At 35.1% G+C, this 71,920-nt stretch overlaps 6 protein-coding genes across 13 annotated transcripts; 1 reads left to right on the forward strand and 5 right to left on the reverse strand.

Moving 5' to 3' along the window:
• Window positions 1-11,059: 11,059 nt before the first annotated feature.
• LOC141708789 (uncharacterized) lies at window positions 11,060-14,290 on the reverse strand. 2 transcript variants are annotated; one of them, XM_074512568.1, is made up of 5 exons: window positions 14,154-14,290; window positions 13,795-13,885; window positions 12,575-12,685; window positions 11,514-11,615; window positions 11,060-11,417 (listed from the first exon to the last, which is right to left on the reverse strand). In XM_074512568.1, exons 1-5 carry the CDS (start codon window positions 14,231-14,233, stop codon window positions 11,373-11,375), a joined length of 429 nt encoding a protein of 142 aa, XP_074368669.1. In that variant the 5' UTR covers window positions 14,234-14,290; the 3' UTR covers window positions 11,060-11,372. The 2 variants fall into 2 exon arrangements, with proteins under 2 accessions (XP_074368669.1, XP_074368668.1); XM_074512567.1 differs by lacking the exon at window positions 11,060-11,417 and having other exon boundaries at window positions 11,576-11,888.
• A 1,529-nt stretch (window positions 14,291-15,819) lies between these two features.
• Window positions 15,820-17,890, reverse strand: LOC141708790 (putative RING-H2 finger protein ATL49). Of its 2 annotated transcripts, XM_074512569.1 has the most exons (2): window positions 16,294-17,890; window positions 15,820-16,133 (listed from the first exon to the last, which is right to left on the reverse strand). In XM_074512569.1, the coding sequence occupies exons 1-2, from the start codon at window positions 17,692-17,694 to the stop codon at window positions 16,098-16,100; spliced, it is 1,437 nt and encodes a 478-aa protein (XP_074368670.1). In that variant the 5' UTR covers window positions 17,695-17,890; the 3' UTR covers window positions 15,820-16,097. The 2 variants fall into 2 exon arrangements, with proteins under 2 accessions (XP_074368670.1, XP_074368671.1); XM_074512570.1 differs by lacking the exon at window positions 15,820-16,133 and having other exon boundaries at window positions 16,147-17,889.
• A 12,509-nt stretch (window positions 17,891-30,399) lies between these two features.
• LOC141703780 (uncharacterized) lies at window positions 30,400-30,954 on the reverse strand. Its single transcript, XM_074507210.1, has one exon. The coding sequence runs from the start codon at window positions 30,952-30,954 to the stop codon at window positions 30,400-30,402; it is 555 nt and encodes a 184-aa protein (XP_074363311.1).
• An 80-nt stretch (window positions 30,955-31,034) lies between these two features.
• Window positions 31,035-31,976, reverse strand: LOC141703782 (uncharacterized). The gene is made up of 2 exons (XM_074507223.1): window positions 31,402-31,976; window positions 31,035-31,305 (listed from the first exon to the last, which is right to left on the reverse strand). Exons 1-2 carry the CDS (start codon window positions 31,974-31,976, stop codon window positions 31,035-31,037), a joined length of 846 nt encoding a protein of 281 aa, XP_074363324.1.
• Window positions 31,977-63,636: 31,660 nt separating this feature from the next.
• Window positions 63,637-68,166, forward strand: LOC141708791 (mannosyltransferase APTG1-like). Of its 6 annotated transcripts, none has more exons than XM_074512572.1 (10): window positions 63,638-64,094; window positions 64,608-64,856; window positions 64,954-65,071; window positions 65,331-65,435; window positions 65,579-65,868; window positions 66,494-66,775; window positions 66,908-67,109; window positions 67,310-67,461; window positions 67,592-67,754; window positions 67,864-68,166. In XM_074512572.1, the coding sequence occupies exons 2-10, from the start codon at window positions 64,624-64,626 to the stop codon at window positions 67,942-67,944; spliced, it is 1,626 nt and encodes a 541-aa protein (XP_074368673.1). In that variant the 5' UTR covers window positions 63,638-64,094; window positions 64,608-64,623; the 3' UTR covers window positions 67,945-68,166. The 6 variants fall into 6 exon arrangements, with proteins under 6 accessions (XP_074368677.1, XP_074368673.1, XP_074368675.1 ...); XM_074512574.1 differs by having other exon boundaries at window positions 63,638-63,724; XM_074512573.1 differs by having other exon boundaries at window positions 63,665-63,757; window positions 63,975-64,856.
• Window positions 68,167-68,409: 243 nt separating this feature from the next.
• On the reverse strand, window positions 68,410-70,808 carry LOC141708792 (uncharacterized). The gene is made up of 8 exons (XM_074512577.1): window positions 70,417-70,808; window positions 70,153-70,224; window positions 70,005-70,073; window positions 69,570-69,921; window positions 69,319-69,489; window positions 69,181-69,230; window positions 69,037-69,094; window positions 68,410-68,918 (listed from the first exon to the last, which is right to left on the reverse strand). Exons 1-8 carry the CDS (start codon window positions 70,597-70,599, stop codon window positions 68,698-68,700), a joined length of 1,176 nt encoding a protein of 391 aa, XP_074368678.1. The 5' UTR covers window positions 70,600-70,808; the 3' UTR covers window positions 68,410-68,697.
• Between the last annotated feature and the right edge of the window lie 1,112 nt (window positions 70,809-71,920).

Consider the following 71,920-nt stretch of genomic DNA (forward strand, 5'->3'; position numbering starts at 1 on the left):
TTAGCAACCCCAAAAAACGTTTTATGCAAGTTCAACGGGTCGTAACTCGTAAGCAATAGAGGAAGATTGGTTGGCAAATAAAATTTGAGTTATTTTTAGTTTAAATTGTTTAATTATCAGATTGTGTTCGCACATTATTTATTTTTATTAATTAATTTCTCACATACCCACCTAATTATATAAGCACACGGTAAAAGTAATTTTTAAACTCCCGTAACCGGATGACAGTTCAATCACTGTACAAATTATTTATTACTTCATATAATATTTGGATGATTTTTAATAACTGATTTATTGATTAAAGTTACATGTATTTTTAACTTATATGGTTACAAAATTGTTGGTTATTTTTGTTTGAAGCTTGATTCAATTTTATTTAATTTTTCAAAAGTGAAATTTTAAACTGTAATAATTTTTTTGTATGCTGAAACAGCTATCGTATGAATAAAAATACAGAATCACACTCTGAAGACAGACTGGATAATAGTGTCATCATAATCTAAAATGTAATCTAAAATGTAAAATGCTTATTTGAGTAGAAAGACAGGAGTAAAAACTAAAAAGTTACTGAAAATAAAAAGGATAAGAATAGTTAAATGAAAAATGTCAGAGATCCCAAATTTTTACACCAAAAATTTTTTCAAATCTAATATGTCAATATTTGACAACATTTATAATAATAATATGAGCACACGAATTAAAATCAATTATGCGTGAACAACGTCAGTTAGTAAATTTTTTGAAAAAATAGGTGAGAGCAACGAAACGGCTAAATTAGTGGGCCCAGTGAGGCTCGTTGAATTCAAATCGAATGGCACAGCTATTGCCTATTTGTGTATGTCACATGGCGTCCACGTTTCTTTTCTGATAATATTGTCGGGCCCACGTTATCCATTAAGATCGACATAGTTGTGCAAACTACTTGGGGTCAATTTTATGTTTGGCGGGTAAACAACCCCTTTCACATTTTTTTCCTTAAAAACTGAAACACAAAAACAACTTTTTTTTAATTCTCTTTTTTTTTTCAAACGCTTGACCCTAACCTCAGTTTCCTGCTCAAGAATGGGGTTTAACACTATTTGGTGATATTTTCAGAGGCCCTAATAATAAATACACAGTATTCGTGAACTGTGTTCTAAAAATCCCGATTTTTTGAAAAAAATTGATAAATTTTAAAAAAATATTTCATCGATTTAATATTCGAAATCCAATTAATATTTTTTGAAGTAAATAAAATAAATATATTAAATATTATTAAAATATTTAATTATATTCGATTTATATTCCGATTAATGCCTTCAATTAATTTCCAATTTATTAATTAATTGTTAATCGGTACTTGAATTAATTAATACGAATTATCAATTTTTACATTCATGCATGTAGATGGGGTGTTGCGAATAAAAACGTCAAAAATGAGCTGCTTTGTAGAAAAAGAAAAAAAAAATAACGATAAGAAGAACACGTGTCTTGACTCTTGACACATTAAAACATTATCCTAAAATTAGCATGCAGCTGATGAAATGATATTATAAAATTATGTGTTTTAGCTGAGGAGTGACTATAAAATAATTTAATTGGTGTTACTGGTTTGAAGATAGGGATTTATTTTTATTTAATAAATGATAGTCTTGTACGCGTTATTTTATAATTATTTTGAGAACCAATTTTATAACCCTAATATTTTTCCTAAAATTTATACATTACACAGAAGCTGGAGCTCAATTTATTTTGTCAAGAATGATGGATGAGGAATACTATTATTTTAATCTTGGAGGGTTACTCAAACTTTGAAAACGAGAAAAATCAAATGGTGTGTAGTTGTTAGAGATAGCCTAGTTGTTCTCTATTTAAACACTAATCTGAATGAGTGAGTTTTACCAAAAAATTAAAAAAAATTATTTAAAATCTAAACAAGTTGTGGAATATTAATTAACACTTTCCTATATATATGGAAGTTGTCCCAGAAAATCACAATGTGTCGTGTAAAGTATTGCACGCAACTGAAAATTAAGAAAATGTTGCATGTCAAACTAGCTACCACACAAGTCAAGTAAGTACCTATGTTGGAAAACGTTGCAAGTCTGCCTACCATACGTCATATTAATATATTCCGAACGTTGAGAATAATAATTCTGATGATAATCTTCACATCTAATTCAATAATATTATTTTTAAATTGATTTCCATAATTATTTTTTAAATAATATGATTTTATTAATGCGATACACTTGCACCGTATTTTTTTAAAGTTAACATGACTTATTTAAATTTAATTTTTTTATTAATTAAATATATTCACACATACATTAACTTTGACAAAATTCGCGACATCTTGCAAATAAATCGAGGGGATAATATTATGGGTGTTTAAATGCAATTCGATATATTAACATTACGGATTTATGGTATTTAAATTCCATTTATAAACAAATTTAAATTCTTTAAAATTTTTCATTTTACCAACAATTATTTAGCAAATAAGACTATTATTGTGAACCTAAATAGACACCTATATAGTCCGACAAAGATGTGTTGATAGGATAACTTTAAAATACTGTATGCATAGTAGTAGTATATAAAAATCGGTCTTTTTTAATGTGTGCCCAAGGACACATATTAGTCACTAACTCTAATAAAAATTGGTTCTTTTTATTGGTGAAATTGATGTGAATGCAGGGGGCCATTAATATTTATTATTCAACCACCAATAAAAAAAGCTCATTTATATGAGAGTTAGTAACTATTACGTGCACTTGGAAATAGCATAAAACAATCTCAATAACAAACCGTGAGAAACATGTATATTAGTGCATGTGTGATAATAAAGTTGGGTACATAGAGATAGAGTGGTTAATTAAGCATATACTTAAATCGAAACAAACGTATTGACTTTGAACAAGCTTAGCCAGCATGACAACTTTTAAAAATAGGAATTTGATTTGTTTAGTTCAAGTTTGTTTGGCCTTGGAGGTAGTGGATCCAAAACAAGGTCATTTTCTATCACAAATAATGTAGAGAGAAAGTTGTGAGTGGCTTAGTTACGCCATTGGGTTTACATTATTCTAAACCCCCTTTTCTAACAAATTTCTATTCTTCTACTTGGAATATTCTCATCTTATGTATGGTCTATCCTCCAATCCAATCCAATCCAATCCTTATCCGCCCACACTTTACGATACTTTAGTTTATCAAGATATGGGTTCGTCTATCTACCCAATTTTGTACGCTGCGGTTTTTATTTTGTAATATGTATTTGTCAATTGTGGTTTCTTTTATCTTATGTTATAAACGGATAACCGGATATATGTTAGAACAAAGTAGCAGGAGACATCTGACATCGTCCTTTAGAACACCCGCTAGGACTGTACAGACGAACCACTCAACCGCATCCAACCGCTCAATCGCTCGCAACTGAACCACATTTTGCGGATAATCACGATTGGTGGGTTGGTTGTGGATTTAAATTTTAAAAACCGCTCATTCGCGGTTTGGATGCGATTTTAAATTCTTAAAAATCACAAAACCGCAACCGCAACATATATTTATAATAGACTATATTTCCAAAAATGTAGTTGATATGATATAAATAAATAAGTAAACACATTTTTTTATCACGTAGCATTAATTTGTATTTTATTTTTGAATGTAAATTTATCACGTAACTTAAACTTAAATTTATTAATATTCCGAATTTATTTTTTTGCAAATTATTAATTATTTTAAAATAAGTGGTTGAACTGCAAACCGATCCGCAATAACCGCAAATTCGCAACCGCAATTGACGCGGTTAATCGCAACCGCCTTTGCGGTTGCGGATGACAATTTTCTAAAACCGCTCTTCGCGGTTTGGTTCGACTTTTACCCCAAAACCGATCCGATCCGAACCGCGTACACCCCTAGCACCCGCAGTGGTAGTGGACGTTTTAAAATTTAGTGGTCCCACTTTTTGCTCCGCATAAGCAAATACAAGTCCAAAAAAGAACATAAATTACGTGTCACTAGCGGAGGGTCAGTTCTCACACTTTTCAAAAATTCTTTTATAATATTTTATAGTCGATTGTAACTTGATTAATAGATTTATTTATTCAATTACACAATTGTATTAGTTTAAATTTTAAAATATATATAATAATTTTAAAATTATATTAATCAAATAAAAGTGATTAAAATTTTAAATATGTTAATTAAATAAGATAAAAATGTAATTAAAACATATCAAATTATTAAAAACATGAAATAAAAATACATTAAATTTAAACGTTACAATTAAAAAAATTAATGTTTATTATGAAACTGCGAGATATGCTCAATCAAGTCATTTTTCAGTTGACGATGTATACGTCTATCACGCATCTGCATATTATTTTGAACATATGTTTCATACGGGACAAAAGGTTTTTCCCCTAAATTTGGTTCCGGTAAGCCATTTGTTGTATCATCATAGGTTGGTAATGGACCAAATTGAGTAGCATATGTGTCTCTCTCGTTTTCAACAATCATATTATGTATTATGATGCATGCTCTCATGATTCTTCCAAGATCATGTAAATCCATATCACTTTGCTTCACCGCAAGCTCTTTTAGTCGAATTTCGTTTAATGATTCCATTATGTCCATCCTTCTTTTGTCTGCAACTTGTATAGATTCATATTCAGCAACTTCTGCAACGGTGACCTTCCCCCTTTCTCTTCCTACCAGTTGTAGTTTTTGTACCTTTAGAACGAACCAGTTCAAATTCATCAGATATTGGTGTATCGTTATTTCCTTCCGATGAATAAGCTCCAGAACTACTTACTTTAGTTCTCTTATAACTTGCACTAATTTGAGGAGGTCTCCACTTAGGATGTCTACGAAACTCACGCCAATGAAGTTCAAACTTAGACTTCTTCTTGAAATTAGTTAAATGATAATCATGAGCTTTCTCAATTAAATTATCCATATTTAACTCGCTCCCGGTTGTTCGTTGAGCCTCGTTATAAGCTGCTCCAAATTTCTGAGCACCTTCATTTATTCGTTGCCACCTTTTTTAATTGTCATAACTCCTCTCTTAATGACGTCGGGAGATTCATCTTCGCAATATTGTTGAATTCGATTCCAAAATGCTTCAGCCTTTTGATCAGTACCGACTAGTGGATCAATTGACATATTCAACCATGCACTTATTAGTAGTTTATCTTCAACCCACTTCCACTGACCGGTATTTTCTCGTACATCTTCGCTTTCTTCACAATCATCATTTAGATCAATAATATTTTCGTGGCCAAAGGCCGGCACTTGTGTTTCCGGGGAATTTTGGATATTAATTGGTGTTTGTTGGGTTTCAAATTGTGAATTTGGAAATGGAGGAAGTGGAAAGTTATAGGATAAATTTCGAGGATATGAAAATGGAAATTGAGAATTCTGAGAATGTAAAAATTAATATGGGTTTAAATTTTGTGGGTTTGGAAAATAGGAATTTGGAAATGGATATGGAAATTGTTGGTTTATATTTTGAGAATTTGAATTTTGATTTGAAGTTGGGGGATTGTTTGGATTCATTTTGCTAAGATTTTTTTAGAAGTAAGAAGTGTGAATAATAAGAGTATAGAAATTGATATTTATAAAAATAAAAATATTACTGTTTATTACCGTTATAATTATAACGTTAGTATACTAACCGTTGATATTATAGTCGTTGTTTAAAAGTAATTCACATATACACTCACAAGTTTACATAGTCATATGGCATGTTCAGTATTTCTCAAAAAGTAGTATTAAAATATTTATCTATGGCCAAATGGCCCCGGCCCGAAACAGTGACCCTGGCCATTTGAAAATGTCACGTCTAATGTTGAAATATTCAGTTATCCAGCCACTTGGAGAAATTACGTGTCCCGAGGTATGAAGTAACCCCGCATTGCAGGTGCTCTTAGAGCCTTTAGTATCAGGAGGGATGTTGACTCTGATGGGGGAGAAAGAGGGGCGTAGCTAGCTTATTGACAGTGAGGTCTCAATTTGAAATCATATATAAATTTCAATTATGTCGGTGATATATCAGTTAAAATTTACATGTAATTTTAATATTTTTAGTCCAATAAAATGAGATTTATACTCTAAATTTTCAAATTATCGGAACTTTTAAAATTTTGACCCCGGTAACTTTAATTTCTGGCTACGCCCCTGGGGAGAAAGATGGCCAAATGTTAAAGACTCCGGCAATGATCTTGAATAAATCCAGTTTGATATATCTTCAGTTTAAAAGCAAATTTGGAATTACGGTAAAATATATTCAAAATTTCGTCCGGTTCAAATTTGTTTAACATGTTCTACTTAATTCAATTAGTTAAACGAGTCGAATTTGAATAAAGGTTCTTCAAACTCGTTAATTAAATGAATTGCTTTGACTCGATTTGACTCGTGAAATTAAACGAGACGAATTCAGATAGAAATATAGACTGAATTAAGCGTAAAATTAAACGAATCGATTTGTTCGGCCCGTTATAACTAGCTTGTCTAGTTAAACGAGATAGTTTGAATCGGCTTATGAAATTTAACAAGTCGAGTTCATCGATATATTCTAAAAAATTCCGATGGGACATAATGACACTATTATGGATACTATTAACATGTAAATTCAAAATCATATAAATGATTAAACAAAATATCACGAGGTAGTCTAGAAAATCTGACAATTTTAATATATATTAGTTTCATTGTTAATGAAAGTTAATGTGCCACGATAAATTGTGAGAATATTGAGTATGATGGGGAGTCGAATGAGAATTCTCCTAACAACCCGAACTCCGATATAATATTAAGAAATCGGTTACTCTGAAATCTCAATATGTTAGTCAAAGACCATTTTCAAGATCTTAAATTATATCCTATATATAATTGGAATAAGGGGTTTTGGTGGTATGATTTGGTCATCACACGGTGGATTGCAGGTCTAATAGGTATAAAATAAATTTAAGTAAGAGTAAAAAAATATATTTGTTAATTGGTTTAGAGTCAATCATTTTTAAAAAAATAATTGGAATAGGTAAGTTTGTTTAAAAAAAATTGTAAAGAGATAATTTTATTTTATTTTCATTTAAAATAATAAACACATTTAGATTATATTTAGCTATAGATATTACAGGCGGTTTGTTACAGATTGTCTTTTAAAAAATTGAGAGTACGTGAATTTTATAAAATATAAAAAATAGGAAGAAATATAATAATAATCATAAAAATTATTATAATTCAAAATTGGAAAACAAACTAATTAAATAAATTTAAAGGTACTATCAAAAAAATTAAAATGGTACGGTGAGATGGTTTATGTTAATAAAGTTATTTAAAAATTAAAGTCGTATCCACTTCATACACGCTCTTGAGTTGTACCTAAGTTCAAAATAGAGAAAAACTATTCAAAATTTTTTTTAAGTAGCTTTCCAAATAAACTCATATTATATAAAGATGTAATTTGTTAAATAAAAATCAATCTAGTAATTTATAATATGAAATTATTTTATATAAAAACCTTACATAAAATGTCCAAAAGCTTTATAACCAAATGAACAAATATATAAACAAGAAAATCTAAAAAATCTAAAATAAATTATATTAATTAATTAATATATTAAATATTACAAGAAATATTCAAAATACAAAAAAGTATTATGTTCTTAATATTTATTTTAAAATATTAATCATAAATCAACATATCTAACAAAATCAAATAAAAAGTATATATTTATATATATTCAAATTATTATTTTCATAAAGTAAAAAATGAAATAGTTCAATTGTAAATAAGTTTAAAAATAGTTTCTTTAGAAAAAATAAAGAATTTGTCATGTGTAGTCTGTAGTATATCGAGTAAAAATAATAAAATTTTCATATTTTTTAATTTCAAAGTATAATAAATTTATTTTATTTATTCTCTTATACTATTAAAATAGTTAATAAATTGTATAACAAACACAATAAATAAGCAATTAAAAAATTCAACAATAAATATATATTCTTTAATGATATAAAATAATAAAAAAAATATTATATTATATATATATGTGTGTGTATAATACAAGCAACAAATATCTTGATAAAAATAAATATAAATAACAATTAAGAAATTATTAGTTAATGGGGTTAAAATAAAATCATTTTTTTACAAAAAATAAAAATGTGCAAGTTTGATTTAAGATATTGTTGAATAAATAATTTATTCATTATCTTAAAATTTAAAAAACACATTTTGATTATATTTAGGTATAAATATTACATGTATTTTGTTTCTTTTAAAAAATTAAATTTAGTGTACATCATCAATTCCATAAAACATAAAAACGAGAAATAAATATAATAATAATAATAATATTTTAATTTTAAATTGAATTTAAATATAATAAAATATATTATATATTACATTTATTTCATTTATTCTAATATTCCATTTTAGTACTTAATAATCTGTATAGTAAACACAATAAATAATTAATTTAGAAATTTAACTATTATTACACATTATAAAATGATATAAAATTATATTAAAAATATTATATTTATATAATAAAAGTAACAATTATCTTAATAAAAAAAATCTAATTAAGTAATAATGAATTATTTGTTAATCGGGTTAAAGTCGGTCATTTTTTTAAAAAAAAATTGGAATGGGTGAGTTTGATTAAAAAAAACTGTAAAAAAAATCATTTTAATTTTTATCATATAATATAAAAAAAATTAAAATTATATTTTGGTATATATATTATTGGCATTTTGTTTAATTTTGTAAAAGGGGTAAATTACAGAATGCCTTTTAAAAAATTTAGAGTACATGAATATTATAAAACATAAAAATTAGGAAAAAATATAATGATAACATAAAAAACTATTATAATTCAAATTTGAAAATTAGTTAATAAAATATATTTAAAAGTACTATCATAAAAAAATGTAAAGTAATTTTTTTTTCAAAATTATTGCAAAACCGAAAAATTATGAAATTGTGGTAAGATGCAAATAACAAACAACTTTGCAATTTTTGATTAAACTCCAAAATATTAAGAAAAAAATATATAAATAAAATAAAAATAATTACGTAAACATATTATATAAAATATAAAATAATATTAAAAGTATTATATCATATATAATATAAGAAATATTTTAATTTAAAATATTTGTAAACAAATAATAGGATGGTACAACTTATAAGTAAAAAATGTGAAATGGTACAAGTGAGAAAATCAAACAAAGAGGATACTATTCATAATTTCCCTAAAATTAGGAAGAAATATAATAATAATAATAATAATATAATTATTAAATTACTATGACAATTAAGAGTAAAGATTGTGTTTTCAAAATGACCCAAAAAATTATAAAATATTATTACAAACGGCGTAAGATGCAAATTCTAAACAACTTTTTAATTTTTTATCAAACTCCACAAGTTTAAAAATATATATAAATAAAAAAAATTACGTAAACATAATATATGATATGATTAAAATATTCTATTAAAGTTTATAATGTGAAAAAATTGAAATAATGAAAGAAATAAAATAAATTATAATACTTATGTTATATTTAGGTTATTAGTATCAAATATAATAATAATACAATAATAACTAAATATATAAGTACAAAAAATGCAATTTTTTAAAAAATACATTTTTCATGAAAAATATAAAATCTATTTAGGAAATAAATTTAATTTCATTAAAAATTAATTAAATAAAGAATAAATATTCAAAAAAAATTATATAGAAAAATTATAATCAATCCCGTGGGCACAAAGCTAGTTTTTATTAGTGCGATGAGATAAGCATTTAGTTGAACTTAGTTTTGTTAATAAACAGTTTAAAAGTAACGGAGCTGTGCATGAAACACATCAACTTAATAATATGGTCTACTTGTTAGGTTGTTCACACCTAAATCAACATGCAAATCCAAAACATTGAAAAGATAGGAGCCAGAACCTAAACTACAAACAAAAATAAACAATCAATTCACAAAAGATTACAACTGTGGTCGATTCGAAGAGTGCTCAGAAGTAAAACAAACCAATCACAATTCCATATACATCCCATGAACCCTATCCTTACTTTACAATGATCATGACACAATTTCGCAATAATCTAACCACATGTTCAAATACTGTTGGATATACATGTTTGTGTATATCAAACTAAAGCTAAGCTTCTGCATCCCCACCAATCCATTATCTTTCAATAATAAATTTAATAATGTGGTTGGGTTTTTAATTGTTTTTTAGTTATCGCTTATCACAAAGCATTTATCTAAGCGGGAAAATTAGGAAAAGGGAATTAGGAGGGTGGACGAACTTTTTTATTTCTTTTATTTATATATAAATAATAAATAATAAGCAGCTGAAATACTTTTCGAAATTATGATGATACTTGATAGGTGGAGCCGTGACTCACGGCTTTGCGAAATAATTTTCTTTGTTAAAATAATTATTTCCCCAAGTTAGCGTGCTTATCGTATGCATATAGACCAACGATTAAAAAACAGATATAAGTAGTAAATAATAAAGTTGACATGATGGATATCTTTGCGCGTTTAGACTTAGATAAGTTAATTGATAATTAGTCGTGGATTTGTGATTCAGCAACCACGCTCTTTCCTAAAAAGCTTCTTGCACTTGCTGGCATGTAAAAACCATTGACTCGTATAAGTCCTGTTTTGGTTTGCATCACCCCTCTGATAAAAGAGTGTCGAGATCAATTACAACTTACAAGACTCGTTAGTTACTGCTTTAAGCTAGCATGATGTTTGAACTTTGAATGCTAATATTATCAGCATCAGTTATATATTGTCACCTATCAGGCTATAAACGCATGTTCCTGTCTAAACAGGTTTATTACTCTAAATTATGACTTCTTCACAAAAACAAGGGAGTAAATATGTTACTAGCAAATGCTCCATGCTGTGCAAGCTTTTCTCTGGAGGTGGCCTATGGCTACATAGAGATTTTGTAATATTGAATGGACCTCCAAATAAAGGCCTACATAGCCGTGATTGCGATTGCACTAATAAAAAGTTTTGCCGCTAAAACATAAGAAAGTAACCGGCAAAATAAGGCAAGTTTATTTACGCGACTAATCAACATTTATATAGGACAGAGTTTATAATAGAGCAGAAGTTGTGGCACAGATGAAAGAAGAGCCAAACAGTTTTACGGTCATTTAGCCAAAAAAATAAATTAATGATCTTTTGGAACAAGTAAATTCCGGTTATGTTTTGCAGGTCATAAAACCATGGCTATAAACCCATTTACACAAATATGTCGGGGTGTAGAAGAAAGCAAAAAGAAGAATGTATCATCTCTCTTTTAACCTGTTTTGTACACTTCTATTGAACTTTCAAGTTTCTGACTTCTATCGGACAAAAAAACTGATAAAGGTTGTCCAATATCCAATCACCTGCAAAGAGCAACAAAAGAAAACAAACCTAGACATTAATCGAGACAACTTTTGTAGTTTTCTTATGCTCATGTACAAGTATTTACTTGATCGTACCTGTGCCATAATACTATTTCCAGTTTTGCCTTCAATTACTAACCCTGCAGTGAGACCAATCATGGCCCAAGCTCCATTGATTGCTTCTATTTGACGCCTTCGCTAAAGAGTGATAACAAATCAACATAAAAAGATATATCTTCGGCCAAGGAATTAAACATGACGAAATATTATATAAGTACAAGCATGATGCAAGCATAAATGTAGGATATCTCTTTGGACTAATAATGTCATTTCTAAATTGTGCAAAAATTGAGATAAGCACACTGCACACCATTTTATTAAAATATAGGAGAGAAGACGTGCAGTGGCAGTTTGGTTGTACACACTTGTGTTTGATGACCTGTGAGGTTGTGATGACACATTGGTGTGTTCCTGGCACAATGTGAAGGTGGTTCAAATCATCAAGTTAACAATACAGTGAGTAAGATAGGCGAGGAAGAGCTATAGATGGAAGGAATAAACTATAAACCGGTAAGTTTCAGATGCACAAGCCAAAGCCATTACACATTGACTAATTGAGTGGCCACTGCAATGATATTATTTTATATGTTCATAAGTGTCACCTGGCTTGCATTTTTGTGCGCATGCTAATGGTGAGCCAGAAATCACCGCGAAAAAGAAGAGACTAAACACTAGGCTCTAAAGATATAATTTAATCACTTTGTTTTTCAATACCTACTGGAATATATAATTGAAACAAAAAGCTGGAACCAAAACAACGTAACAGTAAAAATTGATTGACAATAAAAGAGATAAATTTTTGTGTAGCAGAATTCGAATCAACAACCTATGGTACATAAACAGAAAAAAAAAACTTTTGAGAAACCTATGCACCACTGCAACTAACTTAATTTTTTTTGAAATAATACACCAATTATGGTCCTATGTATTATTGGACGGGGCTGCCTATCACAAAGCAAAAGTATATTGCTTCTAGTAAAGCCAGTCAAATAACCTCAAATTTATGAAATTTATAGATTCTACCTTAATCAGTCTATTAGCGGTGCGCCACCGGTGACGATAATGAAATCATGAATTAAAATTGAAAGATTCCTCACCTTGAACTTCTCTTTTGCTTTTATCTTCTCCATTTGTTTGGCAGCTAAGCGTTTTGCTTCCACTGGATCAACCATGATAACCTCCTTTGAGTTTTCTTTCCCTGTTGATGCCTATAAATTACATTTAAGCACATTAGAGGAGGAAAGCTAATGATGCATTCCAAGACTTCTATTATACTCCTGATCATATCATATACTGTAGTAGTAATAAATGCACCAAAGTATTTATAAAGTGTAACTGAATATGCTGAACATGCTTCTAGAAAACATAGGGCTATTTATGGAACTGTAGATTGCCTTGGGGCTGCCTAATAAGAGCACTTTCCAACAATGCTGCCTAATGAAGTGTAATAATTGAATTGTCATGCCATTACTGACATCCCAGTGAAACGGTGCAATGGCAAGATCAATTTTATTGCCAGAAAGTAACCATTTGGAAAGATAATCAGAGCATTCGCTTAACGCGGTACTAAAAAAGTATCGGCTTTTCTGTAATAGGGGGACTAGGGGGAGTAGCCTCAGAGCACTTTTTAAGTTAGCAGGACGGAAACCTGGAGATATAACTTAGCAGAGAAGACTGCCAAAAATACTGGAAAACTGCAACTGTTCACCAGAACTAATCTTATAACCTCTACGGCAATTTGGTCCTTTTAACCAAAGTCTGGGGATACTTAACAAAGAAAACTGCCACAAACACTGTAAAATTGAACCTATATATATATACAAGAACTAATCTCATAATTACCCAAGTTAGTAACATACACTAGGCAGTGTTACAAGGGGAGGATAAGAAATGCAGGAAAAATAGGAGATAAAGGGGAATACGTAAGGCAAATGGGAGAATTAAATAGGGGTATTGGAGAAGAGTATTGCAATCCCTAATCTGGGAAAATGAGGACTGCTTAAGCTACTCGAAATGTTAACTTTATCCTCTGCACTCCAGTTATCTACGTTAATGAAACATTTTAATTTGTTTCTTTTTGCATTATTTGCTTCTTGTTGGTTGATGTTAGTTAGTTCTTCTGCTAAAATTGTTAGTCTGAGATCAATTCATTTCAATAATGTTGATTAACACTTGAAAGAAGTTACAATATCCCCTTATGTACTATCTACATTTCCCAGTCATCGAGTGTATAATCAGCCTCGACACGACTAACCCAACTTTCAGCACATTCAAACCTCACTACTAAGTTACCCGAAAAGCACAAAGCAATGCATACATTAGGATTTGCCAGAACACGAAACGAGGGGCCCTTAGCTCTACGAAAAATCAACCTTTCCCCAATTTTTCTTCTAGTTATCGATCCCCATCTGGAAATCAAGAAAAGTACTACATCAAAACAAAAAAAAAACAAAAAAAAACCCCGAAAAAACAACCTCCAAGCAAGCAAGAAACATTATTCACAGAATTAACCAAGTCCCCATTTCGATGAATTAAGCAAAATATTGAGCAAATTACAACAATAATTTTCTAGGATTTTTAAGGCCTTTTCTTGATTTTTAAGCCCTTTTAAGTATAGTATAAACATGTATATATATAATCAAGATATATAAATGGGGTTTATGTAATGAATCTTACTTGAAAGATGGTAGAGAATGAAGAGAGGAGAGGCTGCCATTGATGGGCTGCAGTGGGGATACAATACTTACAACAACCATTTTTAGCTTCTCACTAGCTGCTCTCCCTTATCTCATATCTTTACCCACATGTCCATTTTTTCTTTAATTTTTTTATTTGCAAAATTAAAAAATATTGTCACTTTTTTAAATATTTGTAAAAATAAGTTTTTAAAAATTTAAATTATAAAATGTATTTTTTTCAATTTTTTTTTAATACGGTATTTCTACAACTCGTGTAAAATGATTATATTAAAAAAGAATATCAAACATACTATTTTTTAAGTTTTTTTATGATTTTACTATTTTATAAAAATATTTGTAAAAATGCGATACAACCAAAATTAATTTGATATACAACTAGTTGCATTTGTATTCGATGTTGCAAAAACCTATCGTTTTTGCATATAGTTGCATCGAGTTATAATAAATTGTATTTTTACAAATAATAATTGAAAAAAGGTAATTTTACAAAATTCTTTTAAAATTGATGATATTTGTACACAATATTTTTTTTTCGTAGATAACTGCAGCCCTATCTTTCAGGTACACATCGGGTAAATCACACACGCTCACGTAATAGCATACAAATTACGTAAATCAAGTTAAATCACATTAAAGCGAGACATAATCATAAATTCTAAATTCTCATGCAAAGAAATTCAAAACTGTAACAAAAAAATAATTATTCACTTTTTAACGAACTGACACTTGATATTTTAAGAAAAGCCCAAAATATAAGGATATGAAGTTATGAATGCACGGTTGAGTAAACCGACCAACTCAACCCTTTTTAACCTTAATAACTCCCCTCAATTTAAATTGAATAATGGACGGTTTCTTACTTTTTCAACAAGAACGCAAATAAGTTTGGTATAATTTACAAAAAAAATTATCCTAACCAATTCAACCCGGTTTATTATCATATCATTTTAAATTTATATAATTTTTAAAAAATAATATGTAAGTGCGCCTTTTATCGTATATTTTGTGTGACTACTACGATATCTTAAATGTGTTGTGATTTTTTTTTCTCTCACTTCCAATATCTTATAAAAGTTACTAATTAATATATTAAGATATTGTTAGTTCTATTATTGGTTACATATTCATTTTCGTTTATTGATGGTTACATTTTGTGTGTATTAATAATTTATGTTAATCAAATTTAAATTTAAATATTATAATTATAAATTATAACACATTATAATTTATTTAAATTTTCAACGTAAGAGATGATATTTAGTTTTTTTTTTAAATCTTCAACCATTCAACCCGATACAGTCCCACTCAAAGCGATGTAAGATAGGTAAAATTGTGTTACAAAATTATTTAATTGGTTTGTTTATATTTTTGCTATGTTGGTTAAAAAATTTCAAGCCAATTTAATTGTTTGTAAAAACGTTATGAATCCGACTAACTCGACCCATGTGCAGGGGCAATGACTCCGACTTAGAGTAAACTATCACCACCAGGCACCAGTTGAGAACCACAATTTGAAAAGAAATTTGTGACGATCCTTCCCAACTGTCCTCGTGACCCCATAATAAATTAGCATGGAGCTAATGGTTTTTCGTTGGCTTCTCAACGTATGTCTGGCCAATTTTTATTAAATGCAATGCATTTCACAGACGCACACCACATTCACTATTCATTGCCCAGCTTCGAACAATACAAGTTTCATATTTATTATGACAAGTCATATCCTTATTTCATTTCTGCACTATTTTCTGTTTTGCTCTTGGATGCATACAATCAAGTTTACACGGTTTTGCAATCTTTGAATAAAGGAACAATTTGATCTTGGTAACTGCTGCCTTGACTCACAGGGATATATGGACAGCTTTTTCACAAGTGAGAGTTTTCAACTGTAACATTGAGCTCGCGGGGTTTACCCGTTGCCCCCTCAAATGGTAGCCGAATGGTAGCGACTGCGGGTTTTCTACGATAAAAAAATAAAAAAATAAATAAATATGATTGACCAAATCTCAAAACTTCACTAAAATGCAATCCATATTTTGGTTGTTCTCCTAGATACAAAAATAATCCGAAAAGTAGAGTAGCAGAAATTAAACGCCAGGGGGATACGATGAGTGCACAACCTTGTTTTGTTTCCCCATTAGCCAAAGCAGAGTCCTCGTAGTGAAAGATTGAGGATTTGCTTGAGAGTCTAAACTATTGCAGCTCTGATTTTCCTCGTCGTAACCCAATTCACTGCCTCCATTTTCCCACCTTGCAATGCCAATTTCAGAAGCCGTTCTACTACTATCATTCTCGCGATTCTTGGCCTTTATTTCATCAGTAGCAACCACATCGCGTTGCATTGAAAACCGGAATGAAGAAGCCTGGCTTGAAGACTCCTCTCTGGTTGAGTCAGGATTCTTTTTCTTCCCTCTAAGCCAGATCTTCGACACCGAGAAACTCTCCCTCTTGCTTTTCCCAATCCCATTACTAGCATTGCTCTTATCTTTAGTACTGATAGCACCATTTTTACTTAAACTTCGAAACCCTTCAAGCTCATCAAAATATCTTCTTGATTCACAATCACACTCAGACATGGCTAGTTTTTTCCCAGGGATCAAAGGAATCGAAGGCTTCTTACTAGATAGTTTCTTTATCGGAGTTTTTATAGGCACTTTTAATGATGTATCTTCATCCATAACATACTCATAAGATCCCATTGAGAAACATCTTCTACCATCACCAACATTAGAACCATCAGTACCACCACTACTTTCCTCTCTATATCTTCCATCAACATTCTTGAATTTCCCTAGCTTAACAACCACAACTTTCTCCTCTTTCTTATCTCGATTCTCTTCCTCTTTCACTTGAATTTCACACGATTTACGCGAACCATCAACACGGGCTGTCCCAAAATCCCCACCTCCCAAACAAGAACTACCCTCTCTTTCACTAACAATCTCTCTACAACTCTCACTACCAGACTCAAGAACAAGAACTAGTGGCAAACAATTACTATTATTACCACCATAAGTACCAAAATCAGACAACAAACATGATCTACAAAGAGGACAAGTGGAATGTGAAAGTAACCAAGTATCTATACAATCCACATGAAATGCATGGCTACATCTAGGCAACAATCTAAGCTTATCTTCACTAAAAAACTCACACAAACACACAGCACAATCAAAAGGAGAGTTTTTAACACCAATAATAGACTTATAACTAAAAATTGGCAAAGTGTCGATAAAAGTCTGATCAACACCAGAATCATGCAGCTGAAAAAGCTGTTGTAATGGACCTTGAAGTGCTGTGGCATCATTAAAATCATCAGGGTTTCTAACTAAAGTTCTTGGTAAAAATCTAACTAAAAGATGAAGCAACCCTGATATAAAAAATATAATAGCTAGTATAATTATTATTAGTAAAACTGTTGGACTAACCATGTTGTTTAAACCAGACTCGGTGGAGCTTGGCGGTGGTTGTGACGGAGACAGCAAGTTTCCGGCATGAATTTGAACGGAGACACTTTGCATAATTTTTTTAAAAGTGTAACATAAGATAAAAAAGATTGGAACTCGATGCGAAGATCATGCTATATAAAGAAAGATTTAAATGAGAAAATAAGAGCTTGAATTATGCTAGTGAAATAAGAGTTTGTTTCTATATAGCTGGAGAGATTTTTGGAGAGAAATAAATGTAATGTAATAAATCTCGCTGAAGAGAGGCAGGAGAGGTAGCATTGATAAGCTAGGAGTATTATATTTTTGGATGATCCTGATTTACGGTAAAATAAATATGGTAAAATATACAGATACTACGATGGTAGTTTAATGCAATATCGAATTTTTAAATGATTTGGTTTACTAACTGCCAGAAATTTCGGGTTGACTTTAAGGAATCACTTGCATGCACAATTAATTCACCTAATAACAAATTTAATGCATTAGGTTGAAATAATGATTTTATAATCTCTCCTTTCACCAAATAATTTACTTACCATATGGTCATACCCTTGCTAATAATGCTGCTTACAAAAGTATTTCTATTTAAAATAATAATTGTATTTTGATTTCGTGGTTAAATTAATTCGATTGATGTTTAAGTAATTATATAATCATAAAAATTTAAATGTTATATCATTACAAAATAGGTCTTAATTAGGATCCTAAAGTTAACCTCTGGTAATATATGTGTTTTAAGTATAAAATCATATACAATGATATATAAAAGTACTTAAAAGTAAGTAAGACAATATTTGACCAGTGTTTTTTTAGAGAAACTTATTTATGTCGTGAAAATTTTCGCGTATTAGATCAGTTAAGCTATTCTCTCCGACTAGATTGCCATTAAATCATTCTCTCAATCCAGATCCCGTATTAATCTTAATCCTAGTTCAACTCGGTCTCGACGGTGTAAACGAAGCCAATCAAACATAAGAGAAAATAACAACGGCCGGAAATTTCAAGATCGGGAATCATAATAACTTTAGATAAATTTTCTAAAGTGAGCTTTCCGTAACTTTTTCTCTACAAAATATATACAATTTTTTTCAAATATATTTTGAGTTATTATAGATAAGCAATATGTAATTTAAGTTTAAAAATTTGGTGAACTTAACCATACAAAATCAAAGACATAATTACAGAGGATATATTTCTTATTTATCTTAAGGTTGCCAAAAATTGTTGAATGACGACATAATATACCTACATGAAAATCATGAAATTTACTGGAACATTAGCATTTTCCCTATTTTACCGCGGAGAAATGTTAGGTTCTAAAAAACCGTTCCCGAACGGTTCCCGTCCCGAAAAGGTTCCTAAATGTTGAGTTGTCATTTTGATATTGGGTGTTTGTTTATAAAAATGTGGACTGCTCGTATATTAATATGAATCTCACGATTAAAAAGAGGACACATGTAATTTTAAAAAAGTTTTTTTTTAGCATGTAGTATTAGTCTTTACCGCATGTATATTATAATTCTCTGGATCAAGTTATATGTTGCAGATGTATTCCTTCTCCTAAATCCTTCTAATTGGATAATTTTTATGTGTCAGGATTTTGGAACAAAAACAAATTGTGAAAGTCAAGGTTAGAGACAGAGAATAGGAGGTTCACCTATGCAAAAACAAGGGCTAGTGTCTAATTTGGTGTTAAATAAATAAATGAAAAAGGTGTTTACGAAAATTCCGGTACTGAATCCAAAAACCTTTGCAAAATGACAACAAAACTTTCATCATGCTCCAATACAAGATCTCTCAGTATTTTAATATAATCCAGCCTGCCTAATACAAGTCAAAGTCAGCCATGGAACCCAAATTTCACATACAAGAAATGTTGTTTTTTAAAATTTTGTTCCTGGATCTCGGAGTAATTTTCAGGTCTTAGGTTCACTGGCAGAGCCGATACCGAGATTCACGCTCAAGTTTTGCTCGCATATAATCAAGGTCACCCATATTAACAGGCAATCTCGAAGACATGAGAAAAGACATTAAATTTGTTACGGATTTACACTACACATTGCTTTCAAGTGGATAAAAGAAAATACACAAGAAATTTTTCATTAGCAAACCTGCCCAATTGCAGATCCATCACGTAATTATAGATTAGATTAGACTTGAGACTCTCATGAGTTGTGTGATGCAGTGTGTTCTTTTACTGGCTACGCCTACCTTGTATACTCAAAATTTTGGCGTTACATCAGTAAGTCAGATACTTTTCGCAATTTCTTCTACCTGCAACATAACAACTCTTGTCTCCATGCTCATATTTTGACATTTGGTTTTCAGACATGGTTGGATTATTCGACTTTTGACGGGTTTTCAGACATGCTGCTCTGATAAAAAATAAAAAATTCAAGTAACGGCTTCTCCTGTACCAACAATGAAAAAACCAGAGAAGTTTTCTCAACTTGAATCCAACTGAAACAACTACAAATGAACCAGCAAAAACTACTAGCACAATTGACACCACAAAATCAAACCTGAAGCCTGATATTATGTCCATTCAAGCTCCAACCACCATATATGAGAGTAAGGCCATGCTTTAAACACAATATCCAGCTACAGAGCAATGAAAACTCTGTAGCACTCCATGATTTCATAATTTGTGATGAGCAAAGCTCGTAGAAAATCCATCAGAAGCATCATAAAAAACCCATCCTCTCCAAACCGATTTTAAACATCTGGTGCCTGATAGTAATTCCACTCGAGTTCCGGTCAATAATTAGACTATTCAATAATTCATTCTAACTATCAAAAAATCCTCACAATCAGATTCCTTGACCAGCAATCAGCACAGAAAAAGCAACGTATCAGACAGAAAAATTAAGATGAGTCTGAACCCCATAACATAACAGTAATAACATTTTAATTGTCCAGGCACTGCAAGATAATATATCTGCACTTTTACACCAATAGTACCAGGTCTACATTAACCTTCCGGTAAACGCAATACCAGGAACTACAAACTTAAACTCTGCATTATTCCGCAAAGGACTCAAAAAAAAGGCCAGCCACAATCGAAAAAATAACAACATTCCTTGATAAAAACTTCCATCTGGTACACTCCCATATTGAGGTCCAGGAAATTGAAATATAAGATAGCTGTCGCTAAAACCAGCCACATCTGATTACGATGAAGAAACTTATAAAGCCTTCCATCCGATTTAATGAGACTACAGTAACGAGACAGAACGTGTAAATAACACTTGATTGTGGGGAATAAACCAGAAGCCTGGCAAGTACATGTCAATATGGCCACACAATAGATAATTATACAGCCACATTACAGGCCGAGGACAAATTAAAATTTCCGAAGATCAACAGCACAGCAGCACCTTTGAACCAAAACACCGTCCATAAAAATCTGCAGCAATCTGCAATCTGCAATCCACCCCCCTTAAAATTTAACCATACTAAGTTCCAATCTCAACGCACACAGGTAGTAATCCTCATAACAATAGCAAAGCATAGAAAAACCAAGACAAAATAATTAATTCTTCTCTTTCCACCCTATTAGTCAATCCTTTTTTTAATATCTCTTTTTCTAATAACCGAATATTTATTGAATCACAGCCACTAATAACAACTCCCGCCAGCAAGAGACGAGAGCAGTCCATGAGGCATGCAAATGGTGACACTAATATTCGAACCAGCCAATGACGAATCTGTTAGATTAACAATAATATTATAAATCAATTTGGTATAAAAATATACTAACCTGTCTTGGTAATACTTGAATCCATTTTGAATCTTTTCCTAGATCCACCCTTTAGTTTCTCCTTTATTTGTATTATGATGGGACAAATAACTTATGAGAAGATAATGTGTTCTAGCAGGGATCAAAATTGGTTTATATATAAGTTCAATATTTGAACAATTATCTATGTTCTCTACATCAGAAAACTATCGATAACTATTTATTTCAACCAACACGTCTTCAAGATTATTACAAGTGAATCTAAATTCAAACGGATACAATTATATATATAATGCATATTTGATTATATCCAAAGTTATATATAATAACTACAATATGTATAGGTGTGTCAAAACTAGTCCTGTTTATTTGTGTCTATATATATCATTAGTTCATACTGTAATATTACACATTAATATTACAATCTCCCACTGAACTATGACTATATATGTACACTCCTTTGTTAGATAATCTGTACCACCTGCAATCTTTAAACTGAAGAAAAAATATGGAGATGCTCTGAAAGTCTTGTCATATTATTCAACTGAAACTAAGCAGAACTTATAAACAAAAGTACATAAGGAATGGCTAAAAACTAGGAAGGAAATAACGACTCTCCTACTAACTTTCAACTGCTAGAATTAATCCACCACTCTCCTACATTCAAGCAATAACTACTCAGCATACACCTCTTGGCTGAAGACTCGGTATTGCTGATCAAATAACACAGACAAAGAAAGTAAAATATAATTAAAGTTTAGATTAAAAACCAACAAATTCCCCCGTAATCTAAACTTTTCAATACAGGTCTTTCATTCCAAGTAACTTGCGCATCCTTTCGAACTTGACCACAGCAAGTGCTTTAGTCAGCACATCAGCTCTCTGCATATCAGTACCAATATGTTTTACAATGATCTCCCCTTTCTTAAAGACTAATTGCTGATAACAATCAAATCACCATTGTAGAAGCACAAGAGATAAGACCAGTAAAGAACAAACAATACTTGAAGAAGAAGATAAGCATTCAGCCTGCATTATCATTTCCAGCTCAGGTCCTTTTATAGTGAGAGTAATAAGACAAAAGCAATTAACAACCTTGTCCCCTCATACAATGGGCTTAACAAGATAACAAACATAAAAGAGTAATTGGACTAGAGAAATGCATAACAGACAGCCCAATGGGCCTTTAGATGATAAAAATGTGATTTTCCTCTTCATAATACTCCCCCTCAAGCTGGAGAGGAAGAAGGCAGTGAAGCTCCCAGCTTGTGAATATGTGACTGATGAAGCTTGACCGGCAGAATCTTTGTCATGATATCAGCAATCTGGTTCGAGGAAGAGACTGGTTGTGTAATGATGTTCCCAGCTTGTACTTGATCACGAATATAATGGCAGTCAAAGTGTTTAGTACGCTCGTGCATAACCGGGTTTGCAGAAATGGCTATAGCTGCCTGGTTATCACACTTGAGTATGGCAGGAGGGAGATTTTTGATGCCCAGATCTTTCAGCAAATTAGAAAGCCATGAAACTTCACACGCGGTAAAGGCCATGGCCCTGTATTCGGCCTCAGCGGAGGATCTGGCAACCACGGATTGCTTTTTTGTTTTCCACGAAATGGGTGACTCCCCCAGAAAGATACAGTAACCTGAGGTCGATTTACGAGATGATACACAGCCTGCCCAATCGCTGTCGCAATACGCAGTCAACTTTGCAGCACTAGAGGAAGCAAGAAGAACTCCTTGTTCTATTGTGCCAGAAATATACCTCAACAAACGTTTGGTATGTTGCATATGAACCGTTGTGGGATGTTGCATAAATTGAGTAAGAACTTGGACTGAAAAAGCAATGTCAGGGCGCGTAATTGTGAGGTAAATGAGCTTACCAATAAGATGTTGATACAGAGAGAAGTCTGGTAAAGGGTCTCCCATCTCAGCTGTCATTTTTAACTTGATGTCCATTGGTAGTTGCAGTGGGTTAGCATTGGTTATGCCAAATTCGTGCAGAATTTCTGAAGCATATTTTCTTTGCGATAAAAAGAACCCATCTGCTGATCTATGTATCTCGATGCCCAAGAAGTAGTTGACAGGGCCTAGGTCCTTCATTTTGAATGATTGAGATAACATGAGCTTAATATCATCAATTGTAGACTGAGAGTTCCCACATATAAGCACATCGTCAACGTAGACCAGGATTATAGTGATGGTAGAAAGAGAGTGCAGAATGAACATGCTATAATCTGCTCTCGATTGCGAGAAGCCCATTTGTTGGATCTTAGATGAAAATTTTGAGAACCAGAGCCTGGGAGATTGGCGAAGACCATATAATGACTTCAGAAGCTTGCACACTATCTTTGGGTGTAGTTTAGAGACTGGAGCGTGAGGCTGATTTGGTTGAATACGGCAACCCATGTGAGTGTATCCCTGAGGTAATGACATGTATACAGTTTCTGAAAGCTCGCCATGTAGGAAAGCGTTGGTCACATCCATTTGGATAGTGTGCCAACCTTGCATAGCTGCCACGACGAGAAGTGTGCGAACAGTGGTCATCTTCGCTACAGGGGCGAAGGTTTCATGGTAGTCCAAACCATATTGTTGCTTGCATCCCAATATCACAAGTCGAGCTTTGTGTTTCATAATGGAGCCATCAGGATTGAGTTTGGTTTTGTAGATCCATTTTGATCCAATGGTATATTGCCCAGGGGGTAAATGGGTGAGAACCCATGTGTGATTTTCCTCCAATGCCTCGAGTTCTGTGTTCATAGCTTGGACCCAATGGTTATGTTTGACAGCATCCTTAAAGTACAGGGGATCAGAGGTAGCAGTGATTGTGGAGAGAAAGCAATGGAACTGTGAATTAACCATGGTGACAGCTACATTGCTTATGTGATATGTTGGTTGAGTAACATAGTCTTTATGCCAATTGGGTTGCTTATGAAGTCTGTTTGATCTTCTTAGGGTCTGATCCAAGGTGTTGTCTGTGATGGGGTCAGAGTCTGGAAGAGTATTTTGGACTTGAGATATAGGTGTGTCAATAGTGTCTGGAAAAGGAAAATAGTCTTCATATGCTAAAGGGTCAGGGGTGGAAGGGTTGATTTGTGGTAATGGTTTCGTATAGTTGGTGTCAGATATGGACTTGAAGGGAAATACCAGCTCATGGAAAAGAACATCTCTAGAAACAAAGGTTTGCAAAGTTATTAAATTAAGCAGTCTGTACCCTTTTTGTTGAGCTGGGTATCCTAAAAAAAACACAAGGGACCCCCCGTGGAGAGAATTTATCAGTTGTGTGGGTGGGGTTGGTAGAGAAGGCAAGGCAGCCAAATATTTTCATAGTATTATAATCTGGTAGCTCTCCATACAAGCATTCGTATGGTGTTTTGTTTAACAACACAGGGGTAGGTAGTCGATTTATAATGTAGACAGCAGCCATGACACACTCACCCCAATACTGTAAAGGCAGTGCTGCTTGGAACCTTAAGCATCGAGCCACCTCCAAGATGTGCCTGTGTTTACGCTCCACCCGAGCATTTTGTTGGGGTCTTCTTACACACGACGTCTGGTGAGTAATACCATTTTTCTGAAAGAATTGTCGACAAGCAGCATCATCAAACTCAAGGGCATTGTCAGAGCGAATGACCTTGATGGCACCTTTAAACTGATTTTGAGCATAATTGTAAAATGTTTCCAAGGAAGATAAAGCATCAGACTTAAATTGTAGTAGGTAGATCCATGTGTGTCTAGTATTGTCATCAACTATTGTGAGGAAGTGTTTATATTTTCCTCTTGTGCAAACTTTATATGGCCCCCATATGTCAATATGTATAAGATCAAATGGTTTTTCAGCATGAGAATCACTCAAAGGAAAAGGTAACTTGGTAAATTTCGACATAGGACAAGTAACACATACCTTAGAAGGTAAGTGCATAAATGGTTGCACACAAGGAATAAGTTTCAGCTTGCCAGCAGAAGCATGGCCCAATCTATGGTGCCATTTGTCCAGTTCAGATGCATCAGTGACAGGTGAATTAGAAACAACAACATTCGAATGAGGAGTGGTTACCCATGTCTCTGGCACATTTCCAGACAAATGATCAACAAGGTAGTAAAGTCCGTGAGAAGCTTTGCCCACACCTTTCAGCTCCTTAGTATGGTTGTCAACTATAACACAATGTGTGCTATAAAACTGTACTTGACAGTTATTATCAGAAATGAGTTTGCGTACTGACAAGAGCTTGTGAGTAAATGAGGGAACGCATAACACATTTTTCAAAGTCAATCTAGTACTCAGCTTAACAGTACCGTGGTGAGAAATTTTAGCTGTTGCACCATTTGGGAGATTAATCTCATTGATAGTTTCAAGGGGCACAGGTTGAAGTAAGTGATGAAAATCCGGTGTCATGTGATCCGTGGCTCTAGAATCAATTATCCAGGAGTCCAGAGATTCAGTTGTCGAGGGTTTAATGGACATCATTCCAGAGAATGGTTGCTCCAGTTCCTCGTCCGTATCAGAACCACGCCGTTGTATTGCTAGCTGAGGCATTAACTGGGCCAATTGAGCAAGTTGTTGAGGTGTGAACAAGGATGAAGGCTCAGCATTAACTTGGGCTATTGCTGCAGTTTTGGGGCTTCCTATTCGAGGACCAGAATTCCACTTGTTAGAGGCTTGGGGTTTAGTTCTAGGATTAACATTTACGTTGATAGGTGTTTGACCATATCTTGAATGCCACTTTGGGTATCCAACAACATACCAACATTTATCATTTTTGTGTCCTCTGCCATTACATACGATGCACACTACATTTCTTTCAGGCCTAACAACATTGGCTTTACTGAACATGGCTACCGACTCTGTATCAAGTTTGTTCATCTGCAACAGGTCACGTTGGGCCTCTTCTTGCTGTAACGCAGCGGACACAATTTCAACAGATGGAAGAGGCGTAACCAACAAGAAGTGGCTACGCTGAGGGTTGTATATGTCATTTAAGCCATTCAGAAACTGGAACAATCTACATTCATCTTTTTGCGCAGCGATGGTGTCTAACAGTGTTTTAACCTCTGCAGATGGGTTAGGGACAGTGGGCAAAGTATTCAGAGCATCAAGCTCTTCCCATAAAGCTCTCATAGCTGTATAATATTCATTTACAGATAAACTATGTTGCCTTAACTCATAAATCTCTTTATTTAGCTTATACTTTCGAGACCCATTGGTCAATTGAAAGCGTCTTTCTAGGTTAGACCAAATATCAGCAGCCGAAGTCATAAACATTATTGATTTCATAATAGATGGAGAAACATTATGAGTGAGCCAAGCGATTACCATGTTGTTACAGGTTTCCCAGAGCTCAGCCTGCACAGCATCAGTTGGTTTTGGCACTCCTCCGGTCACAAAACCAAGCTTTCGTTTAGAAGCCAGATTTATCTCCATAGCTCTTTTCCAAGCTCTGTAGTCAGAAGAGCCTTGAAGTTTTTCAACCACCACTGAGGTCGGGCCATCAGAAGGGTGTAAATACAGTGGGTTTACTAGATCTTGAAAGGGGATTCTGTTTCCTGCCATTTGAGACGAGTAATCGAAATACGACGACAACAGAAGGGTTTTGAAAATATATGAGGCTGATATATGATATATATTCTCCTAACGTAACTTTACAATGGCTGGCTCTGATACATTAAAGACTAATTGCTGATAACAATCAAATCACCATTGTAGAAGCACAAGAGATAAGACCAGTAAAGAATAAACAATACTTGAAGAAGAAGATAAGCATTCAGCCTGCATTATCATTTCCAGCTCAGGTCCTTTTATAGTGAGAGTAATAAGACAAAAGCAATTAACAACCTTGTCCCCTCATACAATGGGCTTAACAAGATAACAAACATAAAAGAGTAATTGGACTAGAGAAATGCATAACAGACAGCCCAGTGGGCCTTTAGATGATAAAAATGTGATTTTCCTCTTCATAATATTTCTCGACACACTCACGTACAAAATGATATCGAATGTCAATGTGTTTACTTCTACCGTGAAACACCGGGTTCTTGGCTAAATCGATTGCTGACTTATTGTCTAAGTAGAGCACCACTGGATCAGTTTTCTCACCAGTGACTTGAGTAAGCAAATTTCGTAACCAGATGGCTTGGCAAACAGCTGCAGTTGCTGCCATAAATTCAGCCTCACAAGATGACAGAGCTACACATCTTTGCTTTTGAGATGCCCATGTTATAAGACTCTCATTCAAATAGAATACCATTCCCCCAGTGCTCTTTCTATCTTCAATTTGGCCCGCCAAGTCACTGTCTAAGTAGCCCGTTAGCACATTGTTACCATTGTTCTTCGAGTACACAATACCATAATTCAGTGTTCCTTTTATGTACCTTAGTATCCGCTTCGCTGCATTGAGGTGCATAGTGGTAGGTTTTTCCATAAACCTACTGATTATTCCTACCGAAAACGCGATGTCTGGCCTTGTATGGACCAAATATCGTAGGCACCCAACTAGAGATTTGAACTGGGTTGTGTCCACCAATTTTCCTCCTTCATTTTTGCCAATGCTTTCCTTGGGATCCATAGGATACTTAGTCGGATTGCACTCCTGCATCCCTGCCTTTTCAAGAACTCTTTTAGCATAAGCTGACTGCTTTAGTTCGATGCGGCCTTTACTTTGTCTGACTTCAATTCCCAGATAGTGGGAAAGTTGTCCCAAATCACTCATCTCGAATTTCTGATTCATCTGCTCCTTGAATTTATTTATTGCAGCAATACTTGTTCCGGTTACTAATAAGTCATCCATGTACACACCAATTATTAGTGTCTCTCCATCAGTTCTCTTGGTATAAACCGCATGTTCATATGGACATCTTTCAAAACCCAGATCTTCAAGACATTTACTTAATTTCGAATACCATGCACGAGGCGCCTGCCTTAACCCATACAAAGCTTTTACTAACCTATATACCATATTTTCCTTCCCTGCTTGAACAAACCCCTCTGGTTGATATACATAAACCTCTTCTTTGATATCGCCATTTAGAAACGCGGTTTTTACGTCGAGATGGTGAACTTCCCAACCTTTGTTTGCAGCAAGAGCAAGACGCATCCTGACAGTCTCTAAGCGAGTGACAGGAGCGAAAATTTCTTCGAAATCTACCCCCTCTTTCTGAACATAACCTTTTTCCACGATTCTGGCTTTGTATTTCAGAATCTTCCCGTCTGTGTCTCTCTTGATTTTGAATATCCACTTCAATCCTATCGCCTTGTGCCCATGTGGTAGTGTAATAAGTTGCCAAGTCCCGTTTTTCTCGACTACATCAATTTCTTTTTTCACGGCATCTCTCCAATTTTGATCCTTTATTGCTTGTTCATAGTTCATGGGCTCATCAATCCCCATCAGAAATAATTCATCATCTTCGAGCTCTACTTCTTCAGTATTTGCACAAATGTCAGTTAACGATCGAAAGTTTTGAGGGGTAGAGTCACTGCTTACTTCAGACTCTGTTACAAACACAGATGAGCTCGATGTAGGCAATGACCCAGTATGTATTGATTCTGAACTCGACTCACCATCAGTCTATGTGTCGAGTGAAGAGTTCACATTGAGTTCCCTTTCATGATGTGAATATGAAAGGAAATTTGGTTGAGGATCAGCCTATTAATCTGTTGCTCACTACAATGGGGTTTGACAATGACAAGAGACAAATATGGGTCACAAAACTTACTTGGACAACAAAACATGATGAAGGAACGGATGAAGCTTTGCCACTCAGCTCAACAACCAGCATGGGCTGACCTATTTTGGCTTATATAATTAATAATTCGACTTTTGGCTTGCAAGTTTTTACCTTTCAGTTGAAAGGGTTTTTCTTGCTTTAAGCACTTAGGATTTTATTTTCCTATTTGGATTCTGTTTTTATATGTTTTCTATTTGGATTTGGATTTTAAATTTGTTTCCTGAAAGGATTCAGATATTGGCTAATTCAAGCTGATATTGAATTTCTCTTAAAATTCTGTTGGGTTTAGGTTATTGGTTAAGCCTATAAATACCCCTCTCATGTAATCTTTTAAGATATGTGATGATTATGTTTTGAGATAAACTATGATTAGTTTTCTTTCTTCTAAACTTCAATTACTGGATTGTTTTGAAGGTTAGATTCAAATTACTTAGTTTATGGATTGATCTAAGGAATTTGAGATTCAAAGTTCACGTTTCTGGATTGATCGTGTTCATTGAAATATCCTTTTCTTCTTGTTTTTATTTCTTTGTGGTGTGATCCACATCATTTCATCACCTTCACTATCAGCAGACCTTGCTCCAAACACAGTAAACATTTTAGACTGATTATCCTGCAAAAACTCATCATCTTTCCAGGGCCACTGTTTATTTTCTTCGAATATTACATCTCTGCTAACATGAACCTTTTTGTTGACTAGATCATATAACCTGTACGCTTTCGTACCATGTTCTTTTCCGAGATGAATTATCGGAATGCTCCTGTCATCTAGTTTCTTGACCTTCTGATTTGGCACCTTCATATGCGCTAGGCACCCAAATACTCGAATATGTTCGATGTGTGGCCTTTTTCCCGACCAAGCCTGATATGGAGTAACACCGGATATAGCACGGGTTGGAAAACGGTTCAGAATATAGATTGAGTGTCGTATTGCCTCTCCCCAGAAAATATTTGGAAGTTGCATTTCCTTCAACATGCTGCGAGCCATCTCAACCATATTTATGTTTCTGCGCTCTACCACGCCATTTTGTTGAGGCGAGTAGGGTGCAGTGAGCTGTCTTGCAATACCCGCATCCTCGCAATAACTTGTGAACTCAATCGAGCAGAATTCCCCCCTCTATCCGTTCTAAGGGCTCTAATCTTCTTATCTGGTCCATTCTCAACAAGAGCTCGAAATTTTTTGAATGCTTGAAACGCCTCCCTTTGACTTTAAAAGATAAGCCCACATAACCCTGCTATAATCATCCACCAGGAGAAATATATAATTGTTTCCAGCATGTGTGGACGGAGAGATGGGACCACAGATATCTCCATGGATTAATTCCAGGGGTTTTTTGCCATATAGCTTGACTGAACAGGAAAACACTTCCTTGTTTGTTTAGCCATGAGACACCCAGTGCAGACTTCTTTTGGGTGAGACAACGATGGTAGTCCATGCACCATTTTTCCGGAGTCCATCAACATCAATGCCTTAAAGTTTACATGCCCCAAGCGGGCGTGCCACAACCACGCATCTTCATCAGTTTTTGACAATAAACACATCTTCTCCTTGTGCTTGAGAATAACTTTGTAGAGTCTATTCACAGACCTCTTTACCTTCATCAACAGTTTGCCTTGCTTATCATGTACCCACAACATGTCACCATTCAGAGTAATTTTGTCTCCTTCTTCTGATAGTTGACTAAGGCTAATAATATTATTACAGAGTGAAGGAATGTAATATACCTCTTGCAAGAGTCGTTCCTCTCCCGTCTTGAACTTGAAAATGATGGAACCCTTTTGTTTTATATGAACCGTAGAGCCATCACCAAACCTGACTTGTCCTGTTATTTTCTCGTCCAAATCTCTGAATTTTGAGCGTTCCCCGGTCATGTGATTACTAGCTCCGTTGTCCAGGTACCACAAATTTGACTTTACCTGCTTGTCCTGACCTGTTTTGTTCAATTTTGGAGTCACTTATCTTCGTTTACTAGCATCATTCTTTCTTTCTCTCCTTCACGCTTGGTAAGTAGGAGTGCTGGTTCATCATCCGGAATCTGTGCAATATTAACCTCCTCATTGCTTTCTTTATCACGTTTTGGTCTCCTACATTCCGCTGCATAGTGACCGAGCAAATTGCAGTTGAAGCACCTAACACGGCTCTTATATCCTCCACGGTTGCTTTCCTTTCCCCATTTCTTTTGCTCAGATCCACCCTTGTTTGATCGCTTGATCCACTCATCCCTGGTGAGTAGTAACTTCCCTTCTTCCCTTTCTTTTTTTAACCATTCTTCCTCTGTGAGAAGTAATTGACTTCCACTGCTTTCAACTTGTCCTCACAGCCTCTCCTCATGAGCTTTTAAGAATCCCACTGTTTCATCCATAGTCATTTTCTCCAAATCTCCGAACTGCTCAATCGTAGACGCTATTTGTAAGAATTTCGGTGGCACAGCACGTAAGATCTTTTTAACCACATATGCCTCTACAACCTCTTCCCCAAGAGCACGAATGTTTGTCACCAGAGCTGAAATTTTTAAACAAAAATCATCCAATGAATCAGAGTCCTTCATGCTCATGGACTCAAATTCAGACTTGAGAGTTTGTACTCTCGCTTTCTTCACGCGATCCGCCCTTTTGCACATTACTTTCACTGCATCCCAGGTGTCTTTGGTCGTTTCTTTATCTACGACCGACAATAATATGTCCTCGGGAATGCTCTGATAAATTGTAGCCATAGCAATTTTATCCACCTTATCCTCGACCACTGTCTTAGGATCCTTCGGTACAATTGCATCCCAAACACCATGGGCCTGCATGTATACTTTCATTTTTAGCGCCCATGCCGTGTAATTTGCTCTTGTTAACATGGGATAGCTCAAGCTTACTGCTCCATCTTTGTTCTTCCCTGGATCCATCGTAGTTGTTGCCCTGGGCATATACTTGGGCATCAAACGTTGAACCAAAGCTCTGATACCAGATTGTTAGATAATCTGTACCACCTGCAATCTTTAAACTGAAGAAAAAATATGGAGATGCTCTGAAAGTCTTGTCATATTATTCAACTGAAACTAAGTAGAACTTATAAACAAAAATACATAAGGAATGGCTAAAAATTAGGAAGGAAATAACGACTCTCCTACTAACTTTCAACTGCTAGAATTAATCCACTACTCTCCTACATTCAAGCAATAACTACTCAGCATACACCTCTTGGCTGAAGACTCGGTATTGCTGATCAAATAACACAGACAAAGAAAGTAAAATATAATTAAAGTTTAGATTAAAAACCAACATCCTTAACATAAACAAAGAACACCGGAGTTGCGCATAGATTTAACACATACATTATCCGTCTCCAAAATCCTGTCAATTTGATTTGCAATAGTGGAATATAAGAGAATATGATAAATTAATAGATTATCGGTCTCTTATAATCACAACTACTGAAAAAAACACATGGATTACCTACTAGTAAAATCATGCTTGACATAAAGTAATCAATTTTAGCAAGCCTAAATGATCCAAATGGCCTCAAAATCTGCATGCATACTGATAAAAACCAGTAAGAAATGAAGGTATATACTTATTATAGATTATGCAACAATATTATTATGTACATATACATCACGTAAGATGTATGATAAATTGTATTATGTATAACATAAGATAATGACTAATACTATATATTCAACTCACTTACAACTCCCATGTTAGCCACATGTTCTGCAAATTTAGATACCGGCAATGCTTTGGTAAGTGGATCTGCAAGTTGTTCTTTTGTGCCAATCTTAATCACATCAACCTCATTATCTCTAACACTTTCTGTAACAGAGAAATATTTAACATCTATATTCTTTGACCCGGATGCCCTTCTATTATTTCTTGCGAAATACACCGCTGCAACATTATCACAGTAGATAACTAATGGTCTTTCAATTGAATCCAACACCTTCAGTTTGTTAGGAATATATGTGCATTAGTTTGATGATATGTTTAACAAAACACTTAAGTAGAAAACTAGTGTTTGTAGCCTCAACGGATAAGACCATTTTGGCTATCCGTTGATGGTGTAGCTTTACTTAGAAATAAGTCTAGTGTTGTAGCACATTTCAGTCTCTGAATTTGAGATATAATTCTTAAATGTTGAGGGAAATTATAAGTCATGTTGACTACTAGAGGATATGCAGATAGGAAGGCCAATTGTAAATATTTCATGCCTTGTAATTTTGTATAAATGAAAATGGTGTCAACGGATAACTTAAAGACCTTCAACGAATGAGAAACAAAGCTTCAACGGATGTCTCTAAAGCTTCAACGGATAACGTCCTTCAATGGATGAGTGCATCAACGGATAGAGCTTCAACTGCTAACACATCAACGGATGAAGCCATCAATGGATGAAGGCTTCAACGGATGTTCTGTTAGATAGCAGTTGACAAGTGGTAGTTGTACCTACAAACAGAGGCACATGGGTTGACAGAGACAACTGAGATGTGGTAGCCTATTTCAGGAACATCAGAAAAAGCAGACGTTCTACTCTAGTATAAAGAGGCAATAGTCAACAATACACTGGAGAAAAATGGAGAAGAAACAAGTGGAGAACTTATTTTATAATTATACTTTTTATCTTTGTCTTCACTTGTAAACTTGGTAATATATAAACCAAGTAGCAGCTAGTAATTAGATATGAATTTTTCCAGAACTGTTTAGAAAAATCTTGAGAGAAAAATTATCTAGTTTGTACTAGGATGCAGCTGTGATCAACTTCTTGAATCACAGATTTTCTGAAATACCATCTCTGGTGGAACAACAATCCACCAGAAAAGTTTTTAAGGTATGTTGTGTTCTTTACATTAGTGTTTGAATATATATCTGTCTGTATTAGCTTAAAGCAATTCATACACTTGTTTATCTTAAACACATAGCCTTTGAAACTGCTCAAAACTTGAAAAAGTTTTGAGATTTACATTCAACCCCCCTTCTGTAAATCTCATTGTTAGTTCATTAGGAATAACAATTGGTATCAGAGCAAGCTCTTGACACACAAAGAGTTTAAAGATCTTGGAAACTAACAAAGATGAGTAAGAAGGATATTGGAGTAAAAATCCCAGTTCTTGACAAAGACAGTTATCACCATTGGAAGGTGAAAATGCACCTTCATCTACTCTCCCAAGATGAAGGTTATGTAAACTGCATTGAGAATGGTCCTCACATTCCCCACAAAGTAGCCACAGTTGCTACAGCCACAATTGCTGTTGGTCAATCCATTCCAAAACCTAGAGCAGAATGGACAATGGAAGACACAGAAGAAGTCCACAAGGATAAGAAGGCTATGAACATTTTGTTTAATGGTCTTGACAAGGATATGTTTGATAATGTGATAAATTGCACAACTGCCAAAGAGGTTTGGGACACAGTTCAGCTACTGTGTGAAGGTACAGAACAAGTAAAAGAAAACAAAATGCAGCTTCTCATTCAACAGTATGAGTATTTTCATTTTGAAGAAAATGAATCTTTAAATAACACATTCAATAGATTCCAAAAGTTGTTGAATGGACTGAAGCTGTATGGTAGAGTGTACCAGGTGAAGGATTCAAATCTTAAATTTTTAAGATCCTTGCCAAAGGAATGGAAACCCATGACTGTCTCCTTGAGAAACTCTCAAGATTATAAGGACTTCACTCTTGAAAGATTATATGGAATCTTGAAGACTTATGAACTAGAGCTGGAACAGGATGAGGTATTGGAGAAGGGAAGAAAGAAAGGAGGTTCAGTTGCCTTGGTAGCTGAAAATGAGAAAGAATGCAGACAAGAAACTGTGAGATCTACATTAAACTCCAAAGATGGCACAAGCAAATCAGAATCAAGCAAGGGTAAGGAGCAAGTTGCTGAGAATGAAGACAACTCCAGCCAAGATGACTCTGATGGTATTGATGAGCATCTTGCATTTCTGTCCAGAAGATTTGCAAAGATGAAATTTAGGAAAAACACTAGAGCCACTAAACCTCATAAAAACATGGTGGACAAATCCAAGTTCAAGTGTTTCAATTGTGGTATAAGTGGACACTTTGCAAGTGAGTGCAGAAAGCCAACTTCTGAAAAGAAGAAATTTGACCAAGTAGATTACAAAAAGAAATATTTTGATCTACTCAAGCAAAAGGAGAGGGCTTTCATTACTCAAGAAAAAGACTGGGCAGCTGATGGAGAAGAAGAGGATGAAGATGTGGAATATGTCAACTTGGCTCTCATGGCTGATTCTGAGGAAAATGAAGTTAGTTCATCAAGCAACCAGGTAATCACTACTGATTTAACACAGCTTACTAAAGAAGAGTGCAATGATGCTTTTAATGACATGTCTACTGAACTGTATCATTTGCGTGTGTCTCTTAATCTCTTGCTAAAGAAAATAGTAGGATTAAAGAGAACAATTTGTTTTTAAGTAATAGAAATGCTGTGTTAGAAGATAAGTTGATTGACCTAGAGAAAAGTAAGCTACATTGTATATCTGTTGAAAATGAACTAGCTGAATCTGTTAAGAAAGTAGAAATACTTTCTAATCAATTAGAGAGAGAGCAAGAGGTGATTAAAGCCTGGAAGACATCTAGGGATGTTAGTGCTCAAATTGCCAAGGTCCAAGGAATTGAATCATTCTGTGAGACTGCCTGGGATAAAAACAAAAAGAAACTGGAATTAATTGATGGGCTGTCAATGGATGTGGAATCAACGGATGATGAAAATTATCCGTTGAAGGAAGAAAAGGAGCATCCGTTGAAGGTTCCTCAATTAAAACAGGCAGATGTTTCTAAAAGTGAAAATCTAAAGAAACTCAACAAAAAGTTTGGTTCAACTTCCAAGAACTTTGTCAAAGGAGAAGCAAGCACATCCAAAGATGTCAGTAAGGTGAATATAGGGCACATGACCTTAGAACAGTTAAAGAATAGGCTCAAAGTGGTTGAGGATAAAAAGGAAACTAAAAGGAAATCTAATAGAAATGGGAAGGTAGGGGTTAACAAACATAACAATTACACACCTGATAAGTATGCTCCTAGAAAAAGCTGTGTGCATTGTAGTAGTGTTAATCATCTATATGCTAATTGCAAATCTATTAAGAAAACTCCCATACATGTGCCCTCTTCCATGCCTAATATGTCTGCATCACCTCTGCATGCTATGCCTGTTATGTCTCATCAGAATCCTTATGCACATTTTGCTAACATGCCATATTTTAACAATCCTTATCTTGCTGCATTTAGTATGCCTCAAATGTCATACAATATGCCAATATGGAATAACATGCTTGCACAATACATGCCTTATCAAATTCCAAATGTGCTAAATAATTCTGTGACTAACCCTACACCTCAACCAACTATATCTAAGATCAAGGTTGACTCAAAGTTACCTAAATCTAAAGATGCAGGAGGAATGAAGTCTAGGAGAAAGGCTAACAAGAATGGACCCAAGAAAACTTGGGTACCAAAATCAACTTGATTGATTTTATGGTGTGCAGGGAAAAAGAAGAAATCTATGGTACTTGGACAGTGGCTGTTCAAGACACATGACAGGAGATTTCTCCCTGCTCACAGAGTTTAAGGAGAGAGCTGGCCCTAGCATAACCTTTGGAGATGACAGCAAAGGGTTTACTATGGGATATGGCTTGATTTCAACAAGGAATGTCATAATTGATGAAGTTGCACTAGTTGATGGTCTCAAGCACAACTTACTGAGCATCAGTCAACTATGTGATAGAGGGAATACAATTTCCTTCAATTCAGAAGCCTGTGTTGTCATCAGTAAGAAAGACAACAAAGTGGTTCTAACTGGAGTTAGAAAAGGAAATGTGTACTTAGCTGACTTCAACTCTACAGATGCAGAATTTATTACTTGTCTCTTCAGCAAAGCAAGTTCAGTTGAAAGTTGGCTATGGCACAAGAAGCTATCCCATTTGAATTTCAAGACAATGAATGATCTAGTCAAAAAGGACTTAGTTAGAGGAATTCCTCTTGTTGAATTCTCAAGGGATGGTTTGTGTGATGCTTGTCAGAAAGGCAAATAAAGGAAAACATCATTCAAAAAGAAGCTTGAAATAACAATTGATGAACCATTACAGCTGCTACATATGGATTTATTTGGACCAGTCAATGTATTGTCAATTGCAAGAAAAAGATATTGCTTGGTGATTGTAGATGATTTCTCAAAGTTTTCATGGGTCTATTTTCTTGGATCAAAGAATAAAGCAAGTGAAATCATTATCAATCACATCAGGCAAGTCAATAATCATCCTGATTTGAAAGTTAGGAATATCAGGAGTGACAATGGAACTGAGTTCAAGAATTTGACAATAAGGCTGTTCTGTGAAGAAAATGGAATCATGCATGAGTTCTCAGCTCCAAGAACACCTCAGCAAAATGGGGTAGTTGAAAGAAAGAACAGATCTTTAATTGAGGCTGCAAGAACAATGCTTGAAGAATCAAAGTTACCAACATATTTCTGGGCTGAAGCTGTTAATTATGCCTGCTACACTCAGAATATTTCTTTGATCAATCAAGCTAAAGGCATGACTCCTTATCAGTTGTTCAAGAGAAGAAAACCAACTCTAAACTTTCTTCATGTCTTTGGATGTAAATGCTTTATACTGAGAAATCAATCTGACCATAAAGGGAAGTTTGATGCAAAGGCTGATGAAGGGATATTTGTTGGTTACTCAGCTGGAAAATCTTATAGGGTCTACAATCTAAGAACCAACATTGTTATGAAATCTGTGCATGTTGTGTTTGATGATAAAAAGATTGTTGGACTAACAGATGAGGGACACCATGAAAGACTCAAATTTGACAACATTGAGATATATTGTGATGATAGTGAAGAGGAGGTTGATGGAAATGACACTTCAAAAGGGATTCAAGATATGCCCTTGGATAATGCACAGAATACTGCATCCGTTGAAAGAGGCAATGCAGTATCCGTTGAAAGACATAGTGCATCATCCGTTAAAGTACATAATGAAGCATCCGTTGATCATAGTTCATCAACGGATAATCGATTTACATCATCAGTTGATAGAACTCCAAGTTCCCTGCAAAGGACCAACAACTCAGGGGGAGTTTCAACTGATCAACACTCTGTCTCACATCATGACAATACTGAGGCCACCTCATCTAGAGCACATCTTCCACCTCAAAGGAAATGGACCAAGAATCATCCCTTTGAACTGATCATTGGTGATGCATCATCTAAAGTGCAAACAAGAAGAGCTACTCAAAATGAATGTCTGTATAGTAGTTTTCTATCTCAGGAGGAACCTAAGAAAGTGGAAGAAGCCTTAATGGATCCAGATTGGATATTAGCTATGCAGGAAGAGCTGAACCAATTTGAGAGAAACAAAGTTTGGAAGCTGGTACCCAAGCCAAAGAACAAGAGTTCCATTGACACAAAATGGGTATTCAAAAACAAGATGGATGAAAATGGCATTGTCATAAGGAATAAAGCCAGATTGGTTGCTAAAGGCTATTCTCAACAAGAGGGAATAGATTTTGATGAAACATTTGCTCCAGTTGCAAGACTTGAAGCCATCAGAATCTTTCTAGCCTATGCAGCTAATGCCAATTTCAAAGTCTATCAGATGGATGTCAAGAGTGCATTTCTAAATGGGGAATTGGAGGAAGAAGTTTATGTAAGCCAACCTCCAGGTTTTGAAGATCAAAATTTTCCAGACCATGTGTATTATTTGTTGAAAGCACTATATGGACTAAAGCAAGCACCTAGAGCCTGGTATGAGACTTTGTCAAAGTTCCTTCTAGATAATCATTTTACAAGAGGTACTGTTGACAAAACTCTCTTCTTTAGAAATGTTAATGGCTCTAAGATACTTGTACAAATTTATGTAGATGATATTATATTTGGATCTACAGATGATAAGCTTTGTAAAAAGTTTGCTAAATTAATGCAAAGTAAATATGAAATGAGCATGATGGGAGAGCTAACTTACTTTCTTGGGTTACAAGTAAAACAAGTTAGTAGTGGAATTTTCATTAGTCAAACTAAATATATTCATGATCTTTTAAAAAAGTTTGACTTAATGGATTGTTCACCTGCAAAAACTCCCATGGCCACTGCCACTAAGCTTGAATTAAATAAGGCTGAAAAGTCTGTGGATATTACAAGTTATAGAGGCATGATTGGCTCACTTTTATATTTAACTGCTAGTAGACCTGATATAATGTTTTCTACATGTCTCTGTGCTAGATTTCAAGCTGACCCTAAAGAATCTCACTTAGTGGCTATTAAAAGAATTTTCAGATATCTCAAGGGGACTCCAAATCTAGGAATTTGGTACCCTAGAGAGTCTGGTTTTGATCTAATTGGCTACTCAGATGCAGATTATGCAGGTTGCAAAATAGACAGGAAAAGCACAACAGACACCTGTCAATTTCTAGGAAACAAGCTTGTATCATGGTTCAGCAAGAAGCAGAATTCTGTTTCCACATCAACAGCTGAAGCTGAGTACATTGCAGCTGGTAGTTGCTGTGCACAAATACTATGGATGAGGAACCAGTTATTTGACTATGGTATGAATGTTGACAAAATTCCAATATTTTGTGACAACACAAGTGCCATTGCCATTACTGAAAATCCAGTGCAGCACTCAAGAACCAAGCACATTGATATCAAGTACCACTTCATTAGGGAACATGTGATGAAAGGTACAGTGGAACTTCATTTTTTTCCAAGTGAACAACAAATTGCAGACATATTTACCAAGCCACTTGATGAATTAACATTCACAAGATTGGTAAGTGAGCTAGGTATGCTTAATTACTCTTAAAATTCATGTCCTTACTGCAATTTGTATTGAAGCCTGTAATGTATTAGCTGCTAGAACAAATTTGATTTTTAACACAGATTATTCCATCAACGGATATTCCCTATCCGTTGAAAGTCAAAATTGTTCTGTCAACGGATGTTCATTATCCGTTGAAAGACATATACATTTCTGGGATTTTTATCCGTCAACGGATAAAACTGAAGTGTTCTTCAACGGATGACAGTTTACCTTATCCGTTGAAATATCACATCAGTCGATTCAGGTGTTTCACAGTCGTTGATTCTATTGTATTAACCGTTGATACTCATACATACAGCTGTATGTATTTGTTTTAAAGGTAGTTTTTAGAATACTTACAGTTTATTCTTAAATGGCTGAAATTCACTTACATATATTTATTGTTTAATCTTTTATTTATGCTTTTTAATTTGAGAAAGTATATAAGCCCTTCTGATTTTTCATTTTTACTTTACGCTTTCTTGAAATTTCAAAGCTTTTACCATTTTCTCTCTGCAAAACCTTCAAGTTATTCTCTGCAATTTCTACTCACAACAATGGCACCAGTAGTAAAGATTATGTCTCAATCTGGATTCATCTATGAGAAGAACAATTTCATAGCTTTGGTAGAAAAGAATGAAGCCCATTCCGATTATCACAAAATGATGGACTTCATCAAAAACTGTAAACTTAGCTATGCAATGCTGGAAGCCCCAACGATTTACTGTGAAGTAGTTGAGGAGATTTGGACTACTGCTGAGTTCAACTCAATAGATATGACTAACTCCTTCACTCTCAAAGGTAAAAATCACTGTGTTAACTGTGATGATTTAACATGTTTTAAATTACCTGAGAACAATGCCATGACACCACACACTGATAATGATGTATCCAGCATGTTAGATTCCATAGGTTATTCTCTTAACTCTGCTAGTTTAGGGAGTATTAAAAGAAAAGGCCTTAGGAAAGAATGGAGTTTTCTTGGGGATGCCTTTATCAAGGTTTTCTCTGGGAAAATTAGCAATTTTGATGCCATAACTTCATCTCTTGTTAATATGCTCTATATGCTTGTTTCTGATAGGTATTTTAATTTTAGCAACTATGTTATGCTAGAATTGGGTACTAGATTAGGTAACAAAGCTAATAGATCTAATAACATCTATTATGCTAGATTCTTTATGTTATTGGCTAACCATGTTGCTGAAGGTTTGGTCATAACCAATGAGAATAATAAACTCAAGTGCTGGGCACAAGAGAAAAGAGTTCTTGCAGATTTATTGAGAATGGATCTCAACAGCAGTGTGCCATTGGTATATTTACCAATCATGAATGCACCTCAGGTAAGTGAGGTAATTGCTTCTACAACTCCTACTTATTCCAACCCCTCTATTTCTTTATCTTCTAGTGTGGCCATGGAATCTGTGACAATGCCCCAACAGATTCCTACCAAGGTCACCAAAACTAAACTTTCAAAATCAAAGACAAAGAAAACTACCTCTGTTGTTTATCAAAAGACAACAGTTGTAACATCTACCATTAACCCTGAGGGGAGTGAACAGGGTGTGAGTGGTGAGGGGAGGGGTGAACATCAAAGAAACCCCCAGGATAAGGAAGGAGAGATAAGTGCTACCCAAGCTAGCCAAGCCACAGTTTCTCAAAAAGCTGTGGTGGTTGAAAGGGTTACTAGCATATCCCTAGCTGCATCCTCCCAAAAGGATGTAACTATTGAAAATAGTTCCCAACCAGGAACACAGAACAAACGAGGGAGGGACAATAAAGCCAAACCTCACCAACAAAAGCCTTTATTAGAAGAAAGAGAGCCAGAACCCAATCTTCTACATAGGGTGCACACACTGCACAGATACATCCATTTGTATCTATGCCTTCTCAAACTCAGTTTGATGTGGCTCCAACAAATGTGGAGTCACAGCCCCATTCTCTCACAATTAACACACATCAATCATCACACACTTCTTCACCATCTCTAGATGTGGATATGTTATTCCCATCAATTCCTGATTCTCCCTCTTTACAACTAAGGGAGGAGCCCAAATACAGGTGATCATCATCTTTTAGATGATTTGTTGGATCACCCGCAAATTCTTTCAGATGTAATTGAAGGATCTGTGTCACCAAAACTCATATCAATCTACACAGATTCAACAGTTATATCACTTTCAATTTCAACTTCTTTTCCTTCTTCAACGGATATCACTCATCCGTTGACAAGTGGTTGTTCTTCAACGGATAAGCTTAACAGCAGTTATCCGTTGATACCATCAGTTTCACCTTCAACGGCTATTCTGCATCCGTTGATAGTCTCTACACACACAACTGAAACAATTCCAAGTGTAGAAGACTTGATTACTGTACAATCACTTCTAGGACTGAGGGAAGGGAGTGACAATTTGAGTGAGAGGCTGGGTTGCTCCCAGGCAAAAGGAGAGATTGAGAGCTCAAATATGCATGCTATTTCTTCCAGCATGGCAAAAGTAAGTGAGAGGAGTACCACCTTAGTAGGTGAAGGTGAGGGAGTGAGTTGTGTGAGCCAGGGGGAGCCCCTGATGCAAGAACATAGAGAAAATGAGAGAAAGGCAGGTACAGCAGATATAAGGATGGATCCAGCCATTGCTAGTGAGTCAATGATTGTGAATGATGCTGAAAAGGAAAGACAATTTCAGCAACATTACAAAGCTGTAATTGATAACATTTCCTTGGATGCTGACACTTTTACTCATCCTGTTTCAGCCTATCAATTATTGGCTGCACAGGGCAATGTAGAGGAAGAAAAGACACTACATCTAGTACATACAACAGCATCTCTCCAAAGGGACAAAGCTGCTATTAACAAGATGCCTTCAACAGCTGGTGAGTCATCTGAAGAATTTGGAGTAAATTCTGATGATGATGACTTTGTTTCTTCTGATGGAAGCATGAACTTAGGGGGAGATGAAGACCCTAGTTCTATTCCAAATCTACCTGAATGGGCCTTAACAAAGGAGTCTACAACAGGGCAATTCAATGTCTCCTTAGTCAAACAAATCAGTACTATCAAACAGGCCATTCAGAAAACTTCTCATGCTGGTACAAAGGCTATCCTTACAGCTCACTTGGACTCACTGCATCTCATGAAGTTGCAGCAAGTAAGACAGAATCTGAGTGTGGATGAACTCAGAAAGGATATTGCTGACTTGAAATCCTACAATTCTGAAAAATTGGATTCAGTCATTCCCTATGGTACAATGCAGGACATTTTGTTGAGATTGAAAAAGGAATCACATACTGAAAAGAGGCTGGCCAAATTGGAAGACAGAGTTCAAGTTATTGAAGATTCTGTGGCCACCATTCTTCACAACCAACAATCTCAAACAAATCTACTTATGCAGCTGGCAAAAGCACAGGGCTTGACCCCTCTCCTTGATGATAACAAAAAGGGGGAGAGTAAAAGGGAAGGGGAAGGAGAGCCATCTACAAAAATCCAAATATCTAAAGTGCTAGTTCCTGCCATCACTACTTCTCCAATCATTCAAATCAAAGGAAAGCCTGATGGAATTGATTTAATCCAGCTAGCAGCAGCTGAAATTCAAGTGAAAGAGCAAAGGAGGAGAATTGATGAAAGGGTGCAACAGTTGTTTGGCTCTACACAAGATAAATCAATATCTGTGAAATATAGCACAAAGGTTGAACCAATCAATATGGAGCACAAGCCAGAAAGGAGAAATAAGGTTGGAGAGACTTCTTTCAAGAATCTAAAACCTATGGTTCTCAAGCCCAACACTAGATCCAACAAGGACTCCACAAAGAACCCTCTAGACTTTGCTCAGATGAAAGAAGTGGACTTTCCTCTTCCAAAGCCTGATGAAGACAAAGTTTTGGGTGCTAGCATCATAAAACACAAGGAGACCATGGATGAGGCAGTAAGGAGAAACATGGATATTATCTTAAGAGAGGGAAAGGGCATATGTGTGATGCAAGGACATCCCAAATTCTCAATAGCCAAGAGGGAAGAAACCAAAAGGTTAAAGAAAGAAGCTGAAAAACTCAAGGCTGACAAAAGAGCACAAGCAAAGCTTGAACAAAAGCTAAAGTCAAGTCTAGTTGAAAATGAGAAAGGAATTGAAGTCAGGGGTGAAGACAAGTGTTAGGAATGTATGTGCATTAGTTTGATGATATGTTTAACAAAATGCTTAAGTAGAAATTTAGTGTCTGTAGCCTCAACGGATAAGACCACTTTGGCTATCCGTTGATGGTGTAGCTTTACTTAGAAATAAGTCTAGTGTTGTAGCATATTTCAGTCTCTGTATTTAAAATGTAATTCTTGGAAGTTGAGAGAAACTATGAGTCATGTTGACTACTAGATGATATGCAGATAGGAAGGCCAATTGTAAATACTTCATGCCTTGTAATTTTGTATAAGTGAAGTGGTATCAACGGATGACTTAAAGACCTTCAACGGATGAGAAGCTAAGCTTCAACGGATGTCTCTAAAGCTTCAACGGATAACATCCTTCAACGGATGAGTGCATCAACGGATGAAAGCTTCAACGGATGTTCTGATGATTAGCCGTTGATAAGAGGTAGTTGTACCTACAGACAGAGGCACATGGGTTGATAGAGACAACTGAGATGTGGTAGCCGAATTTCAGGAACAACAGAAAAAGCAGCCGTTCTTCTCTGGTACAAAGATGCAATAGTCAACAAAGTACTGGAGTGAACAGGAAAAGAAGCAAGTGAAGATTTTATTTGATTACTGTATTTTATATTGTTCTTCACTTGTACACTTGGTAATATATAAACCAAGTAGAAGCTAGTAATTAGAGGAGAGATTTTCCAGAGCTGTTTAGAAAAACATTGAGAGAAAATTCATCTAGTTTGTACTAGGATGCAGCTGTGATCAACATTGTTCAATCACAGATTTTCTAATATACCATCTCTGGTGGAACAACAAATCCACCAGAAAAGTTTTTAAGGTCTGTTGTGTTCTTTACATTTGTGCTTGAATATATATCTGTCTGCATTAGCTTAAAGCAATTCACACACTTGTTCTTCTTGAACACACAACTTTCATAAACTGCTCAAAACTTGAAAAAGTTTTGAGATTTACATTCAACCCCCCTTCTGTAAATCTCATTGTTAGTCCACTAGGAATAACAACAAGATTGCAAACTTAGATGAGGTTTTTGGGAGTATATTTGGTGAAAGTATGGAGGAAAAAGAGGAATGGCAGAAGGGAAACAGAAGAAAGGCCAAGGCACATAGAAAGAGTGAAGGCAACACTGAAGAAACTAAATCTCTACCTTCCATACCTGAACCCTTTGTTGCTGATCCCACTATAAACATCCATGGTGAACCAATCATCCCAAAAGAGGAACCTATTGATTGGGACACCATCAATTTGCCTACCTTTTTAACCACTCTTCCACTACCAAAGAAACAGAAAAGAAAATCCAAATCTACACCTCCCCTAAACTCTAAGATATTCACTCAAAAACATAAACCTAACCCTAAGCCACCCATTTCTAAAGATGATTATGTTCACATCTGTGACATAAAAGAAATTTCAGACATTGAACTCTATCTGGATGAGCTGGAGGATGTAAGGGGAATTGCTGCCTACTGACAGCTACCAGAGAGATTGGTGTTCAGATACAAAGGAGCTGGGGAAAGAACATGGTCTCTCTACAGGATTCTGAATGAAGGCTACTCTAACTTGATCAGAGTCTTTTCAGCCATACAAAAGGATTCTGGCTTTACCAGGACTGCCAAGACTGAAATTCTCAACAAGATTGCCAACATAAGGAAAACTTGGAGGGAGCCCAATGCTTTGCCCAGAACCTTACTCATTCAAGAAAGGGGAACTACAATTCACAAATCACCTCATTGGTTGATGGAATTCAGAGATGATAAAGGAGTCAGAAGATTTTTCAGACTTGAAGACCAACTCAAGATTGCAGGCAATGAAACTCTCAAAGAAATACAATCTAAGTTGGATATCAGTGATGAAGATGAAGCTGAATTCTTCAGACAACTCCAACTCCAAATTGAGGAAAATGACAAGGGGCTGGGAAAGAAAACCAGGGAACAAAGAAGAAAAAGATGATTTGCTCAGGCTAGAGGAGCACCCTTGGAAATACTGTAAATCTTCAATTACCTTCTAGTACATACACTTTTGCAGCACTTTTAAATTTCTACTTAGTTTCAGTTCATATATTTGTTAAGTGTTTTGTTATCATCAAGTTAACCTTGAATTTATGTCTACAATTCTTATAGACATAAATAGGGGGAGATTGTTAGGAATATATGTGCATTAGTTTGATGATATGTTTAACAAAACACTTAAGTAGAAAACTAGTGTTTGTAGCCTCAACGGATAAGACCATTTTGGCTATCCGTTGATGGTGTAGCTTTACTTAGAAATAAGTCTAGTGTTGTAGCACATTTCAGTCTCTGAATTTGAGATATAATTCTTAAATGTTGAGGGAAATTATAAGTCATGTTGACTACTAGAGGATATGCAGATAGGAAGGCCAATTGTAAATATTTCATGCCTTGTAATTTTGTATAAATGAAAATGGTGTCAACGGATAACTTAAAGACCTTCAACGGATGAGAAACAAAGCTTCAACGGATGTCTCTAAAGCTTCAACGGATAACATCCTTCAACGGATGAGTGCATCAACGGATAGAGCTTCAACTGCTAACACATCAACGGATGAAGCCATCAACGGATGAAGGCTTCAACGGATGTTCTGTTAGATAGCAGTTGACAAGTGGTAGTTGTACCTACAAACAGAGGCACATGGGTTGACAGAGACAACTGAGATGTGGTAGCCTATTTCAGGAACATCAAAAAAAGCAACCGTTCTACTCTAGTATAAAGAGGCAATAGTCAACAATATACTGGAGAAAAATGGAGAAGAAACAAGTGGAGAACTTATTTTATAATTGTACTTTTTATCTTTGTCTTCACTTGTAAACTTGGTAATATATAAACCAAGTAGCAGCTAGTAATTAGATATGAATTTTTCCAGAACTGTTTAGAAAAATCTTGAGAGAAAAATTATCTAGTTTGTACTAGGATGCAGCTGTGATCAACTTCTTGAATCACAGATTTTCTGAAATACCATCTCTGGTGGAACAACAATCCACCAGAAAAGTTTTTAAGGTCTGTTGTGTTCTTTACATTAGTGTTTGAATATATATCTGTCTGTATTAGCTTAAAGCAATTCATACACTTGTTTATCTTAAACACATAGCCTTTGAAACTGCTCAAAACTTGAAAAAGTTTTGAGATTTACATTCAACCCCCCTTCTGTAAATCTCATTGTTAGTTCATTAGGAATAACACAGTTTTAATATAAAAAATTTAACCATAGAGCATGGGCAGTAGCTTCATATATCGTAATGTACTCCGCTTGAGAAGTTGAAGTTGCAGTCAGTGATTGCTTGTTTGTCTTCCATGAAATAGCTCTTCCGGAAAACATAAAAATATATCCAGAGCAAGATTTCAAATCATCCAAATCCTGTAGGTATGAAGCATCTGTATAACATTTTACCTTTAATTCTTGATCTTCAATTTTCTTATATACCAACATGTGATCTCGAGTACCTTTTAAATATCTCAGAACTTTCTTTCTAGCACCTAATGTTCAAGCCCTGGATTTAACTGGTATCTAGACAACATATTCACAGCAAAACTAATATCTGGTCTAGTGCATACTTGTGCATACATGGGACTTCCAACCAAACTAGCATAAGGCATATTTTCCATATTCCATTTCTCTAATAAATTTCGAGGACTTTGTTCTTCGTGTAACTTATCACCTTTCGACATAGGCGACTCTCCAGATCTACACTTCTCCATTTCAAATTGTTATGCCCAAAATTTGGTATAAACCTTGTTCGGGTCAAAACCGGGTCAATTAGTCAGAATTGAAGAAGGAACGCCTAAAATTAAGGAACAGATAAGATCATCTTTCCATAAAAGGAAAGAGGGCGCGCCCTATACGTAATCAGGACGCGCCCTATGGTGACAATGGTTGATGGACAGTTGCAGTTGTCCATGCATGGAAGGCGCACCCTCAAACATAGTGAGGAGGCGCGCCCAATTACTGAAGAAAGGGTGAGGAATTCCTTGATTGAATTCTTTCCTATGGTGAGCCTTAGGGCGCGCCTTAAGTGAGAGAGATAGCTTGGACATGACTTCAATATGATTACTTGGATGGGCTCTGTGGAAGATTCAAGGAAGATGGAGAATTATTATTACTAACATATTTGATGCAGGTACTCTATTGAAGAACTCCTTCTTGTAGCATATCTACAGAAAAGGCGGTGTCCGTGGTCAGAGACCTCCAGGGGTATGCCTGGACTGAAGGCCTCCTCCTGTAGTCAATGGGTGTCCTCATTGGGGATGTGGGGTAAAATCTGGTGTGTGATTTGGGAGCTCTGTCTCTGTAGTCAACGGGTGTCCTTGTTGGGAGACTTTGGAGTATCCTGCACTTTGCACCCAAAAGCTTGGGATCACTTGTCCTGCAATTTGGTAGGGGCTCCTTATCGGGGGACAAGGATGCGTCCAACATTTGGGGTGAACCACGGCTATACATGCGTCCGCAGACTAGAGAAACAGCTGGTAGTGGAGGGTTATCCTTGGCTAGGGAGATGCTTTATCCTTGAAGTCTCGAAGCCGCGGACGAGCCTTGGGCCTTTGTGGTTGGGCCGCATCGGCGGACATTCCTAAAGCTAGTAGAAGACGGTTTTCAGTGGGTTTCCTACTGGGCCTCGGGATAAGAAATCTAAGCCCGTTAGGTTTCTTGTTCCCCAAGAACTACATGGGCTTGATTTCCTATAAATAGGGATACGTAGGCAATTTGTAAGGGGTCAGAAGCGAGAGCCTAAGGAGCCACCACTAACCCTAAGCAATCTTAGCCCCTAATAATCTCCACCACCAAACACTGTTCATACTTTCCGACGAACACTGTTCATCGAATCCACCGGGTACTGTTCACGTTTCCGACAAAGAACTACCGTCACAGATCTTGTTTCTGGCTACGAACCTCAAATTTTGTTGCTCCCAAATTCCTCCGTCAACAAATTGGCGCTAGAAGGAGGGGATAATCAAGATCAAATTTCAGGAGGAAGAGATGTCTTGTCACGATGAAGGTTCTTTGACGCAAGAATTGAAGGATAGCCACGGAGGAGTTGCATACAACGACCACGAAGGAGATCCGTGAATAACTGTTTTGGGCAGGGGGTCGAAGGAGATTTGAGTGTAGTATCCGCGGCCACGAGGGAGATCCATGGATGATGATATTTAACCATGGAGATTGAAGTTTGCAGCCATAGCCACGAAGGAGCAAAGTTGGATGGAAAATTCGGATTTGATGGATTAAGCGATTTGCTTACACTATTTGGGCCGTATCTCGAGTTCCGTAAGTCAGATTTGAACGATCTTACAGTCTACGCGAAGCTTGTTGAATTCTCTTTAATTCGGAGATGATATAATTACGAGAATAAAAGTTGAGCAGTCCGAAAACAGAGGAAAACAGTAGCTGCGAATTTTTCCAAAATATCCTATTTGGTTTAGAAGATTGGGAGAAACCTATTTGGTATTGAATATTGGAGTATCCTAGTCTAATTAGAGGATTGAAGAATCCTATTCGATATAGAAAATTGGGGAATCATATTCTAATTAGAAGAATAAAGAATCCTATTCCATTAAGGAGATTGGAGAATCCCATTCCAACAAGAAGATTGAAGAATCCTATTTGATTTAGAATATTTGAGAACACTATTCAGTTCAGAGGACTTAACCAGGAGTAAATATGAGGAGGATCGGGAGGAGAACACTTCAAGAAGAAGGCATTACTACCATGAGCTAGTCATCGCCGTTAAGACGATTCCTCGAGGTAACACTCGACTAGTTTTGTTGTGTTTTCCGTTAATTGTTTCTGGAAATTGTGCAGGAAGAATATTGTGAAAGAGATTTAGCACGGAGAAGATCCCCACAAACACTTAGAACACGCCTTGATGAAGATATTCGAGGCCAAAGGGACTTCCAACAAATTTCAGGAGAGTTCGCTGATTGAACACGTCCGTCCCTCTAGGACGCTTCCTCAGGTAACATTTAAAGTTCCATATTAATTGTATTTCTTGCAGGTAGGAAATCTTATCAGCGAAAAATCTCATGATTTTCCAAGCACAGTATCACAATCTATTAAGGCGCGCCCTCTGCATGTGAGAAATTCAGTGGAAAATTGCCTTCCCAGGGCGCGCCCTCAAAAGAAAAAGTCTATGGAAATTTTCAATAAAGATGTCTTGATGATCAGATGAGTCATAGTCAGTACTTGAAGAATGGCTCGACTGGAACTAATTCCTTGTCTTCAAGACGCGCCCTTTATTTAAGGCGCGCCCTCACAGAAATATTGAGAGTGAGATGCCCTTTATTGGATGACACTTCGTGAGATGCCCAAGAGATATTTCTACAAGAGATAATTTCGGAATCCCTTGAGCTTTGAAGAAGATAGAAGCCTTCTAATAATATTGATCTTTGATTGGTTTAATTACATGAAGATTCTGTAGATTACCTTTGACGAGGTGGATGCGACTCTTACGGAGGACGCACCCTCGACAAGATGATTTCCCTTGTCGAGGTAGATGCGTCTCTGACAGAGGACGCGCCCTCCAAGGATGATTTCCCTTGTCGAGGTGGATGCGTCTCTCACAGAGGACGCGCCCTCCAAGGATGATTTCCCTTGTCGAGGTGGATGCGTCTCTGACAGAGGACGCGCCCTCCAAGAATGATTTCCCTTGTCGAGGTGGATGCGTCTCTGACAGAGGACGCGCCCTCCAAGGATGACTTCTCTTGTCGAGGTGGATGCGTCTCTGACAGAGGACGCGCCCTCCAAGGATGATTTCCCTTGTCGAGGTGGATGCGTCTCTGACAAAGGACGCGCCCTCCAAGGATGACTTCCCTTGTCGAGGTGGATGCGTCTCTGACAGAGGACGCGCCTTCCAAGGATTATTTCCCTTGTTGAGGTGGATGTGTCTCTGACAGAGGACGCGCCCTCCAAGGATGACTTCCCTTGTCGAGGTGGATGCGTCTCTAACAGAGGACACGTCCTCCAAGGATGATTTACCTTGTCGAGGTGGATGGGTCTCTGACAGTAGACGCACCCTCCAAGGATGATTTCCCTTGTCGAGGTGGATGCGTCTCTGACAGAGGACGCGCCCTTCAAGGATGACTTCCCTTGTCAAGGTCGATGCGTCTCTGACAGAGGACGCGCCCTCCAAGGATGACTTCCCTTGTCCAGGTGGATGCGTCTCTGACAGAGGACGCGCCCTCCAAGGATGATTTTCCTTGTCGAGGTGGATATGTCTCTGACAGAGGACGCGCCCTCCAAGGATGACTTCCCTTGTCGAGGTGGATGCGTCTCTCACAGAGAACGCGCCCTCCAAGGATGATTTCTCTTGTCGAGGTGGATGCGTCTCTGACAGAGGACGCACCCTCCAAGGATAACTTCCCTTGTCGAGGTGGATGCGTCTCTGACAGAGGACGCGCCCTCCAAGGATGATTTTCCTTGTCGAGGTGGATGCATCTCTGACAGAGGACGCACCCTCCAAGGATGATTTCCCTTGTCGAGGTTGATGCGTCTCTGACAGAGAACGCGCCCTCGATAAGATGATTTTCCTTGTCGAGGTAGATACGTCTCTTATAGAGGACGTGTCCTCCACGAATGAATAGCCTTGTCGAGGTAGATGCTCCTCTGACAGAGGACGCGCCCTCCAAGGATGATTTCCCTTGTCGAGGTGGATGCGTCTCTGACAGAGGACGCGCCCTCCAAGGATGATTTCCCTTGTCGATGTGGATGCGTATCTGACAGAGGACGCGCCCTACAAGGATGATTTCCCTTGTCCAGGTGGATGCGTCTCTTCCAGAAGACGCGCCCTCCAAGAATGAATACCCTTGTTGAGGTAGACGCGCCTCTTACAGAGAAAGCTCCCTCCAAGGATGTTTACCTTTATCAAGGTAGACGCGCCTTATATAAAGGACGTGCCCTCCAAGGATGAACACCTTTTTTGAGCAAAATGCTCCTCGTAAAGAGGACGCGCCCTCTAATTCACAGATAATTTTATTTGAGGAAGATGCCGCCACTATAAAGGGCGCGCCGTCTAAAAGTACATGATTGTAGAAGATCGTAAAGGTTTTGGCTTTGAGTTAAAATAAATCACACTATTTGTGTAAAAGATGAGATCAACGATTTAGAGTTATGATTTGATAAGGAGCAAGAAATCAAATTTAATGGTATTGTGTTGTTGATGGAAGGATCACTCTCACCAACAAAATACGTCCTCCTTTCATCAAAGATTATTTATTATTTGAAGATCAGAGAACTGGTCTTTTATTCTGGTTATGCCTTCCCTTAGAGAGCGCCCTCTAATAATGACCCTTTCTGTTTATGGCGTGCCCATGAGAAATCAATATTAGGATGAAAAAGTTAGAGAAAACTCTCAAATCTTTGTTAATGGATTATGCTTTTTCAAGGTATGTGAGGTGCACAATTTTGTATAACTTCTCTTATTTCTTACGGCGAGTTAGCTCATGTAAGCTTAAAGAAGTGGTGCATAAGTGGTAAACCTCTCTAGATAAACTAATGTTATAGCTATAAAGAAGAGAAGTGGTAGAGAGTGACAGATGTTACGTTGTGGGGTGTGAAGTTGTTGTACAGATTCATAAGACGCGCATTCATCCAAAGCGCACCCTATCATGTTCAAATAATAAATGGAGCAGGATGAAGAAAGAGGAATGAATAAGTTCGTAAGGGCATACCCTCAAATTGGTAGACGCTCATACAAATTTTTCAAGTTTGCTGGGGTGGTTGAAAATTCCAATCCCATTTTCAATAGCATATGGAATTTGGGGGGTAGTTGTTATGTCCAAAATTTGGTATAAACCTTGTTCGGGTCAAAATTGGGTCAATTGGTTAGAATTGAAGAAGGAACGCCTAAAATTAAGGAACATATAAGATCATCTTTCCATAAAAGGAAAGAGGGCGCGCCCTATACGTAATCAGGACGCGCCCTATGGTGACAATGGTTGATGGACAGTTGCAGTTGTTCATGCATGGAAGGCGCGCCCTCAAACATAGTGAGGAGGCGCGCCCAATTACTGAAGAAAGGGTGATGAATTCCTTGATTGAATTCTTTCCTATGGTGAGCCTTAGGGCGCGCCCTAAGTGAGAGAGATAGCTTGGACAGGACTTCGATATGATTACTTGGATGGGCTCTGTGGAAGATTCAAGGAAGATGGAGAATTATTATTACTAACATATTTGATGCAGGTACTCTATTGAAGAACTCCTTCTTGTAGCATATCTACAGGAAAGGCGGTGTCCGTGGTCAGAGACCTCCAGGGGTATGCCCGGACTAAGGCCTCCTCCTGTAGTCAATGAGTGTCCTCATTGGGGATGTGGGGTGAAATCTGCTGTGTGTTTTGGGAGCTCTATCTCTGTAGTCAACGGGTGTCCTCGTTGGGAGACTTTAGAGTATCCTGCACTTTGCACCCAAAAGCTTGGGATCACTTATCCTGCAATCTGGTAGGGGCTCCTTATCGGGGGACAAAGATGCGTCCAACATTTGGGGTGAACCACGGCTATACCTGCGTCCGCGGACTAGAGAAACAACTAGTAGCGGAGGGTTATCCTTGGCCAGGGAGATGCTTTATCCGTGAAGTCTCGAAGCCGCGGACGAGCCTTGGGCCTTTGTGGTTGGGCCTCATCGGCGGACATTCCTAAAGCTAGTAGAAGACGATTTCCAGTGGGTTTCCTACTGGGCCTCAGGATAAGAAATCTAAGCCCGTTAGGTTTCTTGTTCCCCAAGAACTACATGGGCTTGATTTCCTATAAATAGGGATACGTAGGCAAATTGTAAGGGGTCAGAAGCGAGAGCCTAAGGAGCCACCACTAACCCTAAGCAATCTCAGCCCCCAATAATCTCCACCACCAAATACTGTTCATACTTCCCGACGAACACTGTTCATCGGATCCACCGGGTACTGTTCACGTTTCCGACAAAGAACTACCGTCACAGATCTTGTTTCCGGCTACGAACCTCAAATTTTGTTGCTCCCAAATTCCTCCGTCAACACAAATATTTTTAAAATCTTATCAATATAATTCCTTTGTGATAACCCCAACATTCTTCTCTTTCTGTCTCTAGTAATCTCAATACCCAGAACATAATTAGCCTCCTCCATGTCTTTCATATCAAAATTAGCCTTTAAGAAATCTTTTGTGTCTCTTAACAAACCAACATTATTACTAGCCAATAGGATATCATCCACATATAATATCAAAAATATGTACTGGCTCCCGCTAATCTTGGAGTATACACATTCGTCTAATTGATTTTCTTCAAAACCAAACTTATTAATGACAGAATCAAACTTTAAGTTCCATTGCCTAGACGATTGTTTCAAACCATAAATTGACTTATTTAGCATACATACCTTCTTATCGTCACTTATAAATTCTTCTAGTTGAAGCATATATATATATATATATATTTTTATATATCTTCCTCCAAGTCTCCATTTAAGAACGTTGTTTTAACATCCATCTGATGTAGTTCTATATTAAAATGTGCAACCAAAGCCATCATAACTCTAAATGCATCTTTGGTTGAAACTGGTGAAAACGTTTCATTATAATCTATCCCCTACTTTTGTCTATATCCTTTCGCAACTAGTCTCGCTTTGCATTTATAAGTTTTTCCATCAACACTTCTTTTAGTTTTATAAACCCAATTGCATCCGATAGGTCTCATATCAATTGTCCTGTCAACCAAAGTCCAAACACCATTCCGTGACATACTTAAAAGTTCATCCTCCATTGCTAGCTTCCATTTGTGACTATTTTCAGATTGCATAGCAACTTTCAGTGAAGTAGGATCATTATCTTCCCCCAAATCAAATTCTACAGAATTTAAATAAACAAGATAATCATCAGAATTTACAGACCTTCGATCTCCCTCAGACCTTCTTGGAGGCAACCGCCCACGCATAAGTACACTGCTTTGAGTGTGATTTTGTTCATTGATAGTCTCCTCAAAATCTGTTGCTTGAATTTGATTTTCCATATTCTGCTCTTGTACAATTTCTGCTCTTTTACTACTATTCTGCAATGGGGTAGCAAGTTCAGGAAGAATAAACCAATCTTGTATATTTTCATATTCAGGCACATCATCATTCTCAACAATCATACTTTCATCTCGATTAAATTCTTCATCATAGAAAGTTGCTCTGTTTGTTTCAAAAATTCTATTTTGTCGACCTGAACAGTAGAATTTGAAACCTTTTGATATTTCCGGATAACCAATAAAATATGAACTTGTTGATCTTGATGCAAACTTGTCTCCACTAACATCATATACTCTTGCTTCAGCTTTACAACCCCATACATGAAAATGATTAAGATTTGGCTTATGACCACACCAATTTTGAAAAGGAGTATTCTTAACAGCTTTGCTTGGCATTCTATTGCAAATATAATTTGCTGTTCTCAAAGATTCCCCCCACAAAAATTTTGGAAAACCTGACCTAATAAATATGCTTCTAACCATATTCATCAATGTCCTATTTCTTCTTTCTGACATGCCGTTTTGTTGGGGAGCATACGGTATTGTATATTGAGCAATTATACCACATTGTTCCAAGTATATCGCAAATGGTCATTTGTGTTGCCCTTTCTCTGTATATTTTCCATAGTATTCTCCTCCTCGGTCGGTTCTAACAACTTTGATAGATACCCCTTTCTACTTCTCAACTTCAGTTTTAAACCTTTTGAAAACTTCCAAAACTTGTGATTTTTCAGAAATTAAATAAACAAAACAATATCTTGAAAAATCATCGATGAAGGTCACAAAATAAGAATTTACACATATAGTTTTAATAGGAAAAGGACCATAAATATCAATGTGAATTAAATCTAACAAACCAGATGATCTTCTAGAATCGAATTGTCTCTGATTTGTCATTTTTCCTTTAAAACAATCCACACAAATTTCAAAATCACTAAAATCCAATGGTGGAAGTATTTCTTGTTTAACCAATTCACGCATTCTTTGTTTTTAAATATGACCTAGCCTTCTATGTCATAGAAAAGATGACTTATGTTGCTTTCGTTTTTGTTTGGCTCCCTTTGTTGTAGACATATTATAAACTTCATGATTTTTACCAACTTCATGAGTGCAATTGACCAGCCAGTAACCATCAACCAAATTTGCATTCCCAAAACATGATGAATTATTATAGAAGTACATAGCTTTGTTATTACTAGAAAAGCTATAAGCATCATCCATTACAAATTGAGAACCGAATATTAGGTTTCTCTTTATTGAGGGAATATAATACACTTTAATAAGAGCCAACACATAATTATTATTAAAGACTAATTTGACAGATCCTACAGCATGAACTGCCACCCTTTGTCCATTTGCAGCACAAACTTTTGTTTCATTCTTGTTTGGGATTGTTAGGCTTGATAATACCTGTACAGAATTAACAATATGTATAGGCGAGCTAGTGTCAAACCACCAAGAATTTTTATTAATAGATGCATGAAATTATAGGGCCAAAAGTGACTTTGACAGAAAATTACGTTCAACCATGCTTTAAAACCTTCACAATCCTTCTTAAAGTGACCAGTTTTCTTGCAGAAGAAACACTTCATTAGTCCATTGCGAGACTTATCCTTGTTTATATCAAATTTTTCACCAGAACTTGAAGCACCACATTTGTTGCTCCAACTCTTATGACTAAAATTCTTCTTATTCTTTCCTTTTGAAATAAAATGGATACTTGCTTGCTTTCCTCTTTTAAGCACTTCTTCTTCTTCTTGCACACAGATAGATATTAATTCGTTAAGAATCCATTTATCCTTTTGTGTGGTGTAGAGGCTTTTCAAGTGACTATATTGATCAGAGAAAGAATTTAGGAGAATGTGTACTAGAAACGGTCCTTCAACATTCATTTTAAGACCCTTCAATTTTTCGGCAATTTCAATTCCTTTCATAATGTACTCTCTGATGCTTCCTTGGCCATTAAATTTCATCTTTGTAAGTGCATTCATGAGATTGCTCACTTCTGTTTTGTCCGAAACTTTGTACTTTTCAGCAATAGAAATATAGTAGTCCCTTGCATATATAGTTTTCGGAATGCCTCCTTTTACAGCATCCGTCATACTTCTTTTCATGCATATTAATGCCATCTTGTTGTGCTTATGCCACTGCTCATACTTATTTTTGGCATCTCTCGTTGCATTTGCATTTAACTCTGTATGCGGATCTTCTTTTAAAACATGATCGAAGTCCAAAATTCCAAGGTTCAATTCAATATCTTGTTTCCACTTCTTGAAATTCAATCCACTGAGCAGTTCCATTTGGTTAGTACTCATGGGAAAACTCATGGTTGCAGAAAGTCTCATTCTTGGGTTAGTAACTTTACTTTATGTGTACATGTTTATGTATGAGATTTATCTAGTTTCACTTAATACTAGAATATATCATACATTAACATATTCATTTATATTTAAATAAATCTGTATATGTGTCCCAAAATAAGCTATATAAAATCTATTGTATTCATGTATGGATTACACATAACATTTTAAGAAGTAGTATCATTTGTGATACACACTTCTTTTAATGAAATGCATCAACAATTTATCCGATACTTTTAGATTTATCAAATAAAAATTTAGTTCAGAAAATTAACAACTTTAGAAGTTAATAATCATTCTAAATTTTAATCCTTCAAGAAATACAAATATCGATACATATAAAATTCAACTAATTTATTAATATAGAAATCATAAGTTCAATAAATGCATATTAATTCATGATATATTATAATTGCATAAATATGGCTGCTTTGGCACCAATATATATGCAATTAAATATAAAGACAAGTATAATAGAGAAAAAAATTGAATTCACTTCAACTATGAACTTGTAATATAATATTTAATATTCAAGTATTAATCATATTACCGAATATAAGTAAAAAAAATAACTATACTTATAAAATTGAATTAATTTACTCATGATAAATCGATTACATTCTTGTATACACGTGAAGAAGATTAACAAGAAGATGATTTGTTAGTCTAATATAAATCATAAAATAAAATTGAGTAAAATGATCCAAAAACATTGATCTATATGTAAATTTTTAATACCATTGTTAGATTAACAATAAGATTATAAATCAATCTGGTATAAAAATATAATATTTGAATCCATTTTGAATCTTCTCCTATATCCACCCTTTACACTGTGCTCCCGAGTTCAAATCAGGAGAGAAAAGAAAATAACGGAAAAGAAACTTTTATAATTTTTTTTCATAATCGTGCTCCCGAGTTTTTTTAGGAGATAAGAGAAAAGATTGAGAGAGAAAATTTCAAAATTTTCCACCCAAAAGTTTCTTCCCAAAAATGGGATGATTTGGGGAGAAACTCTCACATCCTTTTCAATATATTTCCCTCCAAAACAATATTTTTAAAATTTTCTCTCATTTACAAGAAATAACTTGGGAACATCTTAAAGAAATTTTTTTGCTTCTCTTCTTTTTCTTTCTCTTCTCTTCCGTTCTCTTCTTTAATAAAAAACTTGGGAGCACAACGTTAGTTTCTCCTTTATTTGTATTATGATGGGACAAATAACTTATGAGAAGATAATGTGTTCTAGCAGGATCAAAATTGGTTTATATATAAGTTCAATATTTGAACAATTATGTCTGTTCTCTCCATCAGAAAACTGTTAATAACTATCTATCTCAACCAACACATCTTCAGGATTATTACAAGTGAATCTAAATTCAAACGGATATAATTATATATATAATACATATTTGATTATATCAAAAGTTATATATAATAACTACAACATGTATAAGTGTGTCAAAACTAGTCATGTTTATTTGTGTCTATAAATATCATTAGTTCATACTGTAATATTACACATTAATATTACAGAATCAACATCGAATACTTTCAGACAAGTAATGCCATTAGATTTGAGAAGCTGCACCATCTCAGAAGGTTCTGGAAGATAATTCGCGATTCGACCATAGTTCACACCGATTGAACCATAATCATTAATGGAACACAGGGTTCCAGAAAACAAGAATAAGCAAAACAAAAATAAAGTACCCCACGACAAGAGAATTTATGATTCTGTCGCTTAAATGCGGTTAAGCAAAACATAAATAATTTAAGCTTTGACATTGTATCAGTTAAAATAATTTAAGCTTTTCTGTTTTTTATAATTTGAGTTGGATTATAATACTCACCTAGTCACCTTAGTTTTAAAATACGTTGATTTAGTTAGCTAAATGTACTTAATTAAATTAAAAAAAATATTTTAATAATTTTGAAAAACTCAAAATACCTATTAAAGAATATGTTATATACTTTTTACTAATAATATAATTTTGATAATTACTCTTAATTATATAATATATGCAAAATTTTAGTCAAAATTAAACAAACTAATAATACTAATTTTTTTACAAATTTCCTTACATTAGATTAATCTAGATCTTTATTATCATTAAAATCATATAACTAAGGAGTTTCCGTTCTAATAAACTCTTAAGTTTTTTTTGAAATATTTTAACAAACTGAGTTATTTCGAATTGGATAATAAATTTGGATTTGAATTGGACAAGACTCATTAAAATTTAAACTAAAATCTTATTTGTGTTTAGAGCTGTTCAAGAACCGAACCAAACCAAGTTTTGATCGAACCGAGCTGAGTTTTAATTTTTTTTCCTGACAAATCGGGCTGAACTTTCTTAACGAACAAAAAATCGTGTTCAAGCTCGTTAACTAATGAGTCGAACAAGAGTTTTTATCGAACACAACCGAGCCGAGTCGAACCGAGCTGAACACGAATTTTTTCCATCAAAACGAGTCAAGCCGAGCCGAACTGAAATAAAAAATTCTTGACAGTTAAAATAACAAACCAAATACATTTATTTTTTTAGAAATTTTTTTATATCACTAAAATATTTAGATCTTAACATCCGTACGTTTATATTATTCATAAATATTTTAAGAAAATCGAAACATTAATATGAGAATAAACACTTGTTAGAAGTACTATTCAAATAATTGGTTGATTATTTAAATAACAAACAAAATAAAGAGAAAAACTATCTTATTGGCGGTTGGAGGTAAAACAAAAGCGATCTACATACAAAATAAAGAAAAATAAAGTTAAGAGATGCAAGTAATAAAATGAACAAATAGTAAAAAGACAAACATAAAAATATTTAAATTATTCTTACATCCGCGCAATCCCAAATCTTAGCCAAGAGTGAGTATTTCCCGGTTCAGAACCGAGAACCGAACTGAACTGATCAAAAATTGCGGTTCCGGTTCGGTTCTCAATTAATTCGGATCCGATTCGGTTCTTGTTTATCTAGAAATTTTGGTTCTCGGTTTGGTTTGCTTCTTAACGTACTAGAACCGTAAGAACCAAACTAAACCGTATATAAATGAATAAATACATATATATATATATAAATATATGTTTATATATTACATATTATGTTTCTTATGTATAATATTATAATAAATTTTAAGAAAAATATTATTTTATTATATTACTCGTTTCTTTAAATATATATGGAATTTTGAATATTTTTATAAATATTTTTCTTCTTAAAAATAATCGAATTCAAAATGATCTATCACTAATAAAAATCTTCTTTTACTAAGTTACCCTTAATAAATAATCAAAACTAGTCAAAATTTTAAAAGTTATAATATAAAATAATATGCAAAATAAATAAATATAAAATAAAATATAAATTCGGTTCTTTCAGTTCAGAACCGAACCAAACTGAATTTACGGTTCGGCTCCGGTATGATTCTTACATATAAATGGGTCTGGTTCGATTCTTGAAATATTCGTAATTCGGTTCTCAATTCTTTCAGTTCTAGTTCGACCCGTTGCTCACCCCTTAATCATCAGGGACGCATTTTCGATTAGCACCTTGCCAAAATAGCAGTATAGGACGACATCTCTAAACGAAGCAATATCATATTTTGATATAATTTTTTTGATTATCTGCATTATTTATGATTTATTATATATTTAAATATTAAACATTTTTCCTGCTATCAATTTTAATAACATAACCCAGTGATTTAACAAATGTTCAACAAAGCTCGGAATACCATTAAGTCAAGTCTGGTAACACCATCTTCTGCATTCTAAAATTATTAATTTTCTCTTCTCTTTTCAACTTGTTTTTGTTCAATTCACATTTCTGATTGTAAATTAAAGTCCACTTAATAGTTAATATACATTGTGAAGCTGCTTATATATAAATAATTGATCATAGAATATAAACTTCTTTAGATACACATTGAAAACAACACTACCCAATTTGCAATTCATATAATTACATTGATTAGAACATCTTTGTTGCAGTTTTTATCCTATAGTTTGCAACTTTGTTCAAAGCTCCAAACTCGAAAACTCCGGTTTGCTTGCAATGTGTTTGATGAAATGTCTAGGAAAAAAAGTTATATCAGAGAATTTTTTGCAAATGTATGATAATGCTACCATAGGAATGAAGGGTCCATTCTTGAGGATCTAAATATAGAATGGATTGGCCATCTTGATAAACATCATCATTTTCTTTTTCCAAAGAGTGTAGTTAGCTTTGTCAAAGGTAGAAATTTTGATACTACTGATTTTCTGTGTATTCATTCTTCCAAGATCTTGAATCTGTTTATTTTCAGATTTGCCTCTGATACCACTTGTTAGGTAATGAATCACACACAGGGGGTGAATGTGTTTTTCCGAGTTTAGGCTTTTCTTGAAGGTTAATGGTTGAACAAAGTAAATTAAATCTTGTATAAAAAAGTGTTCATGCAGAATCTAAACTTGCAGAAAATAAAGAACACAAATCTTCAAAACTCACTTAATTTTTTATATTAAAAATTAAGACTGTTTTGTTACAAAATTTCTAAACTCTTTGATATTAAAGAGCTCAGCTTCTTCTTGAGAGTGATACAAGAGATCTGATCTAAATTGTTACATCTGACTAGAGGACCAGTGTTAACTTTATAACTCAGTTAACCGCTGGTTTACACAGTGGATAATAAACTTGCTATTAGCTTTTCTAAACTGTCACTTGTCATTTCTATTTATAGAAAAGCAAATCTTCCATTTATGGCTTAACATATCTTTAACATCCCGTGTTCACTTTAATTTTTCTCTGTCAGTTAATCTTTGCCATTGATCTTGCACGCTCTTCAAGCTGCTTTTTGTAGACTTTTCAATCCAGATGTTGGATTGTTTGTTGATTGTTTATCTTGGATATTGAACTGATCTGCAATTCTGTACTCTGAGACTGTACATCGAGATCTCCAGTTTGAATTAATAGAACATTTGACATCTCGATAAGTACATAGGCTTATCGAGATCTCTAGCACTCCATATATTGAGTTAGGCTTGTAGAGGTCTTCAGCTTGTCGAGATCTCTAGTCTTCACATCTTCACTTTGACTTATCGATAACTCAGAGTTCTCTACTGAATGTAGACTTGTCGATAACTCTAAGTTTTCTAGTGAATGAATGAATTGACGATATTTCCAATCTTCATTTCTTCAATCTTGCTTGTCGATATCTTCTTGAGTTCTCTATTAGCTTTCTTGACTCTCCATTCTGAATTCAATCATTTCTTCTATCCCGGTGGATATTGCTCATCCGTCGAGTAGTGATTGTAACCCGACGGATGTGCCTAACATCAGTCATCCGTCGACTAGCCAAACTACTATTCTGAGGGATGTTCCTCATCCGTTGGTACTCTCTGAAACTTGAATGACTTCTCGATAAGCCATTCTGGAGTCCTCGAATGACTTCTCTATAATATTAAATATGTGACTTGTAGAGATCTTGACTTAGGTTATTTTTCTCCAAACAGATTTATTCAACTTTAAGTTTCTTCAAAATTCTTCTGAGGCATGATATTCTTGATCTTCTTCCAGATAGAATCCTTAGGCTTGATACTGTTTTAGGAAAAAGACTACAGTCTGCTCCTTTGCATTTTTACATACTTTAAGTGTTACAAATACAAAATATAAATTTAGATAACAATACAACTTACCCAGGGTTGACCCCAAGCTTAACTGATTACTGAAAATAGCTATTCATTAATCTTCTACTCAGATCAGATGTCCATTTGACTTGTTTCATACTATAATTAGAGATGCTAATGACATTATTATCTCCAATAATCTTTGACATCATCAATTATATATTACACTTTATTATCATTGAAATCACATAACCAAGGAGTTTCCGTTCTAATAAACTGAGTTCTTTTTAAAATATTTTAATAAATTGAGTTATGTCGAATTGGATAATAAATTTGGATTTTAATTGGATAAGACTCATCAAAATTTAAACTAAAATCTTATTTGTGTAACCCTAAGCGAAGCAATATCATATTAATTACCTGCATTATTTATAATTTATTATATTTTTAAATACTTCCTATATCTCATATTACGTGTTATATTTTGATTATTACATAGTCAAGTTGACCATATTTTAACTGATAATTAAGATAAATGTATCTAATATTTTTATAAATTGAAAAATATATTTTTTAATGATATAAATTTTGATATAACATGAGATGGAGGGACTATTAAACATTTTTCTTGCTATCAATTTTTATAACATATCCCAGTAATTTAACAAATGGTCAACAAAACTCGGAACTGAATTCCCAGAGCTCACACTCTTGTAACCATCAAGTCAAGTCTGGGTTAATAAACTCTAAACTCTTCTGCATTCTAAAGTTATTAATTTTCTCTTCTCTATTCAAGTTGTTTTTATTCAAATTCACATTTCTAATTGTAAATTAAAGTCCACTTAATAGTTAATATACATTGTGAAGCTGCTTATATATATAATAGTTGATCATTGAATATAAACTTCTTCAGAATCACATTGAAAACAACACTACCCAATTTGCAATTCATATAACTACATTGATTATAATTCTTTTGTTGCAGTTTTTATCCTATAGTTTGCATCGTTTTTCGACGCTCAAAACTCGAGAACTCCGGTTTGCTTGCAATGTGTTTGATGAAATGTCTAGGCAAAAAAGTTATATCAGAGAATTTGTTGCAAATGTATGCTAATGTTACCTAGTATTTATATTTTCGGGTATTAGTAATATCGTGATTTATGACACATTGCTAATATACATTTTCCACTGTGAGAAAAATAATTGAATTTAGTAATGTTTTAGTTCTTTATTTTGTAAGTAAGTGATCATATCTCGTTAGGATTAATGCTCACTGGTAGCAATGTGCTTAAGGGTATGAGATAAAATTAGATGTAGTTTGCTTAAGGAAGTAATGTTATTTAGGATCAAGATGTTCGGGTAGTCACTCATTTTAATGCTGAACATAGCAAAATTTTCAACATGTTGCTAATGTAGATTTCCCTTAATTAAAATGTAGTTTGTGTTTAGTCCTGCTGTTGTTGATAAAACTTGTGGTTTCTTTTTAGCTCAAGGGTTTGAGTTAAAATGAGAAGTAGCGAGGTCTTTTTATGAAGTGCTCTCATTTAGCCTTTGCGTGTTAATAAAATGACAGCTAGAGTTGACTAAATTATCAGAATTATATCAATACTTTGTTCAGCTTATAACACTTAAAGATGAGCCGCCGAAAAGCTGCCTCTACAGCCGAAGATATCAATGTTTCCGAAGAGCGTAAATCTTTAGAAGGAGCAGAAAAAAGAAGTCTAATCTCCAGTATTTTTTCTTCGTCAAAGAGAGTATTTGTACTTTGTTTGGTTATGCGCATGATAAATTCTTTATTGGTGCAAACATATTTTAACCCTGATGAACACTGGCAAGCTTTAGAGGTTGCACATCGCATTACATTTGGGTAAAATGTTTCTTATTAAATTCTTTTGATTACTGGTTCGATAAAACTTAAACCTGTATCTCAAGGTGTTCACACGTTCTTTTTGATGAAATGAAAGGTATGGACATTTAACATGGGAATGGAAAAAGGGAATTCGGAGCTACCTGCACCCAATGATGTTTGCTGCTTTGTATAAAGTTCTTGCACTCTTACATCTTGACATCCCAATATTAATGGTAAATTTTATAAGCATTACAGCCATAGATGAACATGTGTAGGGGAAAGCATAGTAACTTGGTAATAATATCTCTATTAATCGTGAAGACTGCTGGTGCTAATTCATTGCAAGCAGCTTCCATATAATATGTGCACATGTGCATCACTCTCTCTCTCTCTATATATATATCTTTAACTACATCGTGATTATTTTTAAGATAGAAAGCACCTTTCACCTTAGCTACCGCTAGTTTCTGACCACATTCTCAAATCTTGCAGATTAAAGCTCCAAGGATGCTGCAATCTATCCTTTCAGCTTTTGGCGACCTTTACTTGTACAAATTCTCTAGAGTCTTATTTGGTAACCATGTTGCACAGTGGGCGGTATTTATTTCTTATTCTCTTATAGGTTTAATCAACACAATATTTAAGTCACAATTGTGTTCTTCTAATTTCCTTTTTCACATCTGTTATATGAGTGACCAAAAATCTTGAACACTTATATCTGGCACCTGGTTATATCACAGCTCTTTGCACAGTTGACAAACTGGTTTGTGTTTTACTGCACAACACGTACTTTATCAAATAGTCTGGAGACTGTTCTTACACTTGTGGGCCTATACTACTGGCCTTGTTTGAGAACTGCAACTTATAGCAAAGTCTCCATGGTTCCGAGAAAGTATGGCTTGGCTGCAGCAGCTTTAGCATGTGCTCTTCGTCCAACAAGCGCTATCACATGGATATATGTTGGTCTTTTGGAGCTGATTGCGGCACGGGATCGCCTAAAATTTATTTTCCTCGAGGCAGCTCCCATTGGGTAGGTAAATTTCACCTACTTCAATGCCCGATTTTTTGCCAGTCTCCACTGTTTATTTCGACAACTGTATGGATGAATCACAAGCTACTCTCTGCTAGTACCAGATTCTTCTAAACTCCACAGGAATATGATATGGTAGAATTTTGCTAAATCTCAAACGGTATAATTATGGTATTGCTGATATGATGATTTAGCTAAATACTTGGTGCCCCCTGCATGTATGAAGCTGGAGCAAGGCAAATTGAAAAAAGAAGAAGTAATGCAAATTATTAAGTTTTAAGGGTTGCAGGAAACTGTTTATGAATTTATAAACAGCTTGAGCAGCTACAACTCTATCTCTATGCATTAAAGGTTTTTTGTTTCAAGGGTTTCAAGGTTTTCTGCTTTTCTGGTGTACATTTCTCACTTGCTTTCTCATCTCTCCTAATTCAAATCACTATAAATTTGTGTTATATATCAGTCGGCAGGCGCATTGTCTAACATGATATTGTACTAGTTGTAGGTTTCAAGTAGCATTAATAAAGGATGGGAGTTATAATGATTTTCATTATTTCCCGTGATTTCATTATTTATTCCTATAGTCTCAAATTTGTTACATGCTGAATCTTTGAAATCATGACCTCAGGGGCTTAGTTCTTGGTTTCACTTGTCTGCTGGACCGTTTGATGTATGGCTCTTGGGTCTTGGTTCCTCTTAACTTTCTGAAGTTCAATTTTCTTTCGTCTGGCGGAGACTATTACGGAACTCACAAGTGGCACTGGTACTTCACCCAAGGATTTTCTGTAATGCTCTTTACTTTCATTCCATTCTCAATATATGGAATTATCTTGTCTAAGCAGTGGAAACTTTCCGGGCTTATTATTTGGGTATTAGGGCTTTATAGTGTGCTTGGACACAAAGAATTCAGGTAATGTATTAAGAATGTCTCCCTATCTCATTTTTTGCCCATTTGTATATGACTTTACGCGGAGACCACAATTTCATACGTTTAGTTTTGATTCTTATGTGTTGTTGGCCCTCCCTTATACTTGTCTTACAGGTTTGTTCTCCCCGTGCTTCCAATAGCTTTAATGTTTTCTGGCTATTACTTATCCGTGATTACTGGTAGTAATATTCCAGATACGAAGAGAAAATTATCTCCAAGTAAATGTGATAAGAGATCCTTAAAATCTCGACTGGCCATCTTTTTCCTCCTGGCAACCAATGTTCCAATGGCTTTGTATATGAGTATGGTTCATCAGGTAGTTTTTTAGCCGCAATTTCATTGTGCAGAAGTTGTTTTGTTCTGAATTGGTTCTTTATTTAGTTCTTATTCCATGTTCAAGAGATTTTAAGGTTTCGTTCCATTTTTAGTGTTAAAGCCTACTAGGTACAACTTAGAATCAGCTTAGTTTTGTGTAAAGACACTTGTCTATATTGACTTGTAATCTACATTGCGCAGAGAGGAGCTGAAGAGATAATGAACTATCTTTCACAAGAAGCTAATAGTGGGAAAGTCGAAAGTGTTCTTTTCTTAACACCCTGCCATGCCACACCTTACTACTCAACCCTCCATCAAAATGTTCCTATGCGTCTATTAGACTGTTCACCAAGGTAAACCATAATTTCCCCGGTAAGCATTATGCTGTTTACCTTGTTGAGATGCATTTATTTTAAGATTAAATTGCACCATTTATATAAATTTGTAACCTCTGCTAGTTGTTTTTGCCCTATCGTTTAACAGTGATACCAAAGGAATTCCTGATGAATCTGACCGATTCATGATGGACCCAGCTGGTTTTGCTTTAGAATTTGCCAAAAATTGGTCTGTACCAAGTCACATTGTACTATTTGATTCTCAAGAACGACTATTGAAGGACTTTCTAGCATTGCACTCTTTCCAGGAGGTTTGATTAATGCTTATTTTAGCTACTGTTTGTCTTTACATTATTGGTGAGGTTACAAAGAACTTGTTGTGAAATCTTTCTTTCGTTATTTATGAACTTTGGTTGACAGAATAGAAGGTTCTTTCATTCTCATTTCAAGGTGGACCGAGATCTCCAGGCATCGATTGTTGTGTATACTCTTGAGTCATGAAGGGCAGTGAATTCTATCTTTGCTCAAGGACTAAAAGAACATCGACTTTTTAGTGTCATTGAGTTGATCCAGCTATACATGTATAACAGTCATTAGTCATTTGTATTTCAGTGTTAAAGTTAATGTTTTGCTATCATAGGATTTTCCTGATCAGCATATAGCCTAAGACTATTGACGACATCTTATAACAGCATAATGAGAGGCTTCATCTTTTTCTCTTTACTTCATTTTGCTTTTAATTTTCTATAACATTTCTCAGATGTATGTCCATTTTTTGCGACTACACTTGTGGTGACAGATTGTTCCGAAACTACTGATCCTGGGAAATACATTTACAAGTTAACTCACATGCTAAAGTGGAGGTATGTACTATTATATATATTATTGCTTTTGGAAATCTGTTCAAATTTTTAGGGCTTTAGGCCCTTAGAGCAGGTTGTTCAACTTATTTTGTTATCTGAGCATATCAGTACAGTAAGTTTTCCATTAGAGTAAATTGGAAGTATCGCCTACCACTGCACTGGCTTGTTATAGATAAGGTAACTCTCTGCACGTATATCTTTTGCTCACTCCATTCTTAATAATATTAGTGGAGACAACCCCAGGCTTATTGTTATACAGATAATACCACAACTTGTATAGCTTAAATCACAAATATACATAATATAAATTATTGAATGAAAACTGTAATACTGCAATATTACACGCTCCAAATTGATAATGCTAACATGAAGCAACAAATAAAAGAAGATTTCATTTTTTATGAAATTCAAGATCATCATATCTTGTAAGTGATGTAGAGAGTGCCAGCATTTGATTAATGGTCATTGCCCACAACCTGTAACGGTGATAATCATCCATCATATCCAACTTAATTAGCCCATGATCAGTAGTTAACACAATAAGAAAACATGTATCAGTTTCTTCCCCTTCTGAATCTTTGTACAACTCTGCATGTTGATCTAGTACAATGCCTAAATATAAATAGAAGCACACTTTTATGAGTATTCTGATTGCAAGATAAAATATGTGGAATTTGATGAGAAAGAAAGATGGAGGATTCTTATAGAAAGTTGAAGAGGAAGATCATACTTGCTTTCTTGCTTGCAAAGGTGTTCATTAGGTTAAGCTTCTTCAGTTTGAGAACAATCTGTCAGGTACAAGACATCTTGATAGTTATACTAGTATACTTTTTCTTACTCACTCCTGCAATTCAAAATTTTATACTTTTTTTACCTTGTCCTCCTTGTTTAAAGTAATAGATACTGACCTCAGCATGCACCTACCTGTTTTCAGAACATCAAATTGTTGGAAATCAAAAACTGAATTTACTTCTAGCTTATTATAGTCCAGAATTTTTGTGCATGCATGTACCGTTGGATGTTTCAATATTGAGGTTGGCGCCCTTTTCAAGAATTGAAAGACATTGCTGGAAGTCCTCCAACTGAGATTCATCGTTTTCCTCAATTGGCAGCACCGGTGCACTCCCTTTCAGTCTGCTCTTGCAAACATTTCTTTCTTTAAGCGTAGCTGCTCCTTTCAGGGCTAAATCATTAATCAATTATTATTTTAAATTAGGATAACATATCATATGTATGATAAAGGAACATGAAAATTTTATTTACATGTTGAAGCTGCAGCTGTAAGTGTAAGAATGTCGGTAGCACTTGTTCCACTTATGGCTGAAGCTATAACAGTTTTGAGTTGGTCTTTCTTGGCTCCCATCGCCTCTGCAGTCCTTGCACATTGAGCTGCCACCAGAGCTGCTGCTGAGGCCATGGCTGCATCCTTGGAGGTATCTGATTCTGATGACTTATGTGTGGCGGCTGCTGAGGCTATTGCAGCCAAGGCTGCCGCCACGCCTGCCACAGAAATTGCAGCGTGCACTTCAGCTCGTTGCAACCTTTTACATTCTTTTCTCTTCTGTTTAATCTCCTTCACCCATTTTTTGATTGGCACATTAATCTTCCATGACATCTGCATTCAAATGTGTAAGCATTACAAATTCTTTATGGTTTATGAGCACCTCAGATTGAGATCTTTAGTTTGTAGTAATTTACCCATTTCTTGCGAAAGCAGCTGTTGTAGTTCAATTCAGGGTGCATTGCTTGTTGCATCCATATCCATGACTGCAAAAAGAAGATTGAAGCTATCTGTAAATGTACAGTGTTATGTAATTGTTGCTTGAGTTTGTATTTCAATCCATACCTTTACATCATTGGATTTCCATGAAGGTATCGATCTCTCTGTACTGTCCATTTTCACACCAGGTTCCATCGTCTGCAAGCCAAATTAAAGATACGTATGAGGTAGGGTCTGAGAAGGATGAGATATACACAAATACGTTTGATACTCTGTTTGAGCATCTTATGCAAAATTTCAAATTTTCCGAACATAATAAAATCGGTTTATAGTACAAGATTGATACATATATAGTTTTGCACTTGAGCCAATGTAATCAAGAGTACTCACCATGGAAGGAGATTTAGGCTCATTATCAAATAACTTGATGGAACTATCATGGAGAACAAGGGATCGTTCTTGTAACTCTGTCTGGAAAGCCTCATGAACTGCGAAATTGCACCATGCACGCGAAAGAAGATCCATGGTTTCGGATTGCGAATCAAGAACATCCGGCTTGAAGTTAAAATCCATCAGTTATAACCTTCAACCAAATTCAGCTAGAGGAGCTTAACCTGCAACTTATGATGAAATACAAAAGTGATGCTAATTGATAGCATCAGTTAAATAGACATTATGCTTAAACAGTAATCACCATTACACGCACATAATATTTTAATTAAAGTAGCCTGTTAGTACTTGATATTGGGATTGAGAAGGGAAACAAACAGGCCCCCCTGCATCATTAGTATCACTTGGTTGTGTGTGTGTTAATATGCATACACATTATATTAGTTGTAATAGGAATAAGTTATACGCCATCTGTTTTTTATTATCTAACGTTTAACTTTTCTGTACACACTTCTAAGTGCTTTGACTGTATAGTTAGAATAATAATTTTTAACTTTTTATTTTTGTGGATAAAAATATATAACTAAAACTTTAATTTTAAAAAAGAAAATTTTAAAAAATATTATTTTATCTATACAATCAAAGTACTTAAAATTGTGTGTAAGAAAGTCAAACGACATATAAAAAAAACAGAGGGGTATAACATTTATCAACAATTAGCATTGGAAAAGACCTTTCTCAACAAATAAATTTTTTGGAGCTGATGAAATTAAAATTTTGAGGTTATCAGATTTATAACTATACCTCGGGTATTGGCCCCAAATGTCACTTTCTTGAGTCAAATGACTATCAATATCATTTTTTAAATTGTTGGCCCCAAATGTCACTTGAAAATGGGGATTCAGGTTAAGTTTTCAAAATAGACGAGAAACGCAGTCTCATGTTGAGTTTTTCTATAACATTTTTTTTATTTTTTTATTAAAAGAAAAACGCAGTTTCGTTTCATGTTTTTGTGTAAAAACATGGTTTCAAACTGAGTTTTGGGTGAAAACGCAATTTCAGAAATTATTTCCGTAAAAAATGCAGTCTCGTCTTGAGTTTATGGATATAAAAACGGCGTTTCAAACCGAGTTTTTCGTAAAAACGCAGTTTCTAACCGAGTTTTTCTCATGATGCAAAAAAAAAAAAAATTCAAAACGCAGATCCAAAATGAGTTAATATGAAAAACTCATCCTGAGATTGCGTTTTACCCCCATAAACACGAATTGAAGTTGCGTTTTCAATTTTTTTTGGAAAAAAAATCAAAATGGAACACGCAACTCCGTTTTTCATTAATAACAAAAACTTCACCCGAAACTCCGTTTTATGAAGGGTTTTTAGCATATAAACGCAACGAAAACGTAAATTTAAATCTTAAAAAAAACCAAAATCCTAAGCAGGATCCATGCGAAAAATAATATTTAATTTGTAGTTCAATATGTTTACCTTAAGAAGGTTTACGTTA

The sequence above is a fragment of the Apium graveolens genome, chromosome 2 (genome assembly GCF_009905375.1).
Source record: "Apium graveolens cultivar Ventura chromosome 2, ASM990537v1, whole genome shotgun sequence".
Taxonomy (NCBI): domain Eukaryota; kingdom Viridiplantae; phylum Streptophyta; class Magnoliopsida; order Apiales; family Apiaceae; genus Apium; species Apium graveolens.

Excerpts from the sequence above, each read along its gene's own strand:
- LOC141703782 (XM_074507223.1), bottom strand. The coding sequence starts at position 31,976 with ATGGATCCAGGGAAGAACAAAGATGGAGCAGTAAGCTTGAGCTATCCC. Across the intron at positions 31,306-31,401 it reads AAAGCTCATGAGGAGAGGCT|GGATGAGTGGATCAAGCGAT; the intron begins GTGAGGACAAGT and ends ACTACTCACCAG.
- LOC141708789 (XM_074512567.1), bottom strand. The coding sequence starts at position 14,233 with ATGGTTGTTGTAAGTATTGTATCCCCACTGCAGCCCATCAATGGCAGC. Across the intron at positions 13,886-14,153 it reads CATTCTCTACCATCTTTCAA|ATGGGGATCGATAACTAGAA; the intron begins GTAAGATTCATT and ends CTTGATTTCCAG. Across the intron at positions 12,686-13,794 it reads GTGTTCTGGCAAATCCTAAT|GCATCAACAGGGAAAGAAAA; the intron begins GTATGCATTGCT and ends TGTAATTTATAG.
- LOC141708792 (XM_074512577.1), bottom strand. The coding sequence starts at position 70,599 with ATGGATTTTAACTTCAAGCCGGATGTTCTTGATTCGCAATCCGAAACC. Across the intron at positions 69,095-69,180 it reads CTTTAAACAAGGAGGACAAG|ATTGTTCTCAAACTGAAGAA; the intron begins GTAAAAAAAGTA and ends TGTACCTGACAG. Across the intron at positions 68,919-69,036 it reads CTTTGCAAGCAAGAAAGCAA|GCATTGTACTAGATCAACAT; the intron begins GTATGATCTTCC and ends ATTTATATTTAG.
- LOC141708790 (XM_074512569.1), bottom strand. The coding sequence starts at position 17,694 with ATGCAAAGTGTCTCCGTTCAAATTCATGCCGGAAACTTGCTGTCTCCG. Across the intron at positions 16,134-16,293 it reads TAATGGGGAAACAAAACAAG|AAAACCCGCAGTCGCTACCA; the intron begins GTTGTGCACTCA and ends TTTTTATCGTAG.
- LOC141703780 (XM_074507210.1), bottom strand. The coding sequence starts at position 30,954 with ATGACCGGGGAACGCTCAAAATTCAGAGATTTGGACGAGAAAATAACA.
- LOC141708791 (XM_074512571.1), top strand. The coding sequence starts at position 64,624 with ATGAGCCGCCGAAAAGCTGCCTCTACAGCCGAAGATATCAATGTTTCC. Across the intron at positions 64,857-64,953 it reads GCACATCGCATTACATTTGG|GTATGGACATTTAACATGGG; the intron begins GTAAAATGTTTC and ends ATGAAATGAAAG. Across the intron at positions 67,462-67,591 it reads CTATTAGACTGTTCACCAAG|TGATACCAAAGGAATTCCTG; the intron begins GTAAACCATAAT and ends ATCGTTTAACAG.